The sequence below is a fragment of the Diceros bicornis genome, chromosome 14, assembly GCF_020826845.1.
Source record: "Diceros bicornis minor isolate mBicDic1 chromosome 14, mDicBic1.mat.cur, whole genome shotgun sequence".
Taxonomy (NCBI): domain Eukaryota; kingdom Metazoa; phylum Chordata; class Mammalia; order Perissodactyla; family Rhinocerotidae; genus Diceros; species Diceros bicornis.
Window position 1 is genome coordinate 38,578,232 of NC_080753.1, and position 70,936 is coordinate 38,649,167.

Below are 70,936 nucleotides of genomic sequence, written 5' to 3' on the forward strand. Positions count from 1 at the left end.
GTAACATTTCTAGGTGCAAATTTGATCACATTGCCCAAACTTCTTGGTTAGGGATCCAGGAACAGTAACTGCTGGTGCCCCCTGCCACATATTCCATTCTCCAGCCATGCTGATCTGCCCAATTCTCTGGATGGCCAAAGTGTCTCACTCCATCCCTGCTTTTATTCTTTTATTCTATATCCTGGAAATTCCTTTCTCTCGCTCCTTTCCCCTTGTACACCTGCAAACTCCTTTTGCTTCCTGTTCTGCTCCACTCCTTTCCTCTTTCTTCTGTGCCACTAATTTGGCCTAGTACATACATTTATTTTCTAAATACACTGCATTATACTATGTTCCAGGGACTATCCTAATCGATTTACAAACATTTATTTTACATTTCGTTTCGCATGCAGATCAGCTTTACGTAGTTACTTGTTTACATGCCCGTGTCTCCTTCTAGACTCTGAGATTCCAGAAGACAGAGGTTGAGAGTAAAAAACCACCACCCATAACAACAAAACCTTTGTGTTCTCACCCCCACAACCACCATTTCCCTTTGTGGTGTCAACGAGACCAGAGGAAGGGGACAAACTCAGGAAGGAATCAGTGATCAGTTATTAGAACTGGACTAACCATGAAGTCCCTTCTGTCCCTAACGTTTTGCGTTTCTATGACCGTCTGACTCCCAGATGCCGGGAGCCACTCCGCATAGAAAATCCTCGCTAGGGAACCGCCTTGCACCCAGTCGGGCTGGATTTCTCGCTCCGAGCTCTGTAATGACGTGGTCACCAAGTCGCAGCAACCTCCGTAGCTCCTAGAGAGTACAAGAAAGCTCCTAGAAGAGAAAGAGTTGCTCGGCTCCGGCGACTGGACAGAGAGGCTGACGCACTTCCGGCCTTTGTGGTTTGTCGGTTGCCCGGGGACTGCCGCTCCGCCTAGAGCTGGAGCTTCCCCGGACCCCGAAGGTGAGTCTCGGGCCCCTCGTCCCGACCCGCCCGCCTCCCAGAAGATTTCAGGTCCCTGTTTTGGAGTAGGCGGGAGGGGACGTATGCGCAGGCGTGGCCCCCGACCCCCCTCTCGCCGTCGCCTAGATCCATTCACTGGCCTGAAGCCCCAGTGGAGTAGGAGGGGGTCCTGCCCCTGGCCCTGCAGGGGTCGTGGGAGAGACCCCTGGAAGGGGCGGAGCTTTGTGGCAGGACCAGAGGAGTGGAGGTGAGGGAGGGCCGTCCGACTGCGGGTCTGTCACTCTGTCAAAGCCAGACTCCCTGTATTCTCATCACCTTTATTCAACAAGTGTTAACATTAAGCATCTACTTTTTCTTTAAATATTTCAAAGTAAATTACAAGCATCGTGACTTGTCACCCATAAATAGTTACATATGTGCATCTCTAAAAATTAAGGACATTTTACATATACAAATCATAACTACAATATCATTAACACACCCAACTAAATGTAGGAGCATTCCTTAATATCACCTAACACCTAGTTCATATTAAAATTTCCCCTGTTGTCCTACAAATGTTTTTTGCCATTGGTTTGCACCAAGATCCAATTAAAGACGGTTCATTGTATGTAGTTAGAGAGAAACTCTCCAGGAGTTTCTTTTAGTTGTTCCTCTATTTCTTTGTCACTGTAATCAGTTATTTTTTGGGATTTATTTTACAACACAGGTGTTTTATGATTTTCATTATCTCTCTGTTGCTGTTGCTAATATGCTGAAGCTAATAAGAAAAATGCTCTTTTATGCTCTTTCCGCCATGTTTTTAGTTCAGTTAAGGAAGATGAGGACACAGTATCGAATTCTGCAGTTGTATCACTCTTATCACGTATTTGCTGCCTGACACATAATAGACACTTAATGAATATTTGTGAAGTGAATTCCTTGGTGGGTTACAGGTAATGCAGAGAAACTGAATATTGAATTTAGGATGAGCTCTCCTACTTCCTCCAGGAGTATACCTTGTACACACACCTCCAAGATGATGGCTCTTATTTCATCCTATTGTAAGTCTATCCCCATGAGCTATAACCTTCTGTGTATACCCAGCTCTTAGCACAGCTCCATAAATATCTGTCGAGAGACTGAAGCACTTTTACAAAGGATGGTTAAGCTGTTTTGTCTTTTAATTGTGTGTATTTTTCAAAGTTAAATTAATTTGAAGAATACAGTAATATTATACCTAAGTGGAAATCTTTCTGGATCCAGTGCAATAGCCCAAACCCCTAGTCTTCTTTCAACTCTTGTCTTTTCTGCTTCCATTCTTGCCTCCAACTTCATTTCCTCGGGTCATTCACCATCCAGTAGCAGAGCTTCTTAAAACATAAATCCAGTCTGGTCATTTCCCTTCATAAAAGTCTTCAGTGGCTTTCCATTGCCTGTAGCATAAAACCCAAACTCCTATGCCCTACATGATCTGGCTTGTCTTACCAGCCTAATTTTTTGCCACTCTCCTCTCACTTGGCTGTAGCCACTCCAGCCTCCTTTCATTTCTTTGACCACACCATGCCCTGCCTCAGGGCCTTTGAACAGTCTCCAGTGCTCTTTCTGTCCCCCACCTCTACTCTGCGTGGTTCACTCCTTTTCACTCTTAAGGGCTCAGCTTAAATGTTACCTCACCTCCCACCACCCTATCTTAATAGGTTCTCCATTTACTTGATAACTCAGTGCCTGGTTTGTTTTCCTGTAGTACTTACCACAACTGGTAATTATTTTATTTGCCTTCTTACTTACTTTTGTTGTTGTTGCTGTTATTTTTGGTTAGTTTTCCCTATTAGAATGTAAGCTCCAGCAAAACAGGGACTTTTCTGTCTTTTTCACCATTGTGTCTCTAGTGCCTAGCAAAGTGCCTGGTATGTTGTATGTGCTCAATGAAAATTTATTGATTAAAATGGGTGAATAAATGGCAACAACATCTATTCTGTAACACAGCCAGGAACCAGGACATCAGAAGAAATCAAATAGGAAAACTTTGAGGGGTTGGCACCAAATTTATCCACTATATTTTAAAAATACCAGAGTCTTAAACAAGTAGCAGAATTCCATTTCTTGTGATTGTAGGACTGAAGTCCCTGGTAGGACTGAGGTCCCCCTTTCCTTGCTGGCTGCCAACTGGGGGACTGGCTTCAGCTTCCAGAGGCCGCCTGCATTCCTTTACATGTGGCTCCCTCCACTGGCAAGCCAGCAATTGTGCATCAAATCCTTTTCATGCTTCAAATCTCTGACTTCCTCTTCTGCTACCAGGCAGAGAAAACTCTCTGCTTCTAAAGGGGTTATGTTAGTAGGTTAGGCCCACCCAGAGATCTCCCTATCATAAGGTCAACTAATTAGTAACCTTAATTACATCTTCGTTACAGCTTTTGGCGCGTAAACTAACAATCATAAGAGTAACACTAGAGGACAGATATCATGGGTCAGTCTTACCTATTACAGTACCACTAATTTATTTATTCGGCAGTTGATGGACATTTGGGTTGTTTCTGGTTTGGAGCTATTATGAATGATGTTGCTCTGAACATGCCTGTATTTTTAGCTTGTAATGGACATAAGCACTCATTTCTTTGGGGTATATATCCAGGAGTTGAATTACTGGATCATGGGGTACACATATGTTCAGCTTGTCAAAGAATGATGAGACCGTCACTCAGTATCTGAAATGAAAAGACAAAGCTGAAGAGGTATGCTGCCTAGGAACAGTCCTGAACAGAAGGGATTGCTGATCTTATATAGGGGTTTGGGAAGCATGGAGTGCAGTGATTGCTGGATCTTTATGGGGTTGAGTGGGGTGACATCATCCGTGGAAGCGTGGTTTCACAGGACAAACTGTTGTTGATTAGTTGGCACTCAGAGCTGTGCTTATTGGAATGAGTCATTCTGATTGGCTGATTTGCAAAAGCTATGGGTTGTCACTAATTGATTAACTTGCAAAAACATGTTTTCTGTGTGACTGAACAGCCCAGTTCTGGGCTACTTGATATCATAGCGACAGAACAATCAGTCTTTTCCTAGGAGTGAGGGAACTTTTTTTATTCTCAAGCTTTAAGAGAGAGTTCTAAAGAATTTTCCAAAGTGGTTGTACCCGTTAAACTATCCGCATTAATACATGAGAGTTCCATTTGAAACTCCATATCTTTGCTGATTTACCCTTAAATTATAAGATGTGTGTTTACTTTTAGAATTTTTTTAGTGAGGTCTGTCGTTCAGTATTTCTCTTCTCCTCACAACAAGGCCCTTACTACACTCTTAACATTTTACTGAACATCCACCACATCTTGTTATTATACATTAGAATTTTCAGTCTCATATCCCTTCCCATTTGTGTAGTAAAAGATTCTCATGTAAAAAATGTAATAAACATTATCCATTGAAACATTCCATGTCATCCCTGCCCCCAACCACTCATTTTCCATCCCCAGAGATAAGTAATGTTGTTTGATATCCAAATTAGAGAAGATATATATATTCTTTTTTCCTTTATCCTGCAGCTAATAGCATCTTATTCACACTGGTTCTTCACTTGCTTTTTTCACTTAAATATATCTTAACAGTCCTTTCAAGTCTGTGCATAAAGAGCTTCTTCATTTTTTTAAACTGCATTGTAGTCCAATATATGGATTACTATAATCATGCGTTGCTTAATGCTGGGGATACTTTCTAAGAAATGCGTCGTCAGGCGATTTTGTCGTTGTGTGAACATCATAGAGTGTACTTACACAAACCTACATGGTATAGCTTGCTACACACCTAGGCTACATGGTACTAATCTTATGGGATCATCATCGTATATACAGTTCAGCGTTGACCAAAACGTTGTTTTGTGGAGCATGACTGTAATTTATTTAACCAGTCCCATATTGGTGGACATTTAGGTTGTTTCCACCCTTTTGCTGTCACAAAGAGTGACACAGTAAATAACCTTTTATGTACACATAAGTAAATATATTACATTATAGGGTTTTTTTTTGCCATAATCATTTAAATTTATTGTCATATTTTGTTAGTTCTTGGGCTTATGTTCTTTCTTCTAGCTCACACCTTATTTCTGAGTTCACTTTTTTTAGCTGAACTACATCCTTTACTTTTTTAGCAGGGGTCTGTGGGTGGTAAATGACTTTATTTTGCTCTATTTACTTATATTTGGCTGGGGGTAAATTCTGTGTTGACAGTCATTTCCCCCACTCTGCATTCTGGACTCCATTTTTGTTTATGAGCAGTCTGCTGTTTCGTTTGTCGGTAATCTGTCTCTTTTCCTCTGGTAGCTTTTAAGATTGTCCCTTTATCCTCAGTAGGGACAGGTTCACTATATTATATCTAGGTGTGCACTCTTGATCTGAGAAGTCATGCCTTCATTTCTGGAAAATTCATAATTTTTTTCTGATCAACTATTATTTCTCAGCCATTCACTAGATTCTCATCTTCTGAATCTCCTATTATGTTAATGTTATAGTCTCTTAATATAGGTCCTTTCTTCTTAACTGCTCTTTTATATTTTTTATCTTTTGCTGCATTCAGAGTGAAGTCTTCAGTATTGTCTTAAAAATCACTTATTCTTCAACTGTGTCTATTCTGTTGTTTATCCTCTAGTGCCTTTTAAATGTCACAAGTTTTTTTTTTAATTCTATAATTTCTAATTAGTTCTTTTTTTATATCTACCTGATGTTGCATTTTTGCCTATTTTGGTTTCATTATCTCTTATATTTCTCGAAATCACTTATTTTAAAAATTCCTTGCACTATAAAATAAAGTTCATCTCAGGTGAATTTCTACTCTGATTGTTGATTGTTTTTCTTAGGGTTAGAGTTCTTCATGTGTTTTGCAATTCAGTTTGTAGATTTATTTGGCATGGGAAGCATTCTGTTTAGATTTCTCTCTCTTCTTCATTCAGCGTTATATCTAAGACCCTTTCTGGGTCTTACAACCAGTGCTTGAATGTTGCTGCCCCAAGGAGTTATTAGGATGGCCAGATCTAGTATGGGGCCAGCAGCTTCTGGGCTGAGTTACTGCAGATGAGGTTGGTCCTGTCTCTTGGCTCCTGGACCAGTAGCTTCTGATAAAGTCATAGCCCAAGTCAGCAGCCTACAGTCTTTTTGTCTGCCCCCTTTCCGTGAGTGTGGAAGTCCACTGAAGCCGCTGGCATCAGCAAGTGAGCCTGGTTCCCTACAGTCTGAGACGGACCGCCTTGAGTCTCTTTAATCTCCCAGGAGTTGAATTCTAAGCTGTCCCTCTGACTGCTTCTAGACCGTTAGTTCACAGCTTCTATTCCACTGGCTAGTCTGTGTTTCTATTTCTGGTCCACTGAGATTTTTATCTTGTATTTGTGGCTGGCCATGTCTTTCTCTTTGTCTCTTTTTATGTATCATCTCCCGATGCCTAATGTTGGGAGTGAATTGGTAATTAAAAGCATAAACTGGCTGTGCCATGTTGCCCTGGAAATCTGAATCCAATCTTCAATGTGTTGCTTTTGAGCTGCTGTTGGGATGTTCAGGTGGATGCCCCTCATGGGATCTAGAGGTGAGCTTCAGCACATATCTGGAAGGCCACCACTGGTCATGGTATGCCCTGGCCTTTCTTGAATATTTCTTCCAGAATTTTCAACTGTCTACTGAGTATTGGCCTATGAATTAAATGTTTTATTTTGTTGGGCCTACTACTTCTATAAAAAGAGGATATTTCGCTTATTAATACTGCTTTGTTAATAATACCTGGTAATTAATATTTATTTAGAAATTGCTATGGACCAGGGTACTGTGCTAATGTTTTTATATGCATTACCTTATATAATCATCACAACAGCCCCATGAGAGGGATGCTATGGTCAGTCCCATTTTAGAGAGGCCACATGATTTGAACATTATTTGCTCTGCTGTAGTGTTTCTCTAAAGGTGATTTTAAAGAACTCATTCCATCAGATGTATATCAATTACTTGCTCCTTGCTAGGAAATCAGATGACAGCAAATTGTACAAAATTGAATAAATCAGGGCATATAATTGAATAAATAAGGTAAAGAAAACACTGAAGAAGGATTCATCCAAAATTCTGTGGCAAGTCCAGACATGTAAGTCTTTTAGGCATTTTGTTATAAGAGGTGTCTGGGATCTGTAGCAGGTTGGGGCATGGTTGAGAGAGGAGACAGTAAGACCTGAGAGGACTGGCTGGGAACACAGGGTAGCGCATACAGATCTTGGGAGCAGGGGTGGCATGGGGGAGAGGAAAAAGAGGGCATTTTCCCTTCTTCCTTTCCTTGTCCTTGCGAGGGCTTGATGAAATAAAAAGGGAGAGAGAAAGGGAGAGTTCATTTATTTATCCAGAGAACATCTATGGAGCCCTGACAGTGGGCCAGCACCACACTAGTGATAAAGTGGCACAAGATCAGGAGATAAATCCTAAGTCACCAACTGTGGGGAGAACAACACAGCAGATGGAGAGGCTGCCCCTCTCCATCTTTGGGTATGTGAGGGATTGCCTGTGGTGCTCAAGTTAAAAAAAAAACGATCTCCATGGTTTCTCAGTAATATTAACCCATATTTGCAGAACAGTTTTTGCCTGTAAACCTAACCCCATGAGAAGTCACATTTTTAATAATTATGGAATCTAATGCAAATTCATAGTTAGAAATTCAGACTTAACGGTCTTTCTGGACTGACCACTTAATAAAGCTGATCCAGATGCTTCAGTAAGGTGTAAAAAACAATACAGTTGGCCCTGGACACTGACAAAGAATAAGTCCCGCAATCTTTGTAACTCTCCATATTCTCAACATTGTAACATAATTTTATGTAAATACTGTGCTAAAGTCTGTATCTCTACCACTGTAAATACCATCAAGGCAAGGACCATGTCTGTTTCCTCTCATTGTCTTGACCTAAGTGCCTACACTATGCCAGGCATCTGGTAGGCACACAGTATTTGAATGAATGGAATAAATACATTTTCCCTCAATAAAGTATAACTGAAAAACTTCGAAATTCTCTCAGACCTTAACAATTCTATAACATAGGGCTAAAGTCATATATAAAACTTAAATTCCACCACTAAAGTAAACATTATATCAGTGTAACCACCATTAAGACTCCCAACTTAAATTGCCACAACCCTACAACGTATTCTTACCATTTCCGTCCTGAATCTTATTCAGTATTCCTTTAAAATACAGATCTAACACTACGACAATGAAATAAAAACCTTGATGCCCCTTGGTTTTCCATATGTAATATAGCCTACACATCTTAGCCTAGAGTTCAAGGCTGTTTTCTATTCCAGCACAATGCATCTTTCCAACCTCATCTCTTTTCACACATTTTCTGTCCACACTCTATACTCTATAGTTCAGCCACCAGGACCCCCTGCCTGTCTTAGAGCCACTATGCAGTGTAACCTTAAATACTTGTGGTCATGTTATTTGCTTGGCCTATGCTATTAAATCCCCTCCACTGCCCTTTCTCTGCCTGACAAATTCTTGTTCATTAGTTTTGGCCTAATTCAAATGTACTTGCTTCTAAGCCACATTGTTTCACTGCTCCATAGTCAGACTTATTTTTTTCCTACTCTTTACTCCCAGGATATTTGGTTGAAGCCTCTATTATAGCCCTCATCATTTGATATTATAGCTAGCTTTATGTGTCCTTCTCTTCACTTAAAGCTACCATATATTGATTGTCTACCAAGCTTTTAAATCACTACTATTTATTGTTCATTTATTTTCTTGGAATAAGTACTTTATTTCAAATGGTACAAAAATCAGAAAAAGTACAGAGGGTATTCCATGAAAAGTAAATTTCTCTTCCTCTCTTGTTCTGCAGTTACCTAGTTCCCTCCCCAGAGGCTACCCTTCTATATCAGTTTTTCATTGCTATAATAATGTGGTATAACAACCACAAAACTTCAGTGGCATACAGCAGTAAACATTTATTTAGCACATGAATCTGTGGGTTCAGCTGATCTGGGCAGGGCTTACTTCTATATCTGCGGTCAGCTTTGGGTCCGCCAAGCAACCCTGCAGATCTCGGCTAGGCTCACTCACGTCTGGGAGTTGGCTGGCTGTTAGCTGACCTAGGATAGTCCATCTGCCCCACTGGGGTGATCTGGCTCTGTCCTACATGTCTCTTATCATCTGAAAGTCAGCAGATTCTCCTCCTAGCAATTGTAGAGGGCAAGGGCAAGCAGGCTCAATCATAAAAGTACTTTTCAAGCCTCTTGCTTGTATCACACTTGCTAGTATCACATTGGCCAAATCAAGTCACATGATTGAGATCAGAATCACAGTGGGAGGGCACTGCAGAGTACATGGCAACAGGAAGGGTAAAGAATTGGGGCCGTTAATGTATTCTGCCCTACCCTTTTTTCCAGTTTCTAAACATATAGTGTAAGTAAAATCCTATATATACTTTTAATTGACATCAATGATAGTGTAATATTCATCGTTTCTATACTTTGCTTTTTTTCCCACTACTTCGAATATTTCCATTAATAAGTACTGTTTTGTCATCAGGTGTATCCTTCTAAAGATTAAATCGGGGATTCTTAAATCAATTACCCTTCACCCCAAGCTGGAGTGAGCCTTCTAAATTAATAATGGCTTCAGAAGAACAGGATGGATTTAAGATTGTGAAGGTGGAGGAAGACCCTACCTGGGACCAAGAAACCTACCTTCAAGAGAATTGCTTTTCTGGCCAGGAGGCCTCCCGCCAACTTTTTAGGCACTTTTGTTACCAAGAGACTCCTGGTCCCCGAGAAGCGCTGAGCCGGCTCCGGCAACTCTGTCATCAGTGGCTGAGGCCAGACACCCACACCAAGGAGCAAATCCTGGAGCTCCTGGTGCTGGAGCAGTTTCTGACCATCCTGCCTGAGGAGCTCCAGACCTGGGTGCAGGAGCATCATCCCAAGAGTGGGGAGGAGGCAGTAGCTGTGGTTGAAGATCTGGAGCGAGAGCTTAGTGAACCAGAGAACCAGGTGAGAGAAGGAAGACGGGCTCTTAGACCCTGAATACTAAATGAAGGGTGACGTTTGGTGACCCAGGTTGGTTGTCTATCGCCACATGTATTAGTTCTCTGTTGCTACGTAACAAATTACCCTGAAGTCTTAATGGCTTAAACAAACAAACGTTATCTCACAGTTTCTGTGAGTCAGGATTTGGGGAGCTACTTAGGAGGATATCTCATGAGGTTGCAGTGAAGATGTCAGCCAAGATTGTAGTCATCTGAAGATCTAACTGAGGCTGGTAGATCCACTTCCAAGATGGCTCCCTCCCATGGTTGTTGGTTGGGGGGCCTCAGTTCCTCACTGGCTGTTGGCAGGAGGTCTTAGTTCTTTGCCATGTGGGTTTCTGCCTAGGGCTCATTGAGTGTCCTCACAACCTGTCAGCTGGCTTCCCCCAGAGAGAGAAAGAGAGAAAGATGAAGCCACAATGCTTTTTATGACTTAGTCTCAGAAGTTTTATACCATCACTTCTGCCACACATTCTATTCAGTAGAAATGAGCCATTAGGTACAGCTCACACTCAAGGGGAGGGGAATTAGGCTCCACTCTTTAAAGGAAGGAGTGTCAGAGAACTTGTGAACATATTTTAAATCACCATACCACGTAGGGCCACTGTTGTTCTTCCCCTTCTGCTCTTGGGTGGAATTAAAACTCTGGGCCTTCCCCTGTCTCATTTCTCTACAAAATGTTTCATATGGTTTAATATAATCTCTTTCACTGGGCTCTAGTCCTTCTTCTATATAGTCCCACTATAAGTGGACTTATAGTCCACTGGGCTATAAGTCCTTCTCTAATGAACCCAAATCTACCTATGTGCCTTCAGGCCCCAGACTATGAACATGGACATTCTGAAGTGCTCTCAGGGGATGTGGTGAATCTGAAGTCCAAGCAGGAATCAACAGCCATCCGGCTTCAGTCCATGGTGACCCAGCTCAAATGTGAATCTTTTGGTCCTTACCAGTTTGGAGAACCAGGTAAGGACTTTGATGGGTCCATTCAAAGATCTCCGGTGGCTCTGTACAGGGTAACACTTAAAACTGTGGACTGTCAGGGGCAAGTTGCCTGGGATGGAATTTAAACACTGCTACTTAGTAGCTCTGTGACATTGGGCAGGTCAGATAACCTCCCTGAGGTGGCCGACCTGGTGGCATAGTGGTTAAGTTAGCACCCTCTGCTTCAGCAACCTGGGGTTTTACAGGTTTGGATTCCAGGCACAGACCTACACACCACTCATCAGGCCATCCTGTGGCAGCGTCCCACATACAAAAAATAGAGGAATATTGGCAACAGATGTTAGCTCAGGGCCAATCTTCCTCACCAAAAAAATAAAAATTAAAAAGAAAATAACCTCCCTGTCCCTTCAGTTTATGCATCTGTGAAATGGGGATAATCATAGTACCTCAGTCATAGAGTCATTTAAAGATTTAATAAGTTAACATATGTTAAAACACTTAGAACAGTGCCTGCTTTGTAGGAAGCACTCTGTAGTCCCTGCTTGCATACATCTTCTCTGGGAGCCTCGCCTTCTCGGGGTGACCCCCTCAGCCATTTCAGCAGTGCTGATGACCGCTTCCTCTGCTGGCCTCAGTATCCCCATGTAGCCCCTCTTTACATTACACTGCCAGTTTTGCATTCCTAAAGGATGTGTGTTAGATATGAATCTTCCTATTCCCCATCCCATGCCTGTACTCTTTCATAAAGGAAAGAGATGACATGGTCTGGTCCATTTATTATTTCAGATGGTGAAACTGTACCTGAAAACCAGGCATTGGCATCGAAGCAAGAAGTCTTAAAAGAAATGGAACATTTTGGGAATAGCAGACTCCAAAGAGATGTTCCTCTAGAATCTAAGTGTAGAGAAACTTGTAAACGGGACAGCAGGGTAGAAAAGCAGAGGGGACACCCCACTGGAGAGAGACGTCACAGGTGCAATGAATGTGGGAAAAGCTTTACTCAGAGTTCAGTCCTCATTCAGCACCAGAGAATCCACACTGGGGAGAAGCCATACGAATGTGAAGAATGTGGGAAGACCTTCAGCCAGAGGTCAGGCCTAATTGAACATCAGCGGAGCCACACAGGAGAGAAACCCTATCAATGTAAGGAGTGTGGGAAAGCCTTCAGTGCCAGCAATGGCCTCATTAGACACAGAAGAATCCACACGGGGGAGAAACCATATGAATGTGAAGAGTGTGGAAAAGCCTTCCGCCTGAGCTCATACCTTGTGCAGCATCAGAGGATTCACACTGGAGAGAAGCGCTATCGGTGTAATGAGTGTGGTAAAGCCTTCAGTCAGAACGCAGGGCTTTTCCAGCATCTCCGAATCCACACTGGTGAGAAACCCTATCAGTGCAGTCAGTGCAGTAAAAGCTTCAGTAGGCGAACACTCCTTATAAAACATCAGAGAAGCCACACTGGAGAGAGACCATATGAGTGTGATGAGTGTGGGAAAGCCTTCAGTCACCATTGCAACCTCATTAGGCATTTCAGAATCCATATTGTTGCCAAACTGGACTAATTCCATGGACTGCCAGGCCCCTAAATGGGGCCATCTTGGAAAGTAAGATTTTCAAGTGACTTATGTGTTCTTATCAAATATGTTTTGCTTTGGAATGAGTAGCTTGTCTGCAGACCAGATGCTGGTGTCTCCTAGGTGGATGACTGTTAGTGTGGGCAGTTGCCAGGCAGCCTCCTTCTCCCCTCTCCCTTGGTTCATTTCTAATGATTTCCGTTAAAGGGACCAAATCTTACCTGGAAATAAATTGGTACGGACGGGCTGTTCTTGAGTAATACTGAATATTGAACAACTGTAAAAGACTAGTATCTGTGTATACTTTTTTAAGATTGGGTAAGTTCAAATGATATTCAGAGGTGAGTCTTTTTCTTTTCCTGTAAGTTACATTTTAAACACATTTAAGGTTTGGGGAGTAAGAATCATTCCCATAGGAAACATTGCCATGGTCTCCCCTAGGAATGTGATGGATGGTCTCTTTGGTGCTTTCAGCAGAAGGGGTGGCATACTCATTAACTAAGCAGCATTATCCATAGTGTGAAACCTATAATCTTGATTTAGAAATCTATGTCCCATTTGATCTCTAATTGCAGGTCATTACCATATTTAAGGTTCCCATTTTTGTTATAAATAATGAATAAGAGGACAGGACACTTTAAAATCTTTACAATGTACCTCTTTTATTCATAGTCTTTTCTGTCAGCATTCCCCTGCCACTGCCTTTCGGAGGTTATCAGCAACTCTGAAGGCCGCTGCAAGCAGCGTCATTGAGGCTCTATAAAGAAAAAGAGCCTGCAGCCTCAGGCAGCTTGCTGCTTAACTGGGGAGACCAGCATGCTCAGGCTGTTTACTGTCAGAGTTAAATACAAGCTTTGGCACCAGGCTGTCTAGGTTCAAATCCTGCCTCTCCATCTGTGAGCTGTGTGACTTTGGGCAGCTCATTTGAATGCCCCTATGCTATGGTCTCCCCATCTATAAAACGGGATAACAGTACCCTTCTCCTAGGGTACATAAGATTAAATTAATACAAACTTCTAAAGCACTTAAAACATAGCTCTTAATAAACATGCACTATGCTTTACATAAGAAATAATACCATCTAATGAATGTAGGTGGAATTATAAGTATCATGTTAGAACTAAATAGGATATTAAATGCCTCTGCTGATATTCCAATATACTTTGCTCCACAGTCAAAATCTGAATCAGAATTTCAAAAGGGAGGAAATAAAAGTTCAGCTTAAAGTTTACTGTGCTAAACGTTTGTCTTTGAAGTTTATAAAAAAAAGTTAAAGAAGTATACATTTGTGTATGTATATGTATGTGTATATATATTTGGTTTTCCTTATAGCTTAGGGACCATAACAAAAAATAACTTTAAAATTCCTTGACTATTTCATTTGTGAATAGAACAATTAGCTAAATTCAGATTATCTAGATGTTTATCTAGATTATCTAATGTTTATCAAATTTTAGAGTATCTACAAATCACCTGGGATCTTGTTAAAATACAGATCTAATTCAAAAGGTCAGAGTGGAGCCAAGGAATCTGCATTTTTAGTAAGCTCCCAGTGATGCTGCTGCTGCTGCTTCATGGAACCCACTCTGAGTATCAGCCCTCAGACAGCCTTGAGTATTGATATTGTCCTTCAGATATGCTAGAGGTGCCAAGCAAATCAGTTTCCTTCCCATCCTTCTTCTTCCTGCAACCTCTGCATCAGCATGTGGTCCCTGAAACTGTCCCCCCCACAGGGGCCCACTGCTTGCCCCGCCTTAAGAGGACTGAGAGGCCCCTGAAGTGCAGTGGGCAGGTGGGGTGAGGTGGGTTTGGGAAACAAGGCAGTGTCCTCTGCTCTGGCACAGGCAAATTCAGCCAAATCTTCACACAGGAAGTCTAAGCAGTACCTACAAGTGTTTGCTTCAGGAAGAAGCTGCTGCTACAGTTTCTGTTCTTCCTCCCCCCTCCTCCATACATGAGCTCTCAGGGTGAAGGGAAAGCTGTTGCATGTTTAGGAGCACACTGCAGACCTGCCAGCCCTCACTGCCCGTCCTCCCTTGGGCTCTCTGAGCATCTCAGGCTTGGTCCTTCTGGGACTCCAACTCCAGTGCTCAGACAGCCCCTTACTCTCTCACCTACTCAGAAAGGCAAAGAAAAGCTCACAGAGGAGAAAGCAGCCACCAAACAGAGGCCAAAGGGGTAAAGGTAGAGCAAAGAATGGCAGATAATCTGTTGGCCTCTCACCCAATGGGTGAGAGAGAGGAGGAGAGAGACAGGAAGAAGAAAGAGCCTGATAGGCAAGCCTGCAGTAAAGAGAAAATTGAAGGGATAAACATTTGATAAACATTTGGGGATGTTTTGCTTTTTTTCAGATTCTGTTTCACTGATCTGGTCCACCATGTTGGAAGGTGATAAAGTGATTTGGAAACAGAAGAAAGTGGAGCAGGATAAAGGAGGAGTGAGGTTTCATTATATAGAGTGGTCAGGGGAGGCTTCATTAGGAGGAGGCATTTGAGCTAAGATTTGGAGGAGGTCAGGGAGTCAGTTGAAGGCTGTCTGGGAGGAGGACATTTAGGAAGAGGGATCAGCCAGGGCGAAGGCCCTAAAGTATGGGATAAAAATATCTTTCCCATTGGGTTTGTCACATGATCCCCACAATAACCCTAGAAGAGGAAGGCATAGGTATCTTCCATTCACGTTTATAGTTGAGTAAACTGAGCGTGGTGAAATGAAGTGACCACTCCACATCGAATGCCTGTGAGATGGCAAAGGTTTGTATTCGAGACTGACTGATTCCCCTTCTGGCGCTCTTTCCTGCTAAGTGCCTGGGAACTTTGTTTTCCTACCTGGAAAATTATTCTTTTCTTCCTCATCTAGAAAACATAGATGATGCTACACAAATAGGTGTCAGAGTAATTATTTGACACTAGCTGTGTCCTGAAAGCATTGGGGAGGGGGGGGTGGGCAGCTAACCTGTTGGAACACGAGGAACAAATGGATAGATTCCTGGAGGGTCGGGTAATGTTTATGGTTGGGTGTGAGGCTGGGGAGTGAGGGTGGCGCGGTGCAGGGAGTGCAGGCAGCCAAAGCCTGATGGGACTGAAGGGCTGGGAAAGTGGAGGGGGAGGAGAATGGGAAGAAGAGTCAAGTTTGCAACTTGGTAGCACAGCGCAGCTGTTGTTAGTTACTATCTAGCTGTGTGACTGTGGACAAGTTACTTCACCTCCCTGTGCCCTTGTAGAGAGACCTGAAGGCCAGGTGGGTAAGTAGAGATCTCAAGAGGTTGCCTAGGCAATACAGGTGAGCCCTTCTTCTCTAGGTTTCTTGGTGCTCCTCTGATCACAAAACGAAATCCATTTGTGGGGCAAGTGGGGGGTGGGGTGGGGCTAGGAATTAGAAGGGAAGAGCCAGGCACACGTCCAACGGGGAGGTCCCAGGACTTTTGGGCAGGGGGCAAGGGAGAGAGTCTTCTACTTAACCTCTTTGCCCTGGATGAGCCCAAAGCGAGGAAATCAACGAGATGAGAGAGCTTCCGAGCCTCGTAGAAAGGCAGCGGAAGTGTCCGCGCGCGGCAGAGGGGGCAGTGGTCCGTGATGCCACGTTTGCCCAGGTACCAGAGTCCTTGGGCCGAGCTTGGTCCCGCCCAGGGTGAGTCCCCGGACGAGCGGGGCGGGGCGAGGGCAGCGGCATCCGCCGGATGCGCTACGAACCAAGGCGGGATAAATGCCGGCGTTTCAGGAATAAATACAATACTACGACTACTACTACTAGATTCTGTAGCGCTAAATACAATACTACGACGACTACTACTACTTCTGTAGCGCTTACCAGGATCCTGGCACTGTTCTAATGGCTTAACAGGTATTTAATCGTCAAACATGATCTAAACATGATTATCAACTCCATGGGAAGGGGAAACACTGAGGCACAAAGAGGTTAAGTCACTCGCCCAAGGTCACACAGCTTGTAGGTGTTAGAGGCACACTCTGTGCTCTTGCCCCTTTCAGATAAGAAGCTACAGAGTATTGCGTCAGAGCTGTCAGGCTGCACTGGATGCCTTTTAACTGCTGCCCTAGTTAGAACTGAGAGCACAGTTAGTTTAGCGATTCTCTTGATAGACATTGAGGTTGAGTCCTGTTTTTCACTACATGTTAGGAACAACACTGCAGTGACAGGTCTTGTACTTGCCTCCCTGACCACAAGTGTTAAGTGCAGGACCACGGCATATGTACATTTCTTAAAAGTTTTTTATTACAGAGAGTTTAAAACATTAACAAAAGGTGAAAGAATAGTATAATGAACCCTTACATATCCATCCGCCTTCAACATTAGCAACTCATGACCAGTCTCGTTTCATGTATATCCGCGTCCACTTCCTCCCTTCCCTTGTTATTTTGAAGCAAATCCCAGCTGTATTATTTTACTTGTAAATATTCCAGTATGTATCTCTAACAAAGACTCTTTTAGAAACATAGCCATAATACTTTTATCACCTAAAAGTTTAATATTCTCTATGTTATTACATATCCAGTGTTTACATTCCAATTCTTATAAATGTCTTAATTTTTTTACATTTGTTTGAATCAGGATCCCCATGATGTCTACAAAATGTGGCTGATAGGTCTTATCTTTTTTTGTGTGTGTGTGTGAGGAAGACTGGCCCTGAACTAACATCCATTGCCAATCCTCCTCTTTTTGCTGGGGAAGATTAGCTCTAAGCTAACATCTGTGCCCATCTTCCTCTATTTTGTATATGGGATGCCACGGTAGCATGGCTTGATTGATGAGTGGTGTGTCCGTCTGCGCCTGGGATTCCAACCTGCGAACCCCGGGCCACCAAAGCAGAGTGCTCGAACTTAACCACTATGCCACCAGGCCGGCCCCAGTCTTGTCTCTTTTAATTAGATATCTCCTCCATTTCTTTTTTCCCCATTGCACTGTATTTGTTGGGGCATGGTCAGGTGGGGGGTTGTTAATCCTGTAGTTGCCCAAAGTCTGCATTTTGATGAATGCCTCCCTGTATTGTAATTTAACATCTTTCGCTGTCTCTGTATTTCCTGGGAATTGGTAGTTCAATCTAGAGGCTTGAACATAATCAGCCTTTTTGGCAAGACCACTTCATCATGGTGTTGTTTTCCTTCATCAGGAAGGAATGTCTGGTTTCTTTTTGTGATGTTAGCAGCCATTGATGAATAGTACTCTATCCATTAATTCCTAATGAGTGGCAAAATTGTGATATTCTAATTACATCATTCATTCTTTATTCACTAGAAGAACACATTTATTAAAAGAAACTTTTTCTTGTCACTATTTAGTTACCGAGTGGTTTGGTTCACATGGAAAAGGCAAGATAAATGCTGGATTGTTTCCTTTTGTTTACCAGTTTTCAAAATACTTAGTTGGTTCCCTAGCATTCTCCAGTGGTGGCCAATCCAATTTTTTTAAGTAAGAGTGATTATGAGCTCAGGGATGTAAATATACTTGAAGTGTTTCAATCCATTGCTGTCATTATCTTGACTGATGCTCAAATTTTCCCATCTTCAGGTGGGAAGCTCTTCAAGTTAGCTCCTGTGTCCTTCTGACATGAGACCTTCATAGTCAGGAGCTTCCTTGCTTTACGGTGTGACAAGATGTTTCAGGCTCATGTCATATATTTCCTGTGTCAGACCTGGATTCAGCCACATCTCCAAGCAGCCTTGATTTCTTCTAGGGGAAGTACAATTTCAAGACCACAAATTGGGTGCTAGGGGAGGCTTATTTCTCAGCTGGTCATTGTTTCTAAGCCTTTTCAGTAGAAAGACCTAGGTTGTATATATATATTGATACTTCCAATTCAAATTCAGAACTGTAGGGTACAGTCATGTGTCGCTTAATGACAGGGATACATGCTGAGAAATGTGTTGTTAGCTGATTTCGTCATTGTGCGGACATCACAGACTGTACTTACGCAAACCTAGATGATATAACCTAATGCACACCTAGGCTCTATGGTACTAATCTTATGAGACCACCATTGTATATGCTATCTGTCACTGACTGAAACATTGTTATGCTGTGCATGACTGTATTTACTTCCCTCTTACTCTTGTTCTCCTCTTGTATTAGTTATTGCTGTGTAACAAATTACCTCAAAACTTAGTTTGAAACAACACACATTACCTCATAACTTAGTTTGAAACAACACACATTACCTCATAGTTTCCATGTGTTGGGAATCCAGGTATGGATCAGCTGAGTCTTCTGCTTCGGAGTCTCTCAAGACTGACATTGAGGGTATTATGCAAAGTGAAATAAGTCAGAGAGAGAAGGTCAAATACTATATGATTTCCTTCATTAAGCAGTAAATAATAACAACAATAAACAAACACATAGAGACAGAGATTGGATTGGTGGTTACCAGAGGGGAAGGGGAGAGGGAGGAGGGCAAAAGGGATAATTTGGCACATGTGCGTGGTGATGGGTTGTAATTAGTATTTGGGTGGTGAACATGATGTAATCTATGCAGAAATAGAAGTATAATGATGTACACCTGAAATTTATACAATGTTATAAACCAATGTTACTGCAATAAACAAAAAATTAAAAAAAAAAAAAGACTGAAATCAAGGTCGGGCTGGTGTCTCATCTGAAGGCTTGACTAGGGAAGTATCTGCTTCCAAGTTCACATGGTTGTTGACAGAGTTTAGTTCCTTGAGGGTTCTTGGATTGAGGGCCTCAATTATTTGCTGGCTGTTAGCAAGAGGGCACCCTCAGTTCCTTGTCATGTCATGTTCCTTGTGAACATGACAGCTTGCTTCATCAAACTCCCCTAGGGAGAACATCTGCTAGCAAGCAGAAGTCATAATTTTTTGTAACCTATTCACAGAAGTGACATTTCCTCAACATTGCCATGTTCTATTGGTTAGAAGCAAGTTATTTAAAGAGAGGGGATTATATACAGCCTTGAATACTGGGAAGTGGGATCATTGGAGGACATCTTAGAGGCTGCCTACCATACTTTTCTCCTGTGTCAAGAATCCCAGTTCTCAAGGACAGTGGGGATGATAGAATTAAAATATCACATCATATGTGCATTGAAAATTTTAATACTATAGTGCCTCAAAATTGGCTGTGCCAATTTACATTCCCATATCCCATATCCTTGCCAATATTTATGTTATCAACTTCCAAATAGTTGCCAATCTGTTACGTATGTAATGGTATCTTGGTTTTATTTTTAATCTCTGAATACTAATGAAATCATGTATCTTTTCATATGTTTATTGGCCATTTGCTTTTCCTCCTTTGTGAATTCCTTATTCATATCCTTTGTTCAGTTTTCCTTTGGGCTTTTTAACTTTTCCTTATTGGTGGGTAGAAATTCTTTATATTCTGGATATTAATCCCTTCTCCTATGTGTGTGTGTGCACATATGTATTTTTATACATACACAACTAGGACTACTTCTGAAGATAAGATGCTGAATGGGAGTCTTCCTGAATCCCAGACTCCAGGCAGAGTGAACCTGCTACTAAATTATTGAAGCTCAGACCAGCTGGAGAACCAAGAGAAGTCTCAGTTGTGGCCATGCCAGTTCTCTCTGGAACAGAAAAGGGCTACACAAGTCAAGGTGGGAAAAACAGCTTCACTTGGAATCACGAATTCAGCCTTCCAGGAAAGAGTCCTTCACACCAGGAAATCTGTAGACAGCACTTCAGGCACTTCTGCTACCAGGATTCCCTACCAGGATTCCCTTGGCCTGAGTGACTCTGAGCCATCTCTGGGAAATCCGCCATTGGAGGCTGCAGCCAGAGTACCACAATAAGGAGCAGATCCTGGAGCACTTCCTGACTGTCGTGCCCGAGGAGCTCCAGGCCTCGGTGAGAGAACATCACCCAGACAGTGGAGAGGAGGCTGTGACCTTTGGGGAGAGTAGAAGAGAAAGACTGCTGGATCAAGAGCAGGTGGGCAGGTGGAAGGCTGGGAGGTAGAAAGCCAGAACGAAGGGCAATAACACGTTGGTGGTGGGTGGGGGAGCGCTTCTGAGAAACTCTACCTCCACTGGGCTCAGCTGAAGTAATCAATCATTTTTTGGAGTTTTCTTTTCAACTTTCTAATATCACCCCTGCAGCCCTTGAATGTTCGAGTAAAACACTGATTCCTTCTTCCCAGCCCCGTGTCTCACAAGTCTCTTCTCAAAGGATTTAACCCCAATTCCCATAATAATTTCTAAAGAAACCCTCTGATTCAGATTCCAGCCCATCACCATAAAAGGGACATAATCTTGAAGGAAGAATCACCCCTGAGAGCATTGTGGGCATCCTCAGTCATCCAGCTGCAGCCCATAAAGACCTAGGTCAAATGTGAACCTCAAAACCATGTGCCATTCCAAAGACATGTGAGGAACAGAATTTCTTCCGAGACACAGGATAGAAAGCACTGCCAACTAGAGACATATAGGGGATCCTTGGGCCCATTTTTATTAATTTCCCCTTTCATCAAAACCCTGCCTTATCTATCTTCTCACACCACTTCACGGCTACAAAATATTTATTAGTTGAAGAAATGAATGAAGATATGTGGGCAGAACTAATATCTACCCATTCCTTCAGGAGACAAAGAATTTATTCTTGTGTTTGGCCGCTTCTTCTCTTTTCTCGTGTTTTCATCGTCAGGAGTCACTTTTCAGAGTTTTGCCCTATCATTTGAGTGGCCTGTGTTTAGTTTAACCATTACAGACTGGAGAGAATTGACTATAGCCTTCATCATGAAAGAGTGTGGATGTGACCTTTTTAGAATGCTGCACAGTAGCTTAAGGACATCCTTGCATCAGGATGTAAATGTGTATATGTCATTACATAGCTACTGTGCACAATTCTAAACACAACATAGGGCCATACTAAGAACACTGTGTACTTCTCAGCAAGGGTCTCCCAGGTTAAGTGTGGCTTTTCTTGTCTTAGGCTCACTCTCTCTGTCTGCACTATAGGCACCTCCTTAAAGGGAAGGAGCAAGATATGCAACACAAGCACTAAAGAAAAAAACATTAAAGGACTCTTCCTGGTGGCTGTTTCTTCCCATGCACTGGGGATGAGAGAATAATCAGGGCCTACTCTGTTTGAAGAATCTCCTTTGCTAATTACAGCTTCCTCGCTCACATCTGCCTAATTTTGTTACTGACTCAGGAGACCTCTAGGGAGCCATGTTGGTATTCATATGTTTTCAAGGGAAGAAAGTGGAATATTTAGGAAGACCTCTGGTGAGCACACCACATCTAGATTTTGGACAACTTTGGCAACATCCCTTAGGGATTCTAGGTGATTGGGGAACCCACAGCTATAGCAGCTTCTGGGAGCTCAGATCATCAGAAGGCCAACTCCACAAGGTGACCAATCCAGCTTGGAACCCTGACCTCTCACAGCACCCTAGCCTTGAAACCTACATCTTCATCACTGTGTAACACAGCACCTGGGCTCTATTGTACCTCTTCACCTTGCCTGCTCCTGCTCTCTGAATTTTCTTTTCTGATCTTTTCCCTGATCTACCTCTGCTTTATATGTCCACACCTTACATCTCCCAGTCCTCTGGCTCTAGAAGAAAAACATGAGCTGCCTAATATCTCACCCCTAGCCCTTGTGCCTGGTCGACAAATCCCAGATCTCTTCTGCATATTCTTACCACTTAGCAAACTTGTTTTAGTTCCACACTTGCTGATCTGCACCTTAAAGCCCAAATTATCATAAATGCCTCCATTCTACATGGTTTTCCCTTGACTCCGTTCCTTTACCTCAAGTGAGATTATTATACATCATTTTACTTTCCTTTCAACCAACTAGCTCCCTTCCCTGATTCTTGGGGCTTCCTTAAGGTCAGAATGCAGAGAAAAAGAATCATCTGCAAACCATATCCATATTTTTTAATTCCTTTTTGTCCCCACCATAGACTAAACATTTATTTGTTTGAGGCAATTTGTGACTTTCTGGTTTCAGTTCAGTGACTATTTTCCTGGCATCTGTGATAAAGGGAATTATTTAATGTGTCTCATTTAAGCATGGATATCCAGATAACAATTAGCAGTCAACAAGACAATTGTGAGTGATTCCTAAATTTAAAAATTTAGATTTTATACATACATGTCAGAGTTTAGGGATCAAAAAGTCAATTTTCTTTGTTAACTCCACAGCCTTAAACAAAGCCTGAAAGTAAAGTGTTAAAAAACAAAATTCAACTGAGTAAATTTGAAGATCTAATTGGTTTTATTAAACAATTCGTGAATCTGGCAGCGTCTCATCTCGCAACTAGAGGGGTGCTCCAAGGGGTTGTACAAAATGGAAGGTTTTTTATGGGAAGGAGGGTGGGGCAAGAAAGTTATTTGCAAAAGAAAAGAAAGGATTATTTCAGGCCACGACATCTCTTTAGGGGGAAGGGAACAGGAGTCTTCATCATGCAGATTACCTCTTCTTTCTTTGGGGGATGGATTACCTCTTTGGTGTTGGCCAGAAAATTCCAGACTGGTCAATTAAGATTACAGTTCTAGGAAAGGTTGAAACTACTATTGGGTTAGATATTAATTCTAGGTTTGGTATCATGGGCTTTAGCACAAGAGATGCCATTTGGGGCCTGTGCTTTTCTCTTTAACAAAGGGGTTCTGTCAGGATCCGGAGTGGCTCCCCGTGATTCAGTGTTTGGCTTCAGCAGAATATTTTCTGTCCTCTTTTATCACAAGCTCCCTACTGCCTGCTTCTAGTTCACACTTCTAGTCATTAGACTAGAAGAACACAAGCATGTGTATACTGGGTCACACCCATGGTCCTTCCAGGCTGATGCTTTATCTTTGACAAAAGAATTAAAGTTCTTGTCCTCTTTCTCACTCTCAAAAATGTCTACAATTCCCTTAGTAACTCCATACAGCTTGCTCATGAGTCAAGTTATTAAATCCCTTTACAACTGACTGAGTTTGTAGGACTACCAGCGGCTGTGTAGTCTATCCTCTGTGCCCCACTCTTCACCTCCTTGGCTGCTTTGGTCAAGCTTCTCTGGATGTCCTCCAGTTCATCTGATTAACTTGCCCCATTCTTTACTTCCTTGCAGTCTTCCTTCATCACGCCATCCCATGTCTCTAACAGGCTCATCATCTCCTCCTTCAGCCTTTTTTACTTGCCACAACTACTGGTTGCTACTGCTTGGCATCTCTCCTGACACGTCAGACTATTGGTCGCACCCCTGTTCACAGCCTAGGTTTTACCCTACAGCATTCTCCTTTCCGCTCTTTAAAAATGCCAAATTCTGTTCAGTAAGTCACTTTCCCTTGGCTACCAAGTCCCAAGGCCATGGCGATATCCTCTTGTTATCTTCATGATGGTTGATCTCTAGCCCTTCTATAGGTGTGTCCTTCCTGCTTGAACAATTAGCAAATCTAATTTGCCAGGACCCAGTCTCCTGTCAGTGGCATATGGTAGTGATATTTTGTAGGCATTTACCCGTGCTCAAGCATACTACACTTTTATTTTACTTGATTCATTCTGTCTTCCCTAGGATGGGGAAGGACTGACAAATTTCTTTTGCATTTCAGGTAAAGAATCCAAGACTGGTGGGCCGGCTGGCGGCGCAGCGGTTAAGTGCGTGCTCGGCTTCCGCGGCCTGGGGTTCTCAGGTTGGTATCCCAGACAGTCACGCCCAGGGCTAGTCTTCCTCACCAAAAAAAAAAAAAAAAAAAGAATCCAAGACTGGAAACACGGAGACTAAATGCAAGCGAGAGAAGTTGGCCTTAGAGCAGGAAACACTTGAAGTGAAACCTAAAACAATTCTATGCGGATCTCGAATAAAAGTTTCTGAGAGCCCCAAATGCTACAGAAGCAGTGAATGTAGCTTAGCAAAGGAGTGGAACAAACCCACGTGGGAAAAAGGTTCACGTGTGGTGAGTGTTAGAAGGGCTTTATCCAGGCCTAGGCCTCCCAACTCACCCCAGAATCCACCCTGGGGAAAAGCCATATGCGTGTGCTGACGGGACGAAGGCACTGCGGCAGCGGTTGGACCTGACCGAGCACCATGAAGCTTCGCGCAGCCAGGGGCAGGCGCACGGACGGGCGGCCGGTCGCATGCGCTGCTCTGCTGCAGCCTCGACGCCGCAGGGGACCAGGCAACCGCCTTCTTCCTCAGGGCTGACCACGTGCTCTACCAGTGTGTCAGCGCCGGGAGCAGATCATATACGTGTGAAGGCTGCGCTAGCCCGTCATCAGGAGCTCTGACCTCGTCCAGCACTGGCGGGTCCACACCGGCAAGAGGCCTTATAAGTGTAGCAAACCTTCCACCAGCGCTCCGCCCACAACCAGAGGGTCCACATGGGCGAGAGGCCCTATCAGTGGGAGGAGTGGGGCAACACCTTGGATCAGAGCTCGACATTTCTTGAGCATAAGAAAACCCATCAAAAAAAGAAAAGAAAAAAAAAGCCAAAAAAAAAAAAATACTAATTGGTGGTGTAATGGAAAGTCTTTGGGCAGAGCCTGAATAAGTTTGTTTGAATCAATGAAAGAAGAAATGAAGAGCTTAATTCTTACACCAGGAGTGCATCTACTACATTGAAAACCGATTGTGTCTTTGGTCAGAACCCATATTTTATGGCTAACGGCAAATTTTATTGAGAGGCTGTGTGTAAGACAGGAGCTGAGTATCACAGAATAAATAAAACAGACCTTGACCCTGCATCGACACTGACAGGCGCCCTGCCTTGGAAGACAAATTCCAATTATATACAAGCATAGCCATAGAATTAGTGGACCTGAACACTTTGGTAAATGTATCCTGGAGAGAAACTTTTATCAGACAGTTGGATTTGGCACTTCCTTCCTTCTGAAAACATTAGAAACTCCACATGAGCAAGGAGTTCCGTATCCGTTTGGGATTTGTCCTGAATGGCAAAGGAGCAAAACCACAGTGAAGAAAGAACATTACAGTATAAAATGAGGGAAGGATGCACTCTGAGCTTGGGTTTTAGAGTATCTAGGCACAAAGGCACACCAGACTGATGTTAACTTTCTATCCAGTTATTGATAGAGAGTCTCTTGATCCCTCAATGTGGGGAATGCAGGAAGACTTGGTCAGAATCATTTTTGTCCTGCCTTGAAAAATCTATGGTGATTCAGTTGAACAGTTTCATGGAGCCAGCCAGATTAGTAAAGGGTGCCTGGGCCTCTTCGAATGCATAAATTTACCAATGAAGTTGTAAAGTCACCACTTGTCTTCATCTCTCACCCCAAATTATTCTGTCTTTTTTTCCCATTGAGGTTACTATCATACTCCACTGTTCTAAAGTGCACTTTAAAGATAAGACAATTTTTTTGGATCGCTAATTTTTCCCATCAAGTCTCAATGTATTCTCAATATCCTGAATGGTACAGCAAATAGATTAATTTCAAGTCCTCTTTTGGTTACAAAAGAGATTCTTCAGAAGCTTACTGTTTAGTAAAGGATGTGACCTGAACACAAATAACTACCACGTAAGGCAGCAGTATTGGAGAAGCACCATAGAAGTGGTGTGGACAGAAGTACCATAGGTGTTCAGTACAATGGTGGGGCAGAATGGACAAAAACATCATTCTCTTGGTATAGATCTGCAGGAAATTTTGGAATGCTTTCCTAAACTACAGCCCTTCACAATTACAAAGATGTTGACCTCTCTTGCAATGTGACTTTTTGGGGATTTGTATAGAGAAGTACAAACAGAATAAAAACTAGAAAAAACCATAAAACAAATGAGTACTCAGTATTAGCCCCATGGGCTGTACTACTTACTAGCTATGTGAATTTGGAAATGCTACTTAATCTCTTTATCCCTGTTTCCTCATCTATAGAATGGGAATATGAATAATGTAAAATTTGTAAAACTCTTAGAACAGTGTCTTATAAGTGCTATAAAAATTTTCATTAAGAGTGTGTGTGTGTGTGTGTGTGTGTGTGTGTGTGTGAGAGAGAGAGAGAGAGAGAGAGAGAGAGAGAGAGAGAGAGCGAGCGAGAGCGGGAGAAATAGGAGTCCAAAACTTATGCTCCTGTATCCAACTTCATCTCCTAGCCTAGGAGGAGGAGACCTGATATGAATCAATGATATATCACTTAGAATTGGGTTCAGTTGGGAGTAACAAAGGCTCAATCCCTCCCTCTCCCTCAGAAGCAATAACTTAAGATAGAAGTTTATTGTCCTCACGTGTAAATTTTGGAGGTAGGCAATTTCCAGGGCTCTATTCCACAAAGTCTTCAGGGAACCAGGTTCCTTCTAGCTCATTTCTCCAACACTTCCTGAGCAGTTACTGGTTGTATAGCCTGGGCCAGTTCTGCTCTAGTCTTAGGGAGTCACTCACCCTTTCCCTTGGGCTCACTATTTCTTATTTCTTAACTGTGCCGTGGTGTGGTACTGAGGGCTATGGTGAGAGTGTGGGCCAGGCTAAGAAAGCTGATCTGCCCAAGGTCACATAGTTGGAATTCAGAGACTTTCTGGTGCCAAAACCCACATACAGTCCACTATTTATGATGCTTCATAACATACTGTCTCTACCTTCTGCATAGCTGATGCTGATTTGCTCTTTAGGACTCTCACGGTGGATGTGATTTGGAGAAGGGCTTACGGGGCTGAGGGGAGGCTGTGATGGGCAACCAGGCACCATCACAGAACTGTGATCTAAATGATAGTAATAGCAAAGGAGTGGTGAGACACAAAGAGATTCAAGAGAGATTAGAGGTGGGTGGTAGAAGGATGGAATCACAGACGACATCCGTGGTACCTGGGTGAGTGAGTACTAATGTCATATACTTAATTATGGAACCCTAGAGAAGAGAAGAGCAGACTTAGAAGGGGGCAGATATTAAGTGCAGCCTTTGATAAATGCCAAGATGGGACGGCTAAAGGGCTCTAAAAATCAGGATAAAAATGAAAATGAAATAAGAGGTTATTCTGTAAATATTTCTTGCCCACATTAGCAATTAGTATCTGTACCACTCACTTAAATCTTTAATCAAAATCTGCATTCTATTAATAATCTTGTAGGTAGATATTTATAGATACCAGACACTCCAGCACTTGAAAGCAGAAACCAACTGCCCTTAGTGATGTATTTCACAAGGAATATCAGATCAAGTCAAAGTAGCAGTGAACATATTTTCTTTGAGCATCTGATTGTAGAGTAAGTGAATCTGTGACTCTGTTACGCATGGCTTACACCTCCACCTCAGCATGCACACAATAGACACTCCTGTTCAAAGAATTCAAGCCTGACCACTTGCCTTGCAACCAGGAATGGGACTGTAAATGTTAGATGTGAAAGGAAGGCAAGGAGTTGTTGTGGCTGTGACCCACAAAAATGAGATCAGGTCTGTCTTCTCTTAACCGTCCAGACTAATTCACCAGTACTAGACTTCATCACTAAGCAGTCACGGTTCACATCATTCACTTCTTTCAAGGATTTTTCCTTGGGTTATCTATCCTGATGACTTTAATCCTGGACTCACTCATTTATCTTGCTGGTTGATTTCAACATGGGCTTTATGTCAACTTAACTCTACTGCTGTCCTTTCCTTTCTTCTCATGGTGATGCTATTGTTACTCTGATTTGTTCATATTTCCTCAGTTTTCTTTACTCTTCTGGCTTCTGCTGCTGACTTCCACGGTCACAGTAGGATACACCTTCCACTTCAATTTTCAGAGGCACTGCTTCACCTCTGGCTTTTCCTTTGCAGTACTCTCCTCTTCCAACCAGCCCGCCTGGCTCTCCTCACCTACACACAATCTGATCCAGTTTTACACCAACATTGGGGTCTTCAGCCTCTTATCCTCTACGTTATGTTTAGATCATCCTTACCTCACAGGCTCTGTCTCAGTTTTCAACTATGGATTCAGCGCCATTCTATGGTTACTATGACATTGCCTGCATTTTTAAAATGGCATTCTCCAGAGAAAATTACCAAAAAAAAAAAGAGGCAGGATTTCATCCTTTAAATGCACAAGATAATCAATTCAACAAATAAATGATTTCCCACATGTCTAACACCAAAATTAGACATAGAAAAAAGTACCACTGGAGTTCAACATTTTTACAGATAATTTTTAACATTCCTTGTCATAATAGTCTTTGAAACTCTATATAAATGTCTGATTTTTAAAACATTAGTTACTTAAGTACTTAATTTCATTCCGTACATCAGGTTTGCTTTGGGAGAGCACAAACTGAAGCATAGTGGTGATTTTTCTGTGTCTTGTTAATGTCTGCATTGTCTCCATTTTATCTGCCTTAATCTGACAGATTAGCATTGTGTTCCAAGTAGAAATGTGCAACATATCTCCAAAAATCCAAGAGGTCTAGAGAGGCACCTGGGTTACAGGCTCTGTGCAGCTGCCATGCATTGTTCATGGCTACATCAATCATGTAGCTCACCAAAATTGAGTACCATTTCTTGCTTCTTATTCTCACCCTATATTTGGAAATGATTTGATCCATTTTAGCTACACCTTCCCTGCATTCATCATACAATTTCACTATGGCTGGTTGACTTATCTGAGGGATCTCCTTGCCATCCGCAATACAACTGATCTCATTGACTGGCTCTATGCCAACAGCACTGGAGCACAGACTGATAATGCCATTACCATGCCAACGACACAAAATTATCTCATCATTTTCTTCCACTTGGAAATCAAAATACCCCTTCTTCATTTTTTTCATATGTTCCACATTCATAAGGGGACATTTTTCAGTCCTATTCTCACGAATTGTTCCTGTTGCCCGCACTCCTTTCTTCTTCAAGGCTGACACCAATTTGATGCTTGTAAAGAAGCTATCAAAACACAGGTGATAGGGGTATTGACCTCTCTCTAAAAGAACATCAGCAAAATTCATCACTAGATTTCCACCTAAACCAAGATCAAGATCCCTATCTGCCATCACAGTTGATTCTTCTTGATAGGGCTCAAACCAAACCAGATAACCCTGTGTGGTTGTACCACACCAAATTTTATAGCCAATTCTAATAGGTTTCCCATTCAGGAATTGGTCACTATCAAAGCATTCACACATTGTCTTATCAAAACAATAGTATTCTTCTAGGGGAGCATACAGGAGGAAATTTTTATTCATTTGCTTTATGAGAGGCCTCAATTTTGTAAATTTGTCTTTTTGATCTAGGTGGCTATTATCTGCAAAATGCAAGTGTGAGAAAATCAATTCAAATCTGTCCCTTCTAATTGCATCTCTAACCAGGTTCTGATCGGCATCAGAGATTTCCCAATACATTCCCCTTCTGGGACGCTTCACAAATCCACTCAAAAGCAGGACACCAAACACACACCTCATTTCTGGAACTGTGACTTCCAAGTTGACATTTTTCTGAGAAGCATAATTATTGGTTTCATTGACAATCAAGTTGAATGTTTCATCATCAAAAAATAATTCAAAGAGCTCTACTGGGTTCAACTTTTCACTCTTGAGATTCAAAAGTCCAGAATCCAGTGCTGACCAGCTTGGAAAGTTGGGTTTAATGTCTCTTTTGGTCCAATTCTTCTCTGGGACACTTGACACCTTTAGCTTTTTTGGAACAGGCTGGGTCTCAGGCTCGTTATCTTCTTCCACATCTGAGTCACCAGAAAATGCAAGGCCTTGGAGCAGTTCACTCACTCGAGCTTTGTCTTTTTTTCTCCCTTTTCGGGTAATGTCTCCTGCAGCATATTCCAAGGATGAGATGTGCATCCGGGCCCACAAGTCGCCCGGGTGACGGTCCTTCAGAGTGTTCAAATGTGCAACTGTCCTTTCAGTAGCGGCGGGAGTACTACCAGGGACCCAGGGTATGCAATCTCTGGGAAAGGAAAAAGAACATATGCTATAAAAATCCTCAGTCTTATTCGCTACATGAAAAATCCACTGATGCCTAAGGATTCTTTTGTGGGGATTACTTACTTTGCACTCCTCATGTTTCCTTGAGGAGGACTTTGTCCAGACCTAACATTTCTGGCCCCTCCCCACCTTTGACTCACTCCTCATGACTTAACTAATTCATCTGGGAGAAGGAACTGGGTTGTCCTCTTTAGGAGCAAGTGGCAGGCATTCCATGCTTCTTTTTGCCCCAGGTTGTATCAAGCAGGCCCATGCAGTGGCAGGTCTGCTACACTCCTCCTCTGCCACCATGCGCCCATTCAGCTCTGCCTCTGAGCTGCTTTACCAGTCTAGCTTCTGTCAATAACAAAGCTGAGGTTTCCAGAACCATCTGTCTTACTCCTGTGTGTCTTTCAATTGGTTCTGAACTTGGACAAGGAAGGGGGTTATTATTTACTGGGCCCCCCTCACCTCTCACAGAATTTCTGAACACAAAAGGATTTAGCATCTTCTAGTTCTACATTCTTCTGGTGGACACACTGCTCTGGGGGGAAACAAAAGAGAAACTCAAACTTACTGTCCTTGAACTGATTTTTATGGAAGCTAAAGTTACTAAAATGAAAAGTATTATTTTATGCAAACTTCTTTTTTAATTCGAGAAATTTGCATTTCATTTACTAATGTCCTATTGGTAAATAGTCTAGTTTTAGAAGACATTGGGGGGAAAAAAGCAGTGAAGAGTATGTTTTAATATAATTTACACTACATATATTTATTTATTTATTTACTTAAAGGATTTATCAATCTGGGCGTCCTCATTGCCCACGTGTAGGACCCATTCAACACATCCCTCTTAGAGTCCCCTGACACCCTCAACTTCAGGGACCCTCCTTGAATCCCATCATTCCACTGACTCTTTCCACTGCTGAAATCTAAACTCCAAGAGCTCACTCTCTATCCTCAATTTCTTTTCACTCCAGACTCCTCACACCTTTGTCTCATGATCCCTGTTCTTCCATCTCACTCTGACTCCTCCATTCCCTCCTGCTTCCCCCTCCCTTCCTCTTCAGTCTAGACTCCATGATCCATCACCTTAGCTCCTCTCTTGCCAGGACAGTCAAGCACCCTGCCCCAGTGTCCTTCTGTAGCATTGGACCAGCAAAACTTCCACACTGGATCAACCCTTGTTGGTCTTTTCTGTTCCTCACTCAGGGGTGAGCAGTGCCAGAGAAACCACACAACTAGGTAGACTGACACTGCTAAAAATGATGGGCTCCAAATTCAGCTAGTTACTCAACACTGCCCAGAATCCTTCTCATTTCCTCTTGTCCCTTTCTTCCCAGTTCCCTATAGCAGATATTTCAAATCTTCATCACTCTTTTCAAATCTTCTGCCAGATTCTTGGGATCTCCAAACATGACCTCTTTTTCTACTCCAAAGAGGACCCAGAATTTTTCAAGCAAAAACTTGCTCTTTGAAACAGTCTCCTTCCACGGCTCCTGTGACTCCTCTCTCTAGTTCTTCTTCAGGCTTCTCTAGGTATTTGCATATTCTATTTCTCTGCCTCTCTCCTTTCCACATCCTGTTTATCTAGCAAATTCCTGCTTAGTTATCAAGTCTTGTTTCAGATGTCACCTCTTCTGGGACACCTTCTCTAATACTCCAAATCTCAGTTGGGTAACTCTCCCGCATGCTCTATCACAGCTACAGGGCCCTTTATCACATTGTATGGTAGTTCTCGGTTTCCCCATCTGCTGTACTCACGTGATTTAGTGAGGGTAGAATCTCTGTATTATATATAACTCTGAATAGGAGTGATAAAATGCTTGCTGAATGAGTGGAAGAAAGGAAGAATAATATGAAATGAAATGAAAGTTGGAAACTTCTAAAGGTGTCCCTGGAAAACACTGTCTTTTCAACACAACTATCTCTTGGCCTCTCCTCTCTTACCAGCCCATCACTTGATTCCCCAAACCCAATTCTTGATCCATACCTCTGTCTAGTCCTTCTTGGCCTGTGACATCCTGAGAAAGTTTCAAATCCCTACTAATCTGCTCCAGGATGGTGGCAGACTGTTACTTTCCTGCCAACATCCCTTGCCCTCTTCCTCTTAACTAGCAGAAACCCAATTCTATTTGGGGCAGTGATATGTCCAGGTCCAGGCCACGAACTGCTCTAAGCCAGTGAAGATACTCAATTCTGTAGCCTCTCTTGTAGCCAAAGACAGTCATGTGACTCAGTTTCAGCCAGTAAGAAATAAGGGGAAGACTGTTGGGGCTTCGAGGAAGGAGTTTGCTTTCTTGATAAGAGGGACAGTAAGGGCAGGAGTGTCCTTCTACCTCCTTTCTGCTTCAAACAGACACAGTACTTGGAGCTCCAGGGGCCATCTTGTGGTCCTGCACACTAAGGATGATGGAACAACAAGAGACTCAGAGCTTGGATCCTCAAATATGAAAACCGAATAATGCCAAATGTTGAAGGGGATGTAGAGATAAATGAACCCTCAACTACTGATCTGTGAGTGTACATGGTGCATTCTTTCTAGAAGTCAATTTAGCAGTACTGAATTAAATTTAGTAAAAACACATCCTATGGCTCAGTAGTTCTGTTCCTAGGTATTTATCCCAAAGAAATTCTCACAGGAAGCATGTTTGAGGACGTTCACTGTCGCACTGTTCATACTAGTGGGGAGTTGGAGGCCATCTGGGGGACCATCTCTGGGGAAGCTGATAGGCAAACCATGATGGATGTGCACCACAGGGGACTACGCAGCAGGGATAAGTAAAGGAATCAGTGTATACACAGAAATACAGACAGGTCTTAAAACATTATGCTAAGTGATAAAACAAGAAACAGAACAATATTTATTCACAATGCTATTTAAATAATTTAAAACACATGCACATAAAACTAAAGTGCATATTTTACAGGAACACATATTAAGAATGGATACACATTAAGCCCAATATGGAGAGAGAAGGAAATGGGAGTAATGGGAAGAAGAGGTAAGGAAGAATGTGTGACTGTGAGTGTGTACGTGTTGTGGGTGGGTGTGTGTGTATGGCTGGGCAGAGGAATAAAGGCACCGTGAGTCACGGTTTCAGTTACCTGATGCTAAACGTACCTGACAGACACAATGGCAGATTGCTCTTCTCCAGCTATAACTCCGAGCTAAGTCACAGAACGTTATTTCTCTTCCTTTAGTGAGCCTGGCTCAGACCTCACGAGCTTTATGAAAAATTTCACTTCTCTTTTGAAGCTTCAAGACATTTCTATTTTAACTGAGATTTAGCTCCCTGTTTCCCTAAGGTGAATAAATGTTGATAAGGAGAATCCCTGCCCCGTGCCCTGTTCTTTAGCCTAATCATCCCACGCTGTTCCCTCTCCTTCTTTCCTCAACTCTCTCAGCAGTTCATGGCCTCATCAGAAGCCAACCCTTTGCTGGTGATCTGGTTCCTCCTCTTCTGCTTTACAAGTATCTATGCTACATGTTCATTCATTCCCACAACCAATCTGCTACCATCTGTAATTTCTCCTTCTTTATCAGCTTCTTTCCTTTTGATTCTTGTTCAGGACTCTCTTTATGGAGATTAAAAATACCCTACTTGTGCTCCCTAAGCCCTCTTCCAGGTCTGACATTTCTTTCTTACCCATCATGGCAGCCTCACCTGCAGCCTTCACCCTCTCGTCCAAATTCTCTGCTTTCTCTATGTTCTTCTGCCTTTTCTGGCTTCTCTATCCATAGCTCCACAAAGACATAAGGGAGCCCGGGGAAGAGCGATCAAGCAGGGTAGACTGAGTCAGAATAGGATTCTTGGAGGCAAGTGTGCACCAAGTGAAGGTTTTGTATAATGATTGTATATCGACAGGTCACCTTCTTGGCATGGGGCCTCCGATGACCACAGAATTGAGAGTGGCAGTCTTCCTGTATTATTCCAGGGAAGCAGGCTTTTGACAACTGCTCTCTCTGGTTCCATTCCAATTTCTTCTTACATCTGCAGGATTTGTTCCACTTAGGACCATGGACACTCACCTGTTGGGTATCCCTGAGGCCTCAGCATCTTGTTCTATTTCTTCAGAAGTTTCCTGCTTTGCATTGAACAACCCATCTTTAGTTACAACTTCTTCAGCTGAAATAATACAATAATTGCCTGAATTTAGAAAACACCATCTTCAGGGTAGGAAATAGGATGTTTTAAATTAAAACGAACAAAAATATCAGCAGGCATCCCAGGAGTGTAGTCTCAGCAATCACACAAAATGTGGCACAGTATGCAAAGATAATAAGAAAGGTCAATCAGCTGGGAAAGGGTCTAACAGGGCAAAAGATATTTAAAGACAATTACACATGGACAGTAGTGTTCTCACAGAGTGGAAAGAACTTCCTCTGAGGTAAAGACGAAGGGATCATGCAGAAGAGTTCAAGAGGCTTCCAGGTATGAAGGGATGTCTGAAAATGACAAACTGTATGGGACCCTTGCTAGGGAAGAAGAAGAGGAGCAAAGGAGGAGTTGTTGAGGCAATCAGGGAACATGGAGGGATTATCAGAGACGATAACAACAATCAGTAAGGAGAGTGATTAGCACCAGAAGAAGATAATGTGACTGGGAGAGATGCAAAATGATAGCAGCTGAGGAAGTGTGGAGGCAGAGGCCAGAAGAAGGGGAAGGGAGGGTGAGGGTCTGTAGGAAATGTCAGGGTTAACGACAGGAAAAGGTGAGCATAGACAGGGCACCAGCCAGAGGCCTGTCCTTACTCATCAGACTGAGGTTTGTAACCTTCTCCTGAGCTGAGTCCCCAGAGAGGTTCCTCCAAGCCAGACTCAGATGTGGCCACTCCTCTGGGACAAGGGTCTGGGCTTCTTCTTCCTCAGTCTTCACTGATGTCTAAAAAGGCAAAAAATGGCCTCTTAGTCTTCTCTGTGGTAAGGATAAGGGGCCCAGTTGTGAAGGGTATTGAATACCACACTGTAGACCATCAGTACCAATCCCTCAGTGGGGCCATGCTCTCTCTGAAGGTCTAGGGGAGGATCATCCTTGCCTCGTCCTAGTTCCTGGTGGTTGTCAGCAATCCTTAGCGTTCCTTGGCTTGTAGATGCATCACTCCAACCTCTGCCTCTGTGGTCACATGACATTCTCCTTGTGTGTCTCTCTGTCTTCACATGGCCTTCTTATAAGGACACCAACCACTGGAATTTAGGGCCCACCCTAATCCAGTATGACCTCATTCTAACTTGATTATACCTACAGAAAGTCTATTTCCAAATCAGATCACATTCATAGGTACCTGGGGTTAGGACTTCAACATATCATTGTGGGGGACACAATTCAACTCACAACGTCATCTTACCCCTACTTCAATTAAGGTCATTTCCCTCTTTCTCTGTCTGGTCTTTTATTATTTAACTCAACACTAGTTTTCATTCTACTGTCCACTCACACCTCTGTCATTTTCCTAGATTTTTGATCATCTTATTCTTCCATAATTCAAACTTATTGATTATACATCAGTGCAAACATTTAAATTACTTTGTTATTTCTTCTGGTGCAATCATGTCCAAACATTTGCATTTTGAAATATGTACTTTTAAAATAACTTACTTTTTCTTTGTGTTTCTCCATTATATTACATTTTAGACAATTACACTGATTAAAAAAATATGTATGTATAGGTCAGTAAGTTTTATTTCCTATATATTTCTTTTCAGGAACGTAAAGATTTGTTATGCACAGGAAGCTCCGGGTATGACAGGACTGAGAACCAATTAGAAGCCACAGAAAGGGACTAGGAGAGGAGGGGACTCCATGAAAACTCTGTCTTGAGAAAACTGATTTAGCAGCAGAAGACTTAAATGGGAGACTTAATTTTTTTAAAACTAAATGACTAAGAAAACAATTGAACCACTGAGGGAATAAGCAAAAAAACAAGAGTCCATTTTGTGAAGATGCGAAGATGCAGATACACAGAATTTCCATTATCATCACCAAATGTTAACTGGATATGTGCAAAACACTGAGAATATAAAAGAGTGTGAGGGAGAGTTCTGGTTCTTGGGCTCGGGAGAGAAACCAGAGACCCCCCCCCCCCCGAAGATTAAACATCAGTCACTAAGCATCAAATGAGTGGAGGTGCTTTCTGGAAACAAGGGCTTAACTCCGCCCCTCAGTCCCACAACTCAAGATGTGGATATGCCTCCTAACACAGTACTGAAGGAAGCAATAGCGTGTGATCAACACGAGCTCCTTGCATGAGCCATACATGGTCTGTGATACTCTGTGACATGGTGAAGGCAGAGAGACTGTGCCACCTGAAAGGCTCCCACAGGTGAGAAGTGTGAACCAAAGAAGGGCAGGGAATAGGTGGCCAGGAAGAAGGAGGGCTGCTACTGAAGCTCCCATAAGCCTGGGCACCCTGCTCACCTGGGACCTGGTTGGGTAAATCTCAGCTATGGCTGCCTTGCCTCTGGGATTTTCTTCCTGGAGCGGGGCTGGTCCCTGGGAAGCAGGCCCTGTGGAGGGAGGAGACCAGAGTCCTGAGTGAAACATGACAGACTGCAGGAGTGCCCTTTGTGGGGACGCAGCCCCCAAACCTTCTTATGCTCGTTAAACATCCAAGAACTAAGTCTAAGATACAGCATCACACCTGTTTTCATTCTGTCAGGAATTCTACAATTCTAAAACTTAGGGTCTCCCACCCACAAAACTGAGTGGTGTGTATGAACTCACGAGGTGCTCTACAGTGATGTACTTTCACATGCACAAAGAAAAATTAAAATCATAGATGAAAATAAAGAGAAGGAAGGAACAAGCTGGTAATAAAGGAAAGATTAAGTGGAGAACACAGAGATGAAAGAAAAGAAGTGGAGAATAGAGAGACAAGGCAAAGGGGAAACAGAAGAGCAGAAAAGATGATGAAAGAGAAGAAGTAAAATATAAAAAAAATAGAAAGAGTTGATAATGGGGGAGGCTTTGCATGTGTGGGAACGGGGGGTATAAGGGAAATCTGTGTACCTTCCTTTCAATTTTGCTGTGAACTTAAAACTGCTCTAAAAAAATAAAGTCATACATACATACATAAATAGATGTTAGCCATGAGCTAGAAGAACTTTTGAGAATCTGCCACGTTGAAAGTGGCTGATCTCAAAGGAACCAACAATAACTGACACAGTGATGATGACTGCACAGTGCTGGGCACTGCACTGTGACTTAAAAAGATTATTTCCAATCCTCACAATAACCCTGAGTCCAAATTATCATCTCCATTTATCCTAGGCAGATTCAGAGAGATCAGAGGTAAATGCAAAGCATGGAGAAGTCAAACAAATATTTGTTGACTGACTAATTGAATGCCCTATTAAATAACTTGCTCCAGGTCACACCATGGGCAGGTGGCAGAGCTGGGATTCAAACCTCTAGAAGTCTTTCTTCTTTGCTATAACTTTTCTTTCTGGACTCTTTTCCTCCTGTCTTGAGGAGCTTGGGGAGGTAATGCTTCTCTCAGTTGTTACAGGATGCCAGGAACAGGGGGATGATGTGTGCTGCAAAGTGGCTTCCAGGCCCCTAGTTCACACTACCTGTAGGCCATCATGCTCCCTGGTTTTCACCATGAAGGACAATCCTGAGATCTGGGCTGCTGTAGTGACCACACCACAAAGGCAGGTACATTCCCACAGGCTCAGCTCTGGCCTGTTTAGTTTAGAAAGTGAAGAATTCCAGTTCCAGCAGAAGCTGAGAGCTGAGGCCCAAGCCTACTGGCCTCCAGCAAAGCATTGGCATGCTCTTGAGATACACAGAATGAAGACAGGGGTCACACCATCCAGATGCCAAAATATCGTACCACAAAGTGAAACACTCGTGCCACCATCTTTTCCTCCTGAAATTGCTCTAATGCCTAAGCATCTAATATTCAAGACATAAAAAACAGCATTCCTTGGATAATGGAAGGAGCAATTTCACAAACCACTTTGAGCTCAGAGGAGGCACCAGGAATACTACAAAACGAGAGCTAGGACTCACATGTCTGATGAGACTCTGCGGTCAGACATGTTTCATTTGTTAATTTCTGTATTTAAGGTTCACACCTGAATACTGACTATAAGGAGAAGAGATGTGTCTTCAGAAACTCTCAGAGGAGCCAGAGTTCCCTCTTTCAATTGTTTGACCATAGGTTGGGGATTGGGAGAAAGGAAGGCGGGACTTTCTGGAAGAAATAGGTCTGAAATATGTGAATATGAGGAGAGAGTTGCCAGACGATGAGGCCACAGATGGAGCTAACAGGCAGAGAACATGACTTGAGCAGAGAAAGAATTAAAGGTCAGAAAGCAGTCGTATGAGACACCTGAAGGAATGAGAAGACTCAGCAGGCAAAACAATCATCAGCATCAAATATTAACCGAGTATCAGCTGTATGCACAACAGGGTACGTAGTGCAAAGGAGAGAGGTACAAGTTAGGGTTTTTGTTCTCAGTGGGTTTACAGATTGGGGAAACAGAAGGCAGATATAAACTGGATTTGGATTACAGTTCCAGCTGTGTAGCCTTGGGCCTGTCACAGTTTTGCTAAGCCTCCAATTCCTTATCTGTACAATGGGGAGAACACAGTCCACTTGACAGGTTAATGAAGATTAAATGAGATAATGAACACAAAAGCCCTCTATAAACTGCAAGACCCTACATAAGGTACTATTATTGTTTTTCAAAATAGCCAACAATAAAAGGAGAACAAAATTACTGAATGAAGAGCACATGTGATAATTCTAACCCAAAATATAACATAGAACACAGCACACTTTTCTTTGCTCCAGACACAATGGTTCCCTGTAGAATCTTTTTTTTTTTTTGCTGTTGTTTTACATCTAGAGGGAGCAAAGCTTGCTATAAAGATAGCTTTGTCCCAGATTCACTCTTACTCCCTTACCTCCCCACAATGCATATATGCCAAACCCAAAAGCTTAATAAGCATGGTGTAAACAGGTCTGCCTAACTATAATAGTAAGGTTTCTCCTAACTATTAATTCAGGGTGTTGATCAAAAAGATCTTAGAATTCTAACATTTTACAATTTCAAAGGTTTTAAAAAGCTTGCTTAAGTACAGGGTTAGACAAAAACAAAAACAAAACTTGAGGATACAGATAAACAAGCTTTTACTAAGAAAACCATGCACCTGTCAGTGGCCTGCTCCCAGCGTGCTCACTGAACCCCTCCTCTGGTACTCACCACTCACTTCTCGGGGGTTCTCTTGGGGGAGCTCTGGAGGTTCACACTTCAGGGTGGCTACCCCAGGCAGGAACTGGAGGCTCTGACACTCCAAAGAGGCTCCTCGATATTCTGTCACCAGTAGGCGCATGTCCTGTCCCTGAGTGTAGACAGAGGCCTGAGGACAAAAGATTCACCTTGAAAAGGCATCCTGGTGGGAACTGGACCGAACAGCAGTTAGGGACATCCTCAAGGGAACACGGGATAAGCCCCATTGAACCCTTTAAAGAAGCAATGGGTAAGACAGAACAGCAAGACAGAGACATTCATTCATTTGGCAAATATGGACTACATGCCTCCTGAGAGCCAGGCTCTGTTCTACATGCTGGGAATACAGTGGCAAACAAGAGAGACAAGACAGGCAAAGAAGCTCTGCCCAGAAAACAAAACAAAACCCAGATGGATGCTGAAGCTAGTGGGTGGAAATTTACTGAGAAATAGGATATGTACATTGTCTCAAAATGTCTCCCACAGATTACTTATTAATTACAAAGGAGAAAATGGTAATTTTCTAGTGGCAAAATCTGACAGCTACCACCTTAACTTCATCAGTAACGGGACAACCCAGGGCCATGTGCCTCCTGATATAGTGTACTGAAGAGAACACAACATCACATCTGTGGTATTTTAGCCAAAATGCACAACCTAAATCTTATCATGAGAAAATATAAGACAAACCCAAATTGAGGGGCATTCTATATAACAACTGGCCTGTACTCTTCAAAAATATCAATGTCACGACAGACAAAGAAAGACTGAGCAACTGTTCCACATTCAAGGAGCCTAAGAAACACAGCAACTAAATGCAACATGTGATGCTGGATTGGATCATGAATTGGGGGAAAATTGCCATAAAGAACACTATTGGGGTAATACGGCAAAATTTGAACAAGGATTACTTTTTGGATGATAGTATCATAACAATTTTAATTTCCCCAAACTTGATAACTGTATTCTGGTTACACAAAGGAATGTCCTTGTTCTTCAGGAATACACACAGAAGTGTTTAGAGGTAAAGGAGCATGATATCTGCACTAACCCCCAAACAGTTCAAGAAAAAAAAGGTGTGTGTGTGTGCATGTGCATATATGTATGCACACATAGAAAGAGAGAAAGAGACGGGGAGTGCTCACTCACACAAGAGTGGGGCACATCATGAAACAACTGTTAACAATTGGTGAATCTGGGTAAAGAGTATACAGGAGTTCTCTGTGCTATTCTCCCAATACTTCTGTAAATTATAAATCATTTCAAAATAAAAAGTTAAAAATTAACAGACAAATGTTCCCCATTTCTTCTCCCACACCACACACATTCTCTTCCCACCTGCTGTCCTGTGTCTCTTGTGTCTGTCTCTAGATTCTCCAGCGCTATCACCACCTCCTCTCCACTCTCCAGAGGATACGCCTGCACACAGGCCTGGAGCTCCCCGGGCAGGATGTTCAGGAATTGCTCCAGCACCAGCACCTCCAGAATCTGCTCCTTGGTGTGTGTCTCTGGTCTGAGCCACTGATGGCAGAGTCCCCGAAGTTGGGCCAGAGCCTCCCGGGGCCCGGCTACCTCCTGGTAGCAGAACTGCCGGAAGCGCAGGCGACAAAGCTCCCGAATGTGGGAGCTGCTCTCCTGTGAGCTGCTCATCTGCTCCCATGTGGGATCTTCCTCCTTCATTCTCACAAAGCTGTCTCCATTTTCAGGAGTGAGGCCTGACAAAGCTTCATCCATGTTGAGCTTAAAGGCTAGGAAAAGGTTCACTTAGCCGGAGTCTATGCTTCAGAAATGCTTTTCCAAATGTACATCTGAGACCTAAAAATTGATCAGTAACTTGAAAATTACAAGAGCTTCAAACTCTAAGTAACATACTTATATTTTTGTCCCATCTGTAAGTCATGCTCAAAAACTGAGACTGCTTGCCTATATTATCAGTGAAATTAATCAGAAGTATAATGAACACTTGAACCTAAGGAGGTTGAGCCCAGAAGTAAGAGATGTAAGGTATGGGATATGAGGAAAGAAGGGTTAACAATAAGAGTGCTTGAGCAGCTTACACTTTAGCTGGAGAGAAGAGATAATTTTACCCATGGGTGAGCCAGATGGCTGCCTTCATGGACAGATCAATATACTGTGAAAGGTCATCTATCTCTGTGTATTTCTTATGGAATATTCTACCTTAAATGTAGGTGAGGTAGACTGTTTCCAAAGTCTCCCATCCCCTAAAACCTTTTGTGATGAGATTTTGTCACTCTTCTCATCAAGAGGTGGAGTCTATTTTTCCCTCCCTTGAATCTGTGCTGGCCTATGACCTGCTCTGACCAATAGAATATGGCAGAAATGACACTGTAAGAGGAAGTGCTCTTGTACCTCTTGGCACACTGCCATGAGACTGCCATGCTGTGAGGAAGCCCAAGCTAGCCATGCAGAGAAGTCATGTGGATGAGAACCAGGGTACCCCAGCTAAAGCCCCACTGGGCCTAGTCTACAGCTGATTCAACAGCTGAATGCAGCCTCATAAGTAACTCTAGCACTGCCCAGTCAACCCACAGAATCATGAGAAATAACAAGCTGAGGTTGTTTCAAGCCACTACATTTGGGGTTTTATTTTAGATAACTGAAACGGTAAACATACTCTAAGTTCTTTTCCCTCTCTCTCCTCACTTTCTACTTTTGTGATCTCATCAATCGTAATTTCAATATACCTCTATTCCAAGCACACTCAAATTTCTGTCTGGCTCCAACTTGCTTTTCACATTCCAGACTCACGTCTTGAAATGCCAGCAGGATGCCTCCAGCTTCGGGCCTCTCCTGCACCATAATTTCAACACATCCCAAACTGAATTCAGAGGCCCCTCAAAGCTGCACTCTCTCTGGATTGTTCATTTCCATTGGCATCACCACCATCTTCCATACATTCAGGCTGAAAACCAGCCCCTACACATAATCACTCTGAGCCTAGTCAATTCTTCCTCCAAAATGCGTGTTGCAGCCATTCCTTCCTTTTTATTCCCTTATTACCATTTACATTCACTATTACAATAATTTTCTCTATGGTATTCCTGCCCCACCACACGCTCTGTCATCATTGGATTGATATTTCCTAAAGCACAATTCGGACCATATTCAACACCCCATCCCTCTCCAAAAGCAGGTTTCAATTGCTTCTCACTGAACTAAATTCAAACTCCCCAGGATCTGATCCTTACTGAGTTTTACTGGTTTGTTTGTCACTCAATAACATTTATTGAGCACATCATTACTTGCCAGGCATAACACTAACCCAGGAATAAAAGACACAGTTCCTACCTCCAAGAAAGCCATAGTTGTCCCAAATGCTTCATGTCACCGCCATATCAACTACTCAAATTTTTTCCACCCACCTTGTACTTTACGGCCAGGATCGCCCTCGTAACAGGGTAAATTCCCAAACCCAAACCTAATGTATAGACAGAGAAAACTCTTCTGTCCTCTAAGCCACTCAGGTGGAGGTGGGGCGTTCCCATGGAAAAGTGAGCTCACACCTGCCTCATCCACCGCCCTCCCTCTCCGTCTCTATCACAGACCACACCCCCAGTCACCACCGCCGCCCCTGCTCCTTGAGGACAGGAGTTTATTTGCATAACCTCAGGGAGCCCGGCACGTACCTGGTAGTCAACAGATACTGGTGGACTTCTGGATGAATGCACGTAGATGTACATGAGATGCCGGTAGCCAAGACGCTCTGGCGAGCCCAGAACGTACCTTACTGAGAATGCACCGCGCACCTAGCGTCTGGCATACAGTGGGCACTCAATAAGTGCGTGTCTAATTGCTGGGTAATGGACCAGAAGTTCAAGGAACGTGTACAACAAAGACGTGGCCGACCTCGTGAAAGGCTCCCACGGGAGCGCGGGGGCCCTGGTCTCCACAGTCGGGAGGAGCCCGCCCCCGGCCTCCGCAGAGCCCGGGCCGCAGCCCCTCGCGGGGCGGGCGGGTCTCGCCCTGCTCCCCGCAGCCGGCACCGGTGGTGGGACGGGCGTAGGGGCGCGAATTTCTTCTGCAGCCGCGCGGGCAGCGGAGTCGCGGCGTCCGGCCGGCTCCGTGCCTCTCTAGGAACGCGGCCGCACGTCTCTCTGGTGCGCCCGGCAGACCCCCGCGGCCACCCCGCCCAGCCCAGGCGTCTCTCAGCCGCTCGACCCCAGGGCGGTCCGGACGACCCAAGCATGCCCATCATTTATGAAACCATTTCAGTTAAAAACCACCAAGATGGTAAAGGCAAAACTGAGTCTCTGTCTTTAGGGTCCTCACAAGCTGCTGGGGGACACAGTTGAATAAATAATTATAATACAGCAAGCAGCACAAATTAATTTTTAAAATTTAAATATACAGATTATATATGAACAATAAAAACTCACATTGAGTGAAGACTATAACATGAAAAGCGTCCCACTTCCCCGAGTTAACCATTGTTAATATTTTGTGTATATCATCCCAGGACACTACCAGCCACACAGTAGCACTCAATAAACATTTGTTTAGTGGCTAAGTATGTATCTATATATGTTAAAACACTTATGAGATCACAATATAATTTCGCACCTTAGCTTTTTCGGTTAAGATAGCTTAGAGAGCTTTCCATACAAGCTTATTTTTTAACAGCTAAATAGTATTCCATTGTATAGTTGTACCATAATTTACTTAATTATCCCTCTTGTTTTATTTTTTCTTTATAAGTAATGCTGCAGAGAACACCATTGAATATCTTTACATACTTTTATGAGTACATTTCTAGGGTAAATACTACACATTGGAATTGATTTGTTAAAGGGCATGTGCATTTAAAATTTTGATATACAGCTCTCCTATTTAATTTTTAATGGCACTGCTGTTTAAGAGGAAAAGGAGAATCTAATAGAAAAATTCAGCAAAGGTGAACATGGCTGTTCACAAAATCAGAATTATAAATCACCAATTAATATATGAAAAGATGTTCAACTTTAATAGTAAAAATATTTTTTAAAAAACTCTTTAAAAAGTAGACCCATTTTGTATGCACCAGATTGTCAAATATTCAAAAGAGTAATTCCCAGGGTTGATGGGTGTGGAAAAATGGGCATTTTCACAGACTGCTAACAGGATGTACACCTTTCTGAACCTTTCTGAAGGACAATCTGGCCAATGCATCAAAAAACCTAAGAAAATATGTCTATCATTTGTTTCATCGATTCTAGTTACAGCAACTAAAGGAAGCAAAATAATTCTACAAGTAAGCAAAGTTGTATGTACAAGGATGTTCACTGAAATATTGTTTATGGTGACAGAACTGTAGATAACCTAAATGACTAACGATGGGGACATATACCATAGATAATTGTGAACTTATATTGAAAATTATCTTCCATGAAGACCTCTAACGATCTGGGTGTCTAAATCAGGGATTTCTTTATTTGTTGGCAAGGTTCAGAAACAAGTCAAATTAACTTAAAAGAAACCTTTATTAGAAGGAAACAAGGGCATTCCATGACTCCCAAGACCAGTGTATAGATGGACTGCAGAAGTTGAGGGCCGAGGCTGCTTCTCCTGAGTCTCTCTAGCCTTCATGGGATCCTGGCTTCAGGAGTTGGCTTCATTCTTTTGCTTCTTGCTGCCAGCCCAACGAGACAATGGAGTTTGTCTCTATTTGGTTTTTATGTGATCACAAAAATGGTTCCGGTTCTCTATTACTTTCTGGTTCAAATGCCTAACAGAGACCAACCAGAATCTGTGATCCCACGTCAAATTCCTAGGTGTATCTAAATGACCAAGCCTGGCTTAGATGCCTCCTCCTGGTTCAATCCTCTGTGGTCAGAGAAGGATCCAATGGCTGGCTGCCCACTCAGGATTATGGGAGATTTGGACTAGAATGGAGTGGGCAGGTAGGTAAATTGATTGTTCTGTCCACTACAAATGAAAACTGTTCATGATATAATTAAAGTCCAGTGATAAAAGTGTTTCTATGTATAAAAAAGATCAGCATCTCAAAACATACATTAAGAGAATATCTGTGGACCATGAGACAGGATGATTTGTTTTCTTCTTTACAATGTTTTTACAATGTATATGAACTTTCTGATAAATATGAGTTAATTTAATAAGAATTTTATGAAGATATTACAATGGACAATTATGTTAAAAATTGAGCAGAAAAAATTATTAATACTGACTGATCATAATTAAGTTAGAATACACACACACACACACACATACTAAAGAGTGATTATTTTTGACAGATGGAAATTAGGGTGATTTTTTTCTCCTTTCCTATTTTTCCATACTACTTTTATAGTGGCAAGCTATATAATAACTTTATCAGATTTTAAACAGGAGAGTGAGCAGGAAATGGGGACAAACAGAGACTGCCAATTCCACTCTATATTTGGACACTGCAGCTACTACCCAAACAGAAATGGCTGAGCAGTAGAAGACACTGGTGCAATATAGTTCATCCTTCCTGGGTTCCTGCCCTCTGCATAGATTTTTAACTTCCTTTTAAGGTATCTAGGATGTGTCACACTGCAAGCAAAAACCTAATCGAGATGTTATAACATTTGCCCTTTGTTTAATGTTTCTGTAACTGTCAAGAATAAATAAGAAAAACGTTTTTGTTGTTTTTTTTTGTAAGGAAGATCAGCCCTGAGCTAACATCCATGCCTGATCTTCCTTCACTTTATGTGGTACGCCGCCACAGCATGGCCTAACAAGCGGTGCATGGATGTGCGCTTGGGATTCGAACCCGGGCCACCAGCAGCGGAGTGCATGCACTGAAAAACATATTTTTAAATATATCTCTATGCAACATTTATGCCCAGGTGGTTCTGGGTCTGCCCCCAAGGTACTGATGAAAACACCATTTCCTTTGGAACCTAAGGAAGAATTAGGTTGTTTAAGGTGTGAATGAATTCAGAATGCTTATAATACCCGTACTATAGAATCATCTTGAAGAAAGAAAGGCAAGACAAATTTTCCAGATATTTAAGGGTATACAATTCTTCATCCTTTAAATCTTTTCCTTGTCATTGCTTTTTAAGGAGAATAATAAAGATATTCTATGTTCTTTCCTTCTCAAACTGAACAGAATCAAATAGATTTAAACTATGATGAGGAGCTAAATGTTTAGGTACTGACCTCAGCACAGCCCTCAAAATACTTGAAAATCCCTGATATCAACTTAATTTTACTCATAAAGACAGAATAAAAGATACGTAGCTTTATGGCTTCCTAAGCAATGGAACGTGACTGACTTTTCCACGAAGTTCTTTAGTGTCTCAAAAAGTTACAGTTGTTTCTCCTACACATTTGGTCATCCTCCAGGAAACAGTATTAACTGTGGCTTCTGGTCAGCTTGTACCCAGTCAGATCAGAGTGGAAGGAACAGGAAGTTTGTCAGACTGCTAAGTGCCTATTCCAACATTCATTCTCCCCTTATTCTTTCTTTCTTTTTTTTTTTTTTTGTGAGGAAGATCAGCCCTGAGCTAACATCCATGCTAATCCTCCTCTTTTTGCTGAGGAAGACCGGCTCTGAGCTAACATCTATTGCCAATCCTCCTCCTTTTTTTCCCCAAAGCCCCAGTAGATAGTTGTATGTCATAGTTGCACATCCTTCTAGTTGCTGTATGTGGGACGCTGCCTCAGCATGGCCGGAGAAGCAGTGCGTGGGTGCGTGCCCGGATCCGAGGCCGGGCCGCCAGTAGCAGAGTGCGCGCACTTAACCACTAAGCCATGGGGCCGGCCCCTCTCCTCTTTATTCTTAGTGACAGAAGCCTAATTTTCAGTTGGGCCCTCTGCAACCCAGACACACTTTCCAGCCTCCCTTTCCTAAGTTTTGGCCTATGACATATGTGCTAAAGTAATTTATGGGAAGGCTGCTCAAAGGGCGCTGACTGAGCTGGAAGGAGCCTCTTTTTGTCCTTCTGCCTTCTGTCCACATTTTGCATGTGAGGTCTGGAGCTTCAGCAGCCATCAAGGATCATACGATGACCTTAAGGACCGATGGCACACACTAGGATGGTGGAGCAGAGAGGCAGAGGCCAGAGTCCCTAGTGATGTCATGGAACCATCTTACCAGTCCTGGACTGCTCGTCTGGGCCTTTTCTATTTCAGAGAAAAACAAACTTTTATTAAGTCCCTCCTACCTTTTTTGTTTTTAAACTATATGCAGCTGAACCAAATTCTTACTAAAAGATGAGTGTTCGCCAACATTCCCACTCCCCTGGCAGACTGAGCAGTCTTTTCCAGACAGCAGTACCCTGAGCAGCTACTACCCATCTGCAAGTGACGTTCATCACCCTGGTGATGTGTTTGGGAGTGGACTCCCATAAGCTTAGTATTCTTCGTCATTACCATGACATTTTAGTATTCACAGTATAAACATCATCATCTCCTCCAAGCTGATTTTATTGACTTTTAAAGAATTCCAGAACAAGCAACATTTTAAAATTGCATCATCAGTATTAAAGGAAAAAAGTCCAATTTCTTTCCCCAGGCATTTATTGAATAGTGTCTATGCAGCAGCCACTATACTGGCACTGGAGTTATCAAACAAGACAGTTGCTACTTGAATTCAGCACAGTTCATTCAAATGACTTATGAAATCTCTTCCATAGTCTAAAGAAAACCTTGATTTCTAACTTGAATCGATAAAGTATTGTGGCAAGGATGGGGGTGGGAAATGGTAAAATTAGATTATCTTTGCTTTCCAAAATGCTTCCACTGATTGGGGGCAGGGGAAGGTGAGGGTAATGCCACGGTGGGGGGGGGTGCAGTTAGTAAAACCAGTAGGGTTTAGTCTCCACTAACCTGTACTTTAAGACACCTTTGAGTATGGTATATTTCCAAACATCATGAGTTTTATTGTATAGGAATCTGTTGCTGTAGCATATGCAAAAATATCAACCTGCTCTTGTTCTGCTTAAGCCTGTAAACCTGCGGACACTTGATTTGCTGCTGACTTCAAAGCCCTCTCTCAATCACGAGGCTCTCTACTACTTGGAGATGCATAATCATGCAATAACCATGTTAATGGCTCCGAGAAGTCCTGCAGTAAAGAATGCTGTTTAACTATGATCCCACAGTACCATCTAGAGTCAAATTATTATGGTCCAAAGCTGACTTCGAGAAAAACAAAGAAGAGTGGAGGCAGACAGCCTCCAACTTGGCCCCCAGCTCCGCCAGAGTTGGCTAGAGTGACCTTTCCTCAAGTGCTATTTGCTTGTTAATGTACTGTCTCTGAGGTTCCATAAGCAAAGGACACTTCAGGAAGCCAGTTTGTCTTTGTGGTGATACCTCTGATGTTGAAAAAGACCTGACCTCTGTCTGAAGGCTTCTCCACATTCATTACACTCATAGGGTTTTTCTTCTTTGTGGATTCTCACATGCTGAGTGAGGTGTGAGTTCAGTCGGAAGGCTTTCTGGCATATATTACACCGGAAAGGTTTTTCTCCAGTGTGAATCCTGTGATGTCGAATAAGGTCTGAGGTCAAACTAAAGGCTTTCCCACACTCGTTGCACCGATGGCTTTTGGAGTGGCTGTGGATTCTCTGATGGTGGGTGAGGAGAAGGGCCTGACTAAAGGTCTTGCCACATTCCTTGCACTCACAGGGCTCCTCCTGACTGTGAATTCTCTGGTGTCGATTAAGGTGAGAGCTGCGCCTGAAGTTCTTTCCACAGTGGATACACAGATAAGGTTTCTCTCCAGTGTGGATTCTGAGATGTTCCAAAAGGCCTGCATTCTGGCTAAAGACTTTTCCACACTCCTTGCACTGATAAGGCTTCTCGCCAAGATGGATTTTCTGGTGTCTGACAAGGTGTGAACTTCTCTGAAAGGCCTTCCCACACTCGTGACACTGATGACCTTTCTCTCTAGAACGGATTTTCTGATGTCTAGTAAGACTAGAACTCTGACACACTTCAGATGCACAGGGCTTTTCCCTCGTGTGCGTACCTTTATGTTTAATCAGGTCTGAGTGCTGGATGAATCCCTCCCCACAGTCTGAGCATTTATAGGCAGTCTTCTCCTTGGGCTTGGCCTGCTGTCTTTCCAAGTCAGAGTCCCCATAATGAGTCTCTGTGGGTTCAGATATCTTCCTAGATGATTCCACTCCTCCAAAAGGGTCTGTCTCTACAACCAGCTTCCCATTCTCAATCCTTGTGTCCTCACCTGAAACATTAAATATATACCACCAATTACTTGTGTTTTGGTGCTTGGGGAAAGGAATCTGCAATTAGGAGGAAAAAATTTAAATCAAGCCATATGTGCAAAGTGGAAATGCTGTGGATGCTTGTGTTTGCATAGACTATATAAGAAACGATACATAAGAAATTGTTAACAGTGGTTGCCTTTGGGGAAGGTTGGGGATTGCAGTGGGAGGTGACTTATTTTAAATGGTTTGAATTTTATCATGTGATACACACACACACAAACACCAGTTAGCAAGCAAGCAAACTGTCTTAAAGGGCATGGCTATACCCTTTTATACAGGTTTCCCGTTACCTGAAAGTTTGCTTTACGCCACTTTGCTTTTAAGACAGACCTACATTAGTACCTGTTTTCGCTAACAGAAGGAAATCTGAAGATTTTTGCTTTTGCAAAAAAAGGTGGAGAGTGAAAATAGTGCCCAGCATTTGCTTTGCAGCGAGCTGTTAATGCAGTAACACGCACCCCAAGCAGAGAGAATGGCGCCACCAAACTCCTTCCCCAGAAACTATACTCTGCACCTCAGCATCAAGCCATTGCAGCTTTGAACTCTGTCTGTGAGCACCTGTGCTTTATTTCCATTTATTTTGGTAGGTTATTTTTTGAGTCTGGGAATGCTCAAAAATTTTTCCCAGGGCTGGCCCCGTGGCATAGTGGTTAAGTTTGGCGCGTTCCGCTTTGGTGGCCTGGGATTCGTGGGTTCGGATCCCAGGTGCAGACCTACACCACTCGTCAGTCATGGTGTGGCAGCAACCCACATAAAAAATAGAGGAAGATTGGCACAGATGTTAGCTCAGGACTAGTCTTCCTCAAGCAAAAAAAGAATTAGAAAAAGGAAGAATGGCAACAGATGTTAGCTCCGGGCAAATCTTCCACAGCAAAAACAAAAAAAAATTCCCATATAAATTAATGGTAATTGCTTCTTCGCTTTACGCCATTTCGGCTTACGAAAGGTTTCATAGCAATGCTCTACTTTCAGATAGCAGGGAAAAACTGCATATTCTTCAAAATGGTTTGTCACATGGAAAATAAAAACGCTGGGTCAATTCAGGACCCTGGGGCCAAAAAAAAAGAGATAGCACTGGAAATGAGGAAATGAATTGGAAATGAAGAAATGTAGATGTGATACCAATTTTATCACTGATTCTGTGTAATCCTAGAAAGGTAACTTAAACCCTTCGGGCTCAGTGGCCTCACCAATAAATCAAAAACATTGGACCAGAAGACCTTGAGGGTAACACAAAGTTCACAACAATGTGAACTTCTTGGCCTTTCCTGATCTCCTTGGACAGCAGTAACTGCTTTCCTGTGTGGTTCAACAGAGCTGTTACATCTCAATGCTGCAATAATTTGCTCGTATATCTGGTACAAAGAGACAGTAAACAATGTTTGCTGAATAAAACCTAAGTTCAGACACACAGGCAGAAGGGTGAGAGGGATGGGCAGACAGGATAAGTCTTTTAAGGCCAGTAGCATGACTGGGAGGGATGCAAAGTCAGAATGAGAGAGTAAAAGGGGAGGTGGATAGAGAAAATAGCAGAGGGAGATCCTAAGCAGCAGTAATAACAAACAAATGCGGGTTGATCAGTGTGAGCGAGATAAAGGCAGCAGATCGTTTAAAAAGTGAGAACAGGTGACAGTCAAAAGTAAAAGTGAGAGAAGGGAGTGGTAAGGAGACATCAGAGAAAGCAAAGTCACATGTGGGGGGCGGGAAGATGAAATGAGGTAGACGATGTACTGTGTGTAGAGGCCCTTTGCAAGAGAATGAAGTCACCTACATGGGGGAGGGAGGGAGAATTAAGGGAAGAGAATAGGAGAGATTCTTTCCCAGCAATGATATAATGACATATACAACCCAAAAGGGGGGCGGGGTCTGAAACCAAACAACAACCTGAACTTTGAATATAAAATAACATTTTCAACAGATCCAGAGGGTAAGGAACAATTTCAAGAATATACTGTCACTAAATTTACTTTTCATATTTAAAATATACACTCATCATTGATTACCTGGCATAAATTCATTTCTGCAAGGCTATTCAGAAAAGGCATGCCCCTCTCTTTCAGTTACTTTACTCAGAAAGCTTCCAGAAGAAGGGAACCTTTGAAGAAGACTCAGAAATTGAACAGGGAAAGTAAGTAGTAGGTACAAGAAGGCTTTAGAATCGAAATCAGCCATTCATCAAATAGACATTTATTGAGGGTCTACTGGAGGCCAGGGCCTCTAGCAGACTCAGGAAACACAGCAAAGCCCCTGCCCTTTCAGTCTGGCAGGAGAGAAAGAGAAGTAAACCAGCAACTATAACACAATGTGATCGTTCTATGACAGGAGAAATCTTCGAGCTCTAGGAGCACAGGTGGGGAAACAAGTCCAGACTTGGGGGACCTAGAGAAGGATAGAGAAAGTGGTACCTAAGCTCAGTCCTGAAGGACGAGCAGGAGTTAGTCAGGGAGAGTAAAGAAAAAGCATTCAGACAGAAGAAACAAGGCAGAAGAGGCTCAGATGAAAGAAATAGCAGGGAGCAAATGGGAAATGGAATATAGCTCAGCATGATGGCAACACACAGTGTGAGCAGGTGGGTCAAAGGGTGACTCACCATCCCAATTTGTCTGGGAATGAGGGGCTTCACAGGACGTGGAACCACAAGTGTTAAAGTCTCAAGCACACTGTAACGGATGGGTTACGCTAGTGGACATGAGGCTGAGAGGTCAGCAGATGCCAGAACATGCCATGTGAGGCCTTTGTTAATGGCTATTAGAAATCACTGAAGGTGGTGGTTTTTTCTTATTTTTGTTTTTCACTTTTTATTATGGAATTTTTCAAACATCAAAAAAAGTTGAAAGAATAATATTACTCAGCTCGCTGAAAGGTTTTAAGGTGGGGAGCAACATTAATGAATTTGTGTTTAAATGATGGAGAATGAACAGGAAGTAACTTAATGTCAATGGAAGCACCAAGATGAGAGACACTAAAACAAAAAAAGAGAAGCAGGCTTGTATCAAACTAGAAAAAGGAAAAGAGAAATGAAAGGGACAGAAATTAGAGAGATTTCAGCGGCAAGGAAAATACACTATAGCAAAAAATAATCCAGGTGACATTTAGAAATAAAAGATGGTAGCCATTTACCATAATTTGAAGGCTGTAAGAAAAAATGAGTAACGAAGCACGTGGCTGGAATTCTTTGCCTTGGGTGAGAAACTAGCATTTCTTTTTTTTCCCCCCTGAGGAAGATTCACCCTGAGCTAACATCCACTGCCAATCCTCCTCTTTTTGTATGTGAGCCGCTGCCACAGCATGGCCACTGACAGAGGAGTGGTGTAGGTCTGCGTCTGGGAACCAAACCCAGGCCACTGAAGTGGAGTGTGCTGAACTTAACCCCTAGGCCACTGGGGCTGGCCCACTAGCATTTCTTTTTTATTCACCCCTACAGTAATGGGGAGAAAAGCAAGGTGAAGGTCCACATAGGAGAAGGCTTCAGTTTTAACTGAACAACAACAACAAAACAAGGATAAAGTACAAGGGAAATGTGTGGAGTGATGAAAACTTTTATAATCTAGATTGTAGTGGTGATTAGATGATTGTAATTATTTCATGTTTGTGAAAACTCATTGACTTGTAGACTTACAAAGAATGAATTTTACTGTAAGTAAATTATACTTCAATAAACCTGACTCAAAACAAAAACAAAAAGCAAAATGCCAAGGGTGCTGAGCAGGGCCTCAGGAGGGAATTACAAAGCCCACTGCATCCCACATGTAAGAAGATGTGGTCCATTTCTTACCTTTCTCCTTTTCAGGCCTGGAAACCTCACACTCAGGCTGGACCTGCTGCTCTTGCACTGCCTTCAGGGGGGCTGTCTCTTCCACAAGCATTTTCTGTTTCTTTGCCTGGTCTGGGTCCTAGGGACAATTAGGTACATGTGGGTTTAGGAGGAAACTGCTGTTCAGAAAAACTCTTCAATGTTAGAAAAGAGAGAGAAGAAAAGAGGCTGGGGGATCTGGAGTGCATTCAGTTCCCTCCCAGCAGAGAACAGGTAAGGCTGAGGGAAGACCTACAGCAATGAACAGCCAGGCTGAAAAGAAACTGAACCTGAGCTCAGTTCAGTTCTCCTCCCACTGCAGAGCTCATGTTCGCCTCTCTGGCCAGAGGTCTCAATTCCTGCCTTCCTGCAAAAGAGCACACCTGACTTACCACCTGTTGTCCTGTTTCTGTAAGCTCTGGCTGCAAATCCTCCAGTACAACCACCACGTCCTCCCCGCTCTCGGGATGATGCTCCCGCACCCGCGCCTGGAGCTCCTCGGGCAGGATGCTCAGGAACTGCTCCAGCACCAGCAGCTCCAGGATCTGCTCCTTGGTGTGGGTCTCGGGCCGCAGCCACCATCGGCAAAGTTCCCGGAGCCGGCTCAGTGCTTCTCGAGGTCCTGTGGTCTCTTCATAGCGCAACTGCCTGAACTGTTTGCACAACAGCTCCTGTCCAAGGCCTGTGCTGTCTCCTTGCAGCTGGAGTCCCTGTTGCCAAGCAGAGCGCTGATCCTCCTTCTCTACCCGAAGCCCCTCCTTCTTCAGATTCAGAGGAGCCGGGGAATGAGCACTCATCAATGCTGCTGCCATCCCCAGCTTCAGCCTGCTCTCTGTTTTGAAGGACTGTCTTTTGACTGTCTCCTCAGCGATACTCCTGAAAATGTAATAACAAGAATCACAGAAGCAGTAACAGTAGTAGTAATGATAACAATAACAACAATAGCAACGCCCCTTTGTTGGGTTTATGCATTTCCAATAATTACCATCCATTTTTTTCCTCTTCGAAACAACCATTCCTAAACCAAGCACACACACACAAATGAGAAAACTGTTTACAGAAGATTGTCAGCTAACATAGCAGGAATAACAGATTTGAAAAATCACCATGTTGTAGCCATTGACAAAATAAATGATTCAATCAAGGACCACAAATGGGTGAAACCAGTAGGTGAAAGCAGTGGGCGGAAAGGACATTCTCACCATCTCAAAGAATCACCACACTGGTTGCTTATTTATTACAAACGGAAAAATGGAGACATGAAACTAATAATGAGGAAACTTGCAGGTAAGTCCAGAATGCAGCTTATCTACACAGGCATGGACTGTTCAAAATAATCAATTTCGGGAAAATAAAAAGAAGATGTGAGGAAGGTATTGTTCCAGATTGGAGACACAGTGAAATGCAATGTGTAACAATGGCTCCTGAGTTAAAAAAATAAAAAAAGATAGAAACATTTTTTGAAGAATTCAGAAACCTTAATATGAATGATATATAGGCAAACCACGGCCCAGCAGACCAAATAGAGCCCAAAGCCTGCACATAAAGCTTTACTGGAATACAGCTCCACCCATTTGGTTAGGTATTGCTTACATCTGCTTTTGCACCACACTGGCAGGTCTGAGTAGTTGCTACAGGGATCATATCACCTGCAAAGCTTAAAACATTTACTATCCGGCCCTTTAGAGACCAAGTTTGTAGATCCCGAGAGAGAATTTTCTCAGGTGGGTTAACAGTTTTGTGGCCATTTAAGAGAATATCCTTATTCTCAGGAGATGGTGCTAAAACTTTTTTTCAAAAGTTTCAGTGGAAAAAAGCGTGTGTGTGGGTAGGTGGAGACAGAGAAAGAGCACAAATGTAGCAGGAAGTTCACAACTGCTGCTACATGAGGAGTATATAGTATTAATTGTACTATTCTTTCAACTTTCCTGTAGAGTTGAAAATTCTCAAAATGTTTTACGGGGAAAAGACACAAAGTAAGGAAAACTGCTTATACAGTCATTACCGCCAATATCAGAATTACCTAAAAGAATGTAAAGATATTCATAACATCTCATTTACTGATTGTCCACTATGTGCCAGACTCTCTTAGTTGCACAGATACAGAGATAAAAGACAACTCCTTGGCCTCTGCAGCTCTCTGCTCCTCAAGAAATCTTCAGTGAATAAGCAATGACAGTTCAGTGTTAAGTGCCATGAAGGTATGTACAGGATGCTAGCAGAGCACAATGACAAGGCACCAAATTCCCAGTAGCAGGTTAGAAAAGGCTTCCTGGAGGTGAGTCCTTCTGATTCTTAAAAGACAAGTGCAAGTTAGACACGAAAATAGGGAAAGTGTTTTCCAGACAGAGGCCCTTAGCACAGAGCTGTTGGAAAGCCTGGCACATTCAGGCTAGTAGTTAGTTATGGCTAGAAAAAGGCTATATGGGGCTGGATCCCTGGGAAACACCTAGATGTAGGAAGAGAAGTGAGAAGGAACAAAGGGAGAAGTAGAAGAATAAAGATGGTGGTATCCAGCAGGCCAAGGAGATCTATTTCTGTAGGTGTGGAGTGGTGGAAAGAGCCTGGGTTCTAATCCAGCCCTGTCACTTACAAGCAGTGTGGCCTGGGACAAGCTATTAATCCTCTTAGAACCTTAGTTTACTCATTTGTAAAATGAAGACAATACCTAATTCATAGAGATGTTTTGAGGTAAATGAGATAATAATTGTAAGAACAGAAATTCATTGATTCATAATTGGAATTATAAAGAGGCATTGCTCAAGAGCATGAAATGCATAGGAAGGTGGATTAATCTCAGACCTGACATATGCACTTAATTAAAAAACAAGAAGGTCATCGTGACCTCTGTGAAGGCAATTCCGATAGTGGAATAGGGAGAAAAGTCTGCCTGCCATAGGAAAATGAGAAAATGGCAAGAGTGAGCAAAACTTACTCTTTCAAAAAATAAGACATTGAATGGAAGAAGAGAAATACGGCAGAAGCTAGGAAGCGGTAATGTAGAGGACACGTACGTTTGTAACTTCAATTACTATCTTTATGCCAATGATTTCCTTATTTTCCAGCCCAGATATCTCAAGAGTGCCAGACCTATATTTCCTCCTGGCTATCTGGTACCTGGATACCTTACAGAAGCCTCTCAAACCCAACATGTCAAAATGAACTCAGAGAATTCTACCATCATCCTTTGGGGCAGGCCCTTGGTATGTGAGGACTTAGCATCCTTGATGTTGACTACTCTTGAGTGATTCTAAAGATCAGTGAATAACATCAGCCAGCTGCTGATACACACCTTTGAATCAATATGCATGAGTGAGGGGGGAGTCCCTCAATTAGTGGCTGTGCCTGGCTAGGCTCCAAATACAGCTTGCTGTTATATTTTCCTGGATGTGCACATAGTAACACTCCCAGCTGATATATAGTTTTCTTTGTCAAAAACAGACTCAAAATTTAAAAAGCCAAATATTAACTATTCTTAATAGAAGTGAAAAACTCCAAGAAAGTGATGACTATTAGCCAGAAAATAAATTTGGTATTATGGTGGTTAATATTATGTGACAACTTGACGGGGCCATGGGGCCAGATATTTGGTCAAACATTATTCTGGATGTTTCTGCGAGGGTGTTTTTGGATGAGATTAACATTTAAATCAGTAGACTGAGTAAAGCAGACTGCCCTCTATCATGTGGATGGGTTTCATCCAATCAGTTGAAGGTCTGAACACAACAAAAAGGCTGACTCTACCCCAAATAAGAGAGAATTCTCCCTGCCTGACAGCCTTCAAACTGAGACATAAGCTTTTTTCCTGCCTTCAGATTTGAATGGAAACATCGGCTCTTCCTGGTTCTCAAGCCTGTTTGCCTTCTGACTGTACCTATGCTATTGGATCTCCGGGTTCTCAGGCCTTTGGACTCAGAATGGAACTAAACCATTGGCTCTCCTGGGTCTCCAGCTTGCTGACTCCCTCTGCAGATCTTGGGACTTGCCAGCTTCCATAAGTGCATGAGCCAATTCTTTACAATAAATCTATATCTCTGTGTGTCTATGTCTATATGTCTCCTATTGCTTCTGACTCTCTGCAGTTCTCTAATACAGGTATATAGTGTAGGTTGTTGAATTAGTGATGGCTCATTTCTATGATGTGATTAAATACATCAAACACAATATATAATAAATAATTTGATAAACTGACCCTTCCTGCCTCCTTTCATATCTCGTGCATCAGCTCAATTAAGTTCTATTGATTCTGCCTAACTACCTCTCAAATCTATCCATTCCTCTTCCTCCCCTTTGCCACCATCTTCTCCTATACAGACTACTGCAGCTGGTCTTTCTGACTCACCAATCTATTTTCCACACTGCAGACAGTGATTATTCTAAAGAGGAAATATGATTATGTCTCTCCTGTCTACATTGCATTTAATGGCTCATCATTGCCCTTAGGATCAAGTTTAAAACATTTAATATGGTTTAAAATTTTCTTGTGATCTAATGAACTTTCTGTTCCTCAAACTTGCAATACTCTTTCCTGCTCCTAGGTCCTTCCACATCTTACTCCTTCTGCCTGGAACACTCTTCAACCCTCCAATTTGCTTTTCATTAATGCCCATACACACTTCATGTCTCAGCATAATAAAACAATAAGCCAGTACAACTGTTCTATGCACTTTACATGTATTAATGCATTTAACGCTCACACAACCCTATCAAGAAGATACTATTACTAACCTCATTGTACAGAGAAGGAAACTGAGACATGGAGACTTAAACAACTTACACAAGGTCCCAAAGCTGAACCTCAGAGGTTTCCTCCAATATCTCTCGCAGCCACAGGTCAAAAACCTTGGATTTATCTTTGTCTTCTCTTTTACTCTCACAACAGCAAATCCTGTTGGCTCTACCTTCAAAGTAGATCATTAATCTGACCACTACTAACCACTTCTACCATAATACTAGTCCAAGATATCCTTATCTTCTACCCCAATTACCTGCAATAGTCTCCGAACTTTTAAGTTTCTCTGACTCCATTCCTGCCGCCCCAGTCTATTCTCATAATACGTTCCCAGCTATAGATGCTTTAAAGCATAAGTCAGATCATGATTTTCCTCCGCTCAAAATCCTCCAAAAACTCTTTCACACAATACAATACACAATACAATGCCCACTTCTTCTATACCCCTCCATCTCTCTAATATCATCCTCTACAAACTTCACCCTTGTCCACTGTGCTCCGACCACTCTGGTCTCCCGGCTAATCCTCGAATATGTCAAGCAAGCTCTCGCTTTTAGGGGTTGGCACTTGCTGTTCCCTCCCACTAAAAGGCTCGTGCCCCCAAAAGCCACATAGGTCTTTTCACCTCCTTCAGGTCTCTGCTCAAATATTATCTTCTAAGGCTTACCTTTAATATATATTTTAAATTGCGCTCAAGAGATGAAAAATATGCAGCAGAACGTTGCGCCGTTTACTAGACCACAGCTTCATCTCTCTCATAGGCCCCAGGATTGACACCTCCCACCCCCGACCCCGCCCCCAGGCCGTAGGGCCCTTCCGCCCCGGAAGATTTCTCTGCACCCCGAGGAAGTGAGCTGCTCCCCTGCCCCTTGGGCGCAGTTCCTCCCCAACTCGGAGCACAGTCCCTACTCACCCCGCCAAAGACCCTCAGGAGGAACCAAACGCTCTCGAGCACCGTCTGAGCTCTTTGCTGAGAGTGAGCGCTCGCTCCCCAGCGCACTATCGTCTCCGCTCTAGGAAGGCCGGAGGACCACGGCTCCATGGTTCCCTGCTTCCTCTCAGGCGAGGCCAAACTTAGCCAGTCCACCGAGCATTGTCTGGGCCCTGAGGCAGGGAGGGACGTGCTGCTGTGAGCTTAGATTTTTTTTTCATTTTTAAGCCGGAATTTATTTTATTCATGTAAAAACAGGCCAGCTCAGTTTAGTGTTATCACAAACAGCCAGCATTTCCACTTTGCTCACTCACGTAATTAAAACGCAGACACACACTTGACCATTTCGCCCCAATTTAAAAATCAAGGTGTCTACAGATATTCTGAACCCATCACCCCAGTCTAACAGGCAAATCTAGAAGGCGAACTGCATAGGCTTTAAATCAGTACAATAAAATCCATGCTGTACTGTGAAGCAGCCGTGCAGGCCATCTTCAGCCTGTGTCAAAATGACCTTGCAGCCCCGCACCTCATGACTGAAGATGCCAGCTGGGCAGAGCCACAACAGGTCAAGATAAAGGGTACCTCGCTCTCACATTCCCCAGCTGCATTTCTTAGAGATTGAGGGAATAATTAACAACGCTGGTCCTTGCTTCCCTTAGCATATTAATGTCAGCATCTCTGAACTTGTTTGATGTGTAACCAGGACATTCTTGTTTATGTTACCTTCAATGTATGGTCTAGAGAAAATCCCAGATGTACTCTACCCTTTTTTTTTTAAAATCTGCTTGTAAGTTTTTGTTTTCTTTTCCAGTTCCCTACACGTACACTGTTTTGTGAAAGAGATATAAGCTACACTTAAACTCACACACGTCGGAGCAGTTCCATCAGAGCACCCTGCAGAACTGTTTTCCCGGGGTTCGAACTCCTCACTCTGATTATTGAATAAACTGCTAGAACTAATATCGCCTAGACTGTTTATTTCAGCTGACAAAACACAAAGGCAAAAATAAGTGTCAAAAGGGGCCAGCCTGGTAGTGCAGCGGTTAAGTTCCGCGTTCAGCTTGGGCGCCCAGGGGTTCACCGGTTCAGATCGTTGGCGCGTAGGCGCAGGCCTACTCACCGCTCATCAAGTCATGCTGAGGCGGCATCCCATATGGAAGAGGTACAACGCTACAACTATGATACACAACTATGTACTGGGGCTTTGGGGAGAAGAAAGAAAAAGAGGAAGACTGGCAACAGATTTAGCGCAGGGCTAACCTTAAAAAAAAAAAAAAAGATTGTGCTTTAAAGAAAAAAAGAAAGAAAGAAATACCACCACTAGTGCAATTAAACAAAAAGCATCAAAGTGTCTTGAAGGTTAAGTTGAACAATGAACATATATTTGGACTGAAAGTTTTAAGGTAATAAAAAATTGTCTACTACTGTTAGAGGGAATAATCAACAATACTTTGCAATGAATGTAGGTTTCAGAGAAGAAAATGCATCAGATATCACTTTACTAAGATAAATTCTACAGAAGAAAACAGAAATAGTCCATCTCTTGCCCAACTTATCACAATATGTGTTTTTATAGTCTTTGAATAAAATAAATCCTTTTAAAAATTTGAACTTTTCTGTTTAATCAGTTGATAGTTTTAACACCATTAAATATCATACTAACCATTGTTTTATGACATATGTAGTTTATTCAGTGTTTCAAGCATTGAAATTATAACAGAAAAAGCAAGTTTCATTATCATAGGGAGAGTTATCTTTTTCACTTGGGTGTCAGAAGTTTGAAAACATATATATATATATATTTTGTGTGTGTGTGAGAAAGATCAGCCCTGAGCTAACATCTGATGCCAATCCTCCTCTTTTTTCTGAGGAAGACTGGCCCTGAGCTAACATCCATGCCCATCTTCCTCCACTTTATATGGGACGCCGGCACAGCATGGCCCCACAAGCAGTGCATCAGTGCGTGCCCAGGATCCGAACTGGCGAACCCCGGGCCACCCCAGCAGAGTGCACCCACTCAACCGCTTGTGCCACCGGGCGGGCCCCCTTGAAAATATATTTTAAAAGTAAAAGTTAAATATTTTTACATTAAAATTTTTCTTTAGACTAACAAATCCAGAAGATGCAAATGTTTTACTAATTGGAAGTTAATATTCTTTCTCGAAGGGAAAACTTGTATATCTGATTTTATCTATTTTTTTAAAAAAGCATAAATTTTTTTCAAAAATTATGTAGGGATAAACATAAAATGTAATTTAAAAAGGAAATAAATATCCCCTAATTCATTTACTCCCCCTTTCAAACTCCCTAGTATGGCTGGTTTCTTAAATGGTTCATATTTTTTTTTAAAATGGTTCATATTATCAATGCTGAGATTATTGCTGATATCCATTGCAATGGATAATCCCATGAAAATCAAAATCCTTAATGTAGCTTAATGAAGAAGAGTTTTAAAAAAATTAAGGTGTGCATTTTTAATTAGAGTGGTCTGTTTTCATCTTTTGAAGGGGTAGGAATAGATAAGGCAAGAATAAATCAAAATACAATTTTTACCAGTACAGACTACATATTGCTTATAATAAAATCAATTTTTGAAGTTGAGATTTTTATTTTCCAGCATTATCCTTATTTTTATAAACCAAATGGTGGTCTCTATATTTCCATCAGGTCCATTCATAGGATATTCAGAATAAAAGCTTCTTTTTCTATATGATCAGTAGAAGCACTATTGCATTGCAAATCATGCTACCATGCTGTAGCACCAGAGAATTAACAAAGGGAAACTTTATTTAAAATGGATTTGGAAGGCCAGAAGGGGAAGCTTCCACGCAGTACCGTTGAGGTCAATTACAGGAAAGCTAGTCAATTACAGATCCCAACAGAAACAAATCAACAGAAAAGAATTATCAATTACAGGAAGAAATGTACATTGCATCCTGAACAGAAATTGACTACCCCAGTAACTCAGCCATTACCACCCTGAACTCTTGCTTTTCTCCAATGGACTTTTCTTCAAAACAAGCCCTCCCAATTTCCTCCTTTTTCTCTATAAAATAACATTCCTCTCCCTTGTTTGTTGGATCTGCCTATGATCCATCATAGCATGCACATCCCAAATTGCCATTCTTTGGCTATCCTTGAATAAACTCATTTTGCTTGTGAAATAACTAGCTGTTTTATTTTAAAGGTTGATAAGCATAAGTTATCTTTTTGTAATGATGCTTTCTGCTCTTCTCTCTGCTTTCACCTATACAGCAAGATCTCATTGTTCTGAACTTTGAAATAGAAAATTATGCAGCCAGTGATTGTTGTAAACAATCAAAAAACCTACAAACAAATTCAATAAACTTAACCCATAGTTTAATGTTAGGAAATCTATAACTTTAAGTCATCATATTAATAGGCTAATAAAGAAAAATCATATGATCACCACAAATGTTAAAAGGTCATTTAATAAAATTTAACATGAATTTCTGATTAAAAGGGGAAACTTCTGGGCTGGCCCGGCGGTGTAGTGGTTAAGTTTGCATGCTCCACTTCGGTCATCCAGGGTTTGCAGGTTCAGATCCCAGGAGTGGAGCTATGCACTGCTTATTAAGCCATGCTGTGGCGGCGTCCCACATATAAAGTCGAGGAAGATGGGCACAGATGTTAGCCCAGGGCCAATATTCCTCAGCAAAAAAAAAAAAAGAGGAGGATTGGCAATGGATGTTAGCTCAGGGCTAATCTTCCTCACAAAAAAAAGAGGGAGCTCCTAATAAAATAGGAATAGACGGATACTTCCTTTATATGACAAAAATAAATACATCTCAAACCAAAAGCCGCCCTCATGCTTGATGGTGACATTTTACAACTATTCTCATAAAAATCCAGCTGAATTTGTTAGGTTAAGAATAAAAATACAGCAATATTCCAAAGCTATAATTTCTTACTGCCTAAGCTACTGACAGCTACAGGTAAGAAGTACCTTCCTTTGTGCTACAGAACTTAAAAAAAAAAAAAAACCTACCATGAAACACCCTTTAGGACCCTTTAGGCAAGTGGGAGAGTTTTTACATTTTGTGAAACAGTACTTTAGATAACTCCATAAAGTCATAAAATGACTCAAGAGAAAGTTAGTGATGTTTCATAATGGTTATCAATTATAAATTAATCATCAGCCGTCTCACTAGTTTGCTTTCTTGGGCTATTTCTCAGCACTGGTAAAACTCAGTGTAACTCTGGTTGTCAAGACAAGCTACTTGATCTGCTCAACTTCTCCCTTGAGCAGAGTTTAGTAATAAAGTTGTCTGATGGTTTCTTGAAACCTAAACATGACACAAAACTTTTGGAGCCAGCCCTGATGGCCTGGTGGTTAAAGTTTGGTGCTCACTGCTTTCAGTGGCCTGGGTTCCCTTACCGGTCTTGGAACCACACCACCCCTCTGACAGTTGCCATGCTGTGGGGGTGGCTCACATAGAAGAACTAGAATGACTTACAACTACGATATACAACCATGTACTGGGGCTTTGGGGAGGGAAAAAAAAGAGGAAGATTACAACAGCTGGTAGCTCAGAGCGAATCTTTCCCAGTCAAAAAAAAAAAACCCAAAAAACCTTTTGTGCTGTTTTTCTTCTATTCCACAACCCATCACCACATACTTTGGGCAAAATTACTTTAAAAACTGTTGTTCTGGCTCCTTTTATTAGCTCCCCTGAGACAATATGATCTGTCAAATTTGGAATTTGGAATCAAATTCCAAATCTCAAAATCTCTTTTAAGGCAGATTTACTGGCCAGGTTCCTCTCTAACAGCAACATAAAACAAGTTAAGCATAACGATAGCACAAAATGCTGTCACAAGAACTCTGCCGTAGGCATTACACTTACTATTGGTTGTGTTGTGTGTATTTCATCATTTTGGAAAGGAAGCCCACCAATCTCACTTTGGCTTACTTAGAAGCCACAGTTTCTCACATGCATCTTTTTCCCAAGTCAGAAAGACAAACATATTTAATTGTATGGCTAGTGCTAGGGAATCTTTTTAAGCCTTAAAGGGCAATGTGATCAAGTGTTCCCAGAAAAGCAATTCAAAAGGCAAATAAGAGGAAAACGTATCCACAAGATATGTGATAAAGAGCTAATTTATTTATTATTTGAAGAGTTTCTTATTGATCAATAAGAAAAAGACAAACAAACCAGTAGGAAAATGGAAAAAGGTTATAATGTGAGTAGTTCACACATACACACACAAAAGGAATTACAAAAAACTCACATATATATGAAAAGATGCTTAACCTTACTCCTACTTAAAGGAATAAAAATAAAATAAATAATGAAATGCCATTTTTCAGCTACCAGATTGTCAAAGATCAAAAGGTTTAGAAGTACAATATCATCAATCATGTAGGTGAGTGTGTAAACTGGTGCATCTTATTTGGAAGGCAATGTGGCAGCATCTACTAAAATTTTAAAGCACATAGAGCTTAAATGTGATATTCTTAGACTTTCGCTGGCAACTCTATCAAAAATGTCCCCCATTACTGCCTCTAGCACCTTATTTTCTTCATAGCATACTGCAATTTCTAAGTATTTGTTAACTTTTTAACGTCTGTCTCCCCCAGTAGAATGTAAAATTTTGTGATGGCAAATATCAAGCCTAACCTGTTCATTGGTTTATTCCCAGTACCTGCTATAATGCCTAGCATATAGAAAGCACCTAATAAATATTTTCTCTTGGATCCAACAATTTCACTTCAAAGTGGCCATTTTTAGATGACCCAAAGGATTCTTTTTGACCCATAATTCTATTTCTAGATGAATATGCTACAGATAACACTCTCACACATCCACAAAGATTTTCACTACAGTATTGTGTAAGAGCAAAATATTGGAAACATCTTAAAACATCCAATAAAATATGGCCCTTCCTTCAACAGAATACCACAAAGTCATTAAAAAGAATGAGGTAGATTCATATACATTGATATAAAATATCTTTAAGGTGTATTGTTAAGTGAAAAAAGCAAGGTGTAGATCCATGCATATAGTATGGTATGGCTTGTTTCTAAAAATGGAAATATACATATGTAACAAGGTAGTTTTCATCAGTGTTCCCAACACTCTTTGGGGAGTATCTCAAGTTTGTGTGGTCCATGTCAACCAAGTCACATATTGGAGTAAAAGTACCCTTCAACATCACGCTTCTCTGCCAGATTCTAGAACTCCACCACCTCACCTTCAGCTGTGTGTGGTTTAACAGGGTCTTGAGCCTTGAAAAGGGGGTTATTCAAAAGAGATAGTTCGGCTATGGTTGAAATGAAGTCTCAAGGTTCAGGCAGATGTCACAGAATGACAACAAAGGCTTTATCATAGACCATGACTAGAGCTCACTCTAAAGTCTTCTCCAGCACTGGTGCTAAGCCAGTCTCTCAATGCTAACTCTCCTATCCACATGGTCCCTCCTGATCTGGTCTCCTCATCAGCTCTACCAACTGCCTCCTCCTTTATACCTTCTCATTTTTTCTTTCTCTTAGTCTAGGTGGCACCTAATCTACTCTTTGAAAGACTCAAGCACCTTGGCTCTTCATGTTTTCTCTTTTATGTCTATTTTTATGGATAAACTCTATGCCCCCTTCAATCAGGTATTTAGCTTCTAATAGTCAAAGCCAAGCTTTTCTTCAAGAAAATTTTAGCTTTTAGCACACGTACTCTCTAGTCTATGTTTTTTAAAAATCATTCCAAACTGTAGTGGGCTTTTGTTGCTTGCCTATCCTCCCTTCCCAACATTACCCTGATTTTCATTCAGGGATCCCTTTCTTCCCCATGTAGCCCATAAATTGACCATACCTACAGCTCCAGGAGTAGGCCATTCTCTTTTCCTGGCAACAGCACCTTTTTTCATGGTGGGCATGTGACCTAAGCTAACCCAATTAGAGTGAATCTCAGGGTTCTTGTTTGGAATGTCAGGACAGAAATGTTCTTTCTCTCTTCAAAGGTGGGTCAGGAAATATATAACCAAACTCAGGAGCTTTGGCAGCCCTTTTGTTATTTAAGGGAAACCAGCCTGAGGAGGAAAATGAACTATAGAGAAGAAAGAAGCCAAAGTCATGTTAAAGCCATGCAGGAAACCCATCTCCTGCTGGACTCTTCAGTTATGGGAGCCAGCAAATCTCCTCTATTTTTTAACTCAGTTTGTTAACTGCAACCAGAAGGATACATTCAACTGGATCCTTTGTTCTTTCTAGGGTTCTTCTGGTCCTCCCTGGGGCAAATGATGTCTCCATGAGGCAACGAAGCCCTCCAAGAGAGAAAAAAGTCAGGGCTACAGGAAAACAACCTTCAGGTTAATAGCTCCAACCTTAATCCTGCAATACACATGCTTGTATATACACACAACTTATGGTGAGATACAGAAAACACCAAAAAGAGATTTCTTTGGGGAGAAGGAGCAGGGACTGGGGTGAAAGACTCACATTTTACTCACTATCTTACTGTAGCGTTTGAATATTTTTTAAACTATGTGCACATATTACTTTTTTAAGTTAAAAATAAAAAATAACTTGCTAAAGAGAGCTCAAAAAGCAGCTTTCTCTTGAGGGACTTACTAACATAGGTACAGTAGCAACATAGTGTTTCAATATTATTTTGCTCATATAAAGTTGTTGTTGTTAAAAGTCCTGCTGTAGAACAAAAAGTCCTTAGTTGTCATCTTTCCCTTTTGTCTTTCTGTACACCATCTCTCGGAAACTGGCTAAAATCTTATTCTCTCTCTTCCGTCTCTCCTCTTGGTTAAAGGATGCAAGGGCTCTCTTCTCATCAGCACTGTAGATCTGGTTCTCTTTACGCAGTCGCACAGCCTCCATTCTGCGATGCCTGCTACCACTCATAACATAACCTGAGCATTCAAATGAAGCAATCTCTTCACTTGTCAGCCCAATTTCACCTCTTCGTGGGATACGCTTTCCAGCTTTTACATACTCAGCCATAGCTGCACCTTCCCCTGGGAGTAGAGCATGGCCATAGTTCAAAGGTTTCTCATCTTGAGAGGTGTGTATTATAGGTGCTTCTGGACCTATTAGATCCATGGTATCTGCAATCCTTGGCTGCTCCCCTTCTGAATCCTTATAGCTTGAGTCACTGGATTCTTTTTTAGTCTTCTTATTCTTCTTTTTCTTGGGGTTTTTTGCTCTGTGTTTCTTTTTCTTTTCTTTCTTCTTGGCTTTTTTGACTCTCTTTTTATTATCATCAGAGCCAGAATTAGTGTCCGAGTCTGAATTACTGTCACTATTACCAGAATATTTCCTATGTTTTCTTTTGGACTTTTTCTTTCTTTTTTTCTTGTTTTTGGAACGACCGGTCTTCTTTTTCCTTTTTTCTTCAGAGCCGGAATCTGAACTGCTGCTCTTCTGAGTCTTGACTTCTTCATCCTCAGCTGGGCTGTATTCGTCAGAATCAGGCTCAGGAAACTTCGGAGACAGCCCCCACACCTCGGGAGCTCCCACCTCCCCGATCCTTTCTCTCGCTCTCAGCCGCCTCTGCCGAAAGCTCTCCTCCTTGTCCTTCTGGTAGTCTTCCGCCCACTGCCGGGCGCCCGCATAGTGGTGGTGGTAGTGGTGGTGGTGGTAACGGTATCCGCCGTAGTGGATTGCAGAGGATGAGAAGGCGGAGTTGCGGAGCCCGAGGGGCCGCTCCCGAGACCCCGGGCGGCTAAGGGGGTGAGGAGCGCCGGCGCCCGCCGCGCCCCACCGAGGCCGGAGGCCCTCGCGGCCGCGGGAGGGAGAGCGGGAACAGCCGCCCCCAGGGCAGCGCCTGGCCGGCCCGGAAGGCGGGCTCCCGGACGAGCTGCGTCGCCACCGCCGAGATCCCCGGGTGTCCTCGGCATAACAGGACAGTGATGTTGGCGCCATGAGGCGCGCTTTCGCCGTGGACCAACTGCTCAGTGCGGGGCCGTTACTACAGAGACCACGGCAGGCCCACGACTCCCGGCCACGCAGGCGCGCTAGCGACGCTCCGCGCGCGGCTTCCGCTTCCGGCCCGTTGTCAGGGAGGACCCAACCCCCGCGTGGGCCACGAGGAGGCTTCTTGTCGCCAGTGGGTGAAGGGGCGTGGTCGCCTGGGTTTTTGGGCTTTACATTCCCCAACCTGAGCCCTCTGGGAACGTGAAAAGAGGAATTTGTGATAGGGGCTCAAGACAAGGTTGACATAAGGGAAGCCATATTGTAGAAAAGAAACCCTACTGTAACTTGGAATGACCACTGACAAACTAACCCAGCTGGATCTGCACCCTCCAGGAGATCTAACTGCTCTGTAGATTTTAGGACCTCTGCTTGTGCATGTACCTCCCAGCTGTGATAAGATGATAACTTTGTTCTTTTGAGTTCCTTAGGAATGTGATGACCCCCAGAGAGTCTATGCTGACAGCTGTCATCAAGGAAAACTGAAAGATCTGGTGTGGCACCCCCAGTCTGTAACACTAGAACGTCAAAATTCCTAACCCCCTCCCGATTAACCCACTGACCTATGTAACTGCTGACAGATTTTGTGCCCCTCTAAAATGGCTCTTTTGGACATTAGTTGGCCATCTTCCCTCTTGCTAGCAAGCTGTAATAAAATGCCCCTTCCCTGCTACCATCTTGCCTCTTGACGCTTGGCTTTTGTCTCTTGGTGAGCAGATCATGCCCTTTGTGTGGTAGCACTGACATCAATGAATCCCTGTACTGTTCAAACATTCCCTTTTCTACTTGGTTATTTAACTCTCTTGATACTTACCCTTCACTCCTCCCATTTTCACTTCCGCCCTCTTTATCTTTACCTCTCGGTAGAGGTTCCCTGCTTCCCACACTCCTCTTGTTTATTCCTTAGAAAGGAGATTATCCACCATCTCCATAACAGAAATACATTTATTCATAACTTCCAAACCCCGCTTGTTCCTACTGGAAGCAAGAACTAGAATTTGTTTTGGAATCAAGGTTTGAGCTCAGTCTCTGAGCCAAGTGAGGGCCAGAATCGTGATTTTAATTCTTAAGTTCCCAGACTTTTCTACCCCAGAAACACAGAGAAGCATTCAACTCAGTCTTATCTAGTTACCTCAGAAACTTCGTGGTTCGGGAACCACTTTCTGCACACACTTTGTTCACTCCGTGAAAAGGCAAACCTTTCATGCAAGATCATTTTCCCCTGATCTTAAAATGTACATAGGCATTACCATCACGTGGGTTCTCTTTAGTTAAATTGACCTGCTCAGTTAGTTGACAGACTTGGAAAGTGACGAGAAAGCTAACTCAGAACTTAGAAATGGTGCTTTCCTGATGCTAGGACTCTAAACAATGAAAAGGGGAAATTAAATTGAATAGGACCAAATTAAATCATTTGATATAAGTAGAATTTTAGTAATGTGATTGAAGGACATAAGGACTGGCATGGTTTCCTGCCATAAACCATGCTAAATTAGGAACTGGCAAATAGGAGGGAGTATTATAAGTGAATAGTCACATGTATAGTGAAAATATCACAATGGATGTAGGATTAGAGATTCTATGTTAGTCATACTTTATGTAAAAAATTTTCTTTTGGAGTTATAAACTTTTTGGTAGGCCAATGAAATGGATCTTTAAATTTTACTTGAGATAACTGTAAAATTAAGCCGGTTAGTATCTGACAGGGATTTCAAATATTAGCAAATTGATTGATGGAATATCTCTTTCAGATAATACATGGGAAAATGAGTTTTAGAATATATCTTTATTCCTTAGGAAAACTATGATCTGGAACAAGGGTTGGCAAACTTTTTCTGTAAAAGGATAATAGTAAATATTTTAGACTTTGTGGACCATGAGGCAAAATTGAGGAGATTATGAATGTACTTCTACAACAAGAGAAAAAACAAATTTCCACACATTTTTTATTGATAAAATATAATTATCTTATTATTCAAAGTATAATAATTGAATGCAATTTTTTGTAATACAGGTCTTCTAAGGGGAAGATAAAATTCTTTTTTGAGGAAATAACGTTTTGCTTAATTGGGGTTCTGCCATTGTAGGGCAAAAGCAGCCACAGACAATATGTAAATGAATCAATATAGCTGTGTTCTAGTAAAACTTTATTTACAAATTTGAACACTGAAATTTGAATTTCATATAATTTTCACATATCACGAAATTCTATTATTATTTTGATTTTTTCCAAGCATTTTAAAATATAAAAACCATTCTTAACTCAAGCCATACAAAAACAGGCAGTGGGCCAATTTTGGTCTGTAGGCAGTAGTTTGCTGACCCCTGAATTAGTAGAAAAAGCAGTGGTGCAAAAGATGTGCTTATAGGAATAAAAATAAATGCCTACCATACTTTTTTGGGAAGAAGGAGATTTCATTTTCTTAATTTTATTTATAGATGAGCAAATATTCATTAGTTAGAACATAGAAATATATTTGAAGATCTTTTAAGAAGATAGGTAAAGTTTTTCAAACAGCAATACACTCTAATCATTAAGAAAAGCAACAGATGTTGAAAGCTCAACTAAAATGAAATTGCTTTCACAGGTAATATTTTACTATCTTTCTCAAAATTGTTTTCCATAAATTTCCCCAAAATTTTTGTTTTAAAAACTTTCAAACCTACAGGAAAGTTGAATAAACACCCATATATCCTTTACCTAGATTCACTAATTGATAAGATTTTTTTTCTTACTCAACTGAAAGAAAGCTGCAGACATTATCATGCTTCACTTCTAAATATTT

At 42.2% G+C, this 70,936-nt stretch overlaps 4 protein-coding genes across 7 annotated transcripts; 1 reads left to right on the forward strand and 3 right to left on the reverse strand.

Annotated features, from left to right (window-relative positions):
• The first annotated feature begins 890 nt into the window (after positions 1-890).
• Positions 891-13,857, forward strand: ZSCAN31 (zinc finger and SCAN domain containing 31). Its single transcript, XM_058554989.1, has 4 exons — positions 891-944; positions 9,471-9,931; positions 10,782-10,932; positions 11,698-13,857. The coding sequence occupies exons 2-4, from the start codon at positions 9,554-9,556 to the stop codon at positions 12,471-12,473; spliced, it is 1,305 nt and encodes a 434-aa protein (XP_058410972.1). The 5' UTR covers positions 891-944; positions 9,471-9,553; the 3' UTR covers positions 12,474-13,857.
• A 13,896-nt stretch (positions 13,858-27,753) lies between these two features.
• PGBD1 (piggyBac transposable element derived 1) lies at positions 27,754-43,489 on the reverse strand. Of its 2 annotated transcripts, XM_058554966.1 has the most exons (7): positions 43,184-43,246; positions 40,875-41,351; positions 39,510-39,666; positions 36,715-36,803; positions 35,052-35,181; positions 34,329-34,425; positions 27,754-30,278 (listed from the first exon to the last, which is right to left on the reverse strand). In XM_058554966.1, the coding sequence occupies exons 2-7, from the start codon at positions 41,268-41,270 to the stop codon at positions 28,721-28,723; spliced, it is 2,427 nt and encodes an 808-aa protein (XP_058410949.1). In that variant the 5' UTR covers positions 41,271-41,351; positions 43,184-43,246; the 3' UTR covers positions 27,754-28,720. The 2 variants fall into 2 exon arrangements, with proteins under 2 accessions (XP_058410949.1, XP_058410950.1); XM_058554967.1 differs by lacking the exon at positions 40,875-41,351 and having other exon boundaries at positions 43,184-43,489.
• Positions 43,490-47,914: 4,425 nt separating this feature from the next.
• LOC131413965 (zinc finger and SCAN domain-containing protein 26-like) lies at positions 47,915-59,231 on the reverse strand. 3 transcript variants are annotated; one of them, XM_058554979.1, is made up of 4 exons: positions 59,195-59,231; positions 53,942-54,425; positions 53,532-53,649; positions 47,915-49,713 (listed from the first exon to the last, which is right to left on the reverse strand). In XM_058554979.1, the coding sequence occupies exons 2-4, from the start codon at positions 54,359-54,361 to the stop codon at positions 48,809-48,811; spliced, it is 1,443 nt and encodes a 480-aa protein (XP_058410962.1). In that variant the 5' UTR covers positions 54,362-54,425; positions 59,195-59,231; the 3' UTR covers positions 47,915-48,808. The 3 variants fall into 3 exon arrangements, with proteins under 3 accessions (XP_058410962.1, XP_058410961.1, XP_058410959.1); XM_058554978.1 differs by lacking the exon at positions 59,195-59,231 and adding an exon at positions 58,949-59,000; XM_058554976.1 differs by lacking the exon at positions 59,195-59,231 and having other exon boundaries at positions 53,942-55,025.
• A 7,214-nt stretch (positions 59,232-66,445) lies between these two features.
• Positions 66,446-68,102, reverse strand: NKAPL (NFKB activating protein like). The gene has a single exon (XM_058554990.1). The coding sequence runs from the start codon at positions 68,100-68,102 to the stop codon at positions 66,894-66,896; it is 1,209 nt and encodes a 402-aa protein (XP_058410973.1). The 3' UTR covers positions 66,446-66,893.
• Between the last annotated feature and the right edge of the window lie 2,834 nt (positions 68,103-70,936).

Coding starts and splice junctions, on each gene's coding strand:
- PGBD1 (XM_058554966.1), bottom strand. CDS start 41,270: ATGGATGAAGCTTTGTCAGGCCTCACTCCTGAAAATGGAGACAGCTTT. Junction 36,804..39,509: donor GAACCCCCGAGAAGTGAGTG/GTGAGTACCAGA, acceptor CTCCCTCCACAG/GGCCTGCTTCCCAGGGACCA. Junction 34,426..35,051: donor TACAAACCTCAGTCTGATGA/GTAAGGACAGGC, acceptor GTATTATTTCAG/CTGAAGAAGTTGTAACTAAA.
- ZSCAN31 (XM_058554989.1), top strand. CDS start 9,554: ATGGCTTCAGAAGAACAGGATGGATTTAAGATTGTGAAGGTGGAGGAA. Junction 9,932..10,781: donor TTAGTGAACCAGAGAACCAG/GTGAGAGAAGGA, acceptor ATGTGCCTTCAG/GCCCCAGACTATGAACATGG. Junction 10,933..11,697: donor TTACCAGTTTGGAGAACCAG/GTAAGGACTTTG, acceptor TTATTATTTCAG/ATGGTGAAACTGTACCTGAA.
- LOC131413965 (XM_058554976.1), bottom strand. CDS start 54,565: ATGGTTGTTTCGAAGAGGAAAAAAATGGATGGTAATTATTGGAAATGC. Junction 53,650..53,941: donor CAGAAACAGGACAACAGGTG/GTAAGTCAGGTG, acceptor AATTGTCCCTAG/GACCCAGACCAGGCAAAGAA. Junction 49,714..53,531: donor CAGGCCTGAAAAGGAGAAAG/GTAAGAAATGGA, acceptor TTAATGTTTCAG/GTGAGGACACAAGGATTGAG.
- NKAPL (XM_058554990.1), bottom strand. CDS start 68,102: ATGGCGCCAACATCACTGTCCTGTTATGCCGAGGACACCCGGGGATCT.